The sequence below is a fragment of the Onychomys torridus genome, chromosome 21 (genome assembly GCF_903995425.1).
Source record: "Onychomys torridus chromosome 21, mOncTor1.1, whole genome shotgun sequence".
NCBI classification, from domain to species: domain Eukaryota; kingdom Metazoa; phylum Chordata; class Mammalia; order Rodentia; family Cricetidae; genus Onychomys; species Onychomys torridus.
The window spans coordinates 26,534,261-26,606,349 of record NC_050463.1 but is presented as its reverse complement, the minus strand read 5'-3'; positions in this window follow the sequence as shown (position 1 = coordinate 26,606,349).

Genomic DNA, 72,089 nt, shown 5'->3' with positions numbered 1-72,089 from the left:
ATTTCAAACTCTATAATTTGTTTCACTAGGTATGACAAGAAATATATGGAAAGCAAATCACCAAAGTCTCATAAGGTCTGTCCATGGGAGCAGCCAAGTCTACATAAGGAAGCCTCAGTAAGACAGGTCACAGGGGGAATGAGTGTTTACAACTGTAAAGTGCATTTCAATTCTAGTATAAATTTCAAAAATACACAGCATAATATAAGAGGTTGGATCATGATGTATGTCTATGCATATTTCCCACACTATAGCATGTTAGGTCAGAAACAAAAACTCTAGTAGCACTTTGTACAGCGTGTGGTGTACTCTAACACAACTATACATCTGCCAAAGTGGGTCATTTTCTCTTGGTTCTAATTCGAAATAACCTTTACTAAAGCTGGCAAAAAAAGGAGAGAGAAAACAAAATTTGATGATACAAACAAGGAAAGGAGCCCTTACAGCTACTGGAAAATTTTATATCATTAATTAATATTTAAGATGAAAATTGAGTATTCAAAAATATTGCAAATACTAATGTAAGAGATGCTTATATGACATGAAAAAACTATATTTATTGAATAAATTAATTTACAATTAATTTTTTTCTCACCCTGACGATTTTAAACTAACAAGATCTAATGGTTTTTGTGAAAATAAGTAGAATTCCTTAGTAAACTACTATCAGGTCTCACCACACACAAAAACGACACAATTGATGTGCATCTTTCACTTATTAATATGGATTTATCCTTATAAAATAATAAAATAAATAAATAAAAGTTGCCAAATCAACAGACAAAGAGAGATATTCTGTGATGTTTACCATAAATTCAAAAAAAAAAAATTGAAAAAAATATTTGCTCAGCCTGGAAAGAGGGGACTGGAGCTGCCTGTACTGAATCCACCAGGTTTAAATGAATCCCCAGAGGACTCCTGGCCCTGGAGGAGATGGGAATGGAGGGGAGGGGCTGGAGGGGAAGGTGGGGGCGGGGCAGGAGGGGGGAGGACAGGGGAACCCATGGCTGATGTGTAAAATTAAAACATAAATATAATAATAATAATAATAATAATAATAATAATGAAAAATAGCAAATTCTCAAGGCGAATATATTTACTAATATGAAATAAAAAGCTTCCTTAATGTGATAAGAAATTTGATTTTGAAATGCATATAGCAAACATCATACTAACAGTAAATTATTTTTAAATTTCTCAATAGTAAGAAAAATAAACCAGTGTAATTGCCAATTTCACTAAACATTATAATAAATAACTTAAAAAAATAAACATGTAAAAGGATGTCAGAACTTAAATATTTAAGTGCATATGAGGATGTTACAATTGTTACAAATTTTATTAATCTCATTCTAACAGATTATTTATTCTTTTTTATCTTTTACCTACTTTTACAAACTTGATAAACACAGTATAGGATCAATTATTTTTACTGCAACATTCTGATTTTTTTTTTAATGTCTGATTCTTTGTGTCTATATCATGGCCTCCAGGACATTCTCGTGTATGAAAACAAGTGGGTTTATCTGTTTATATCTGTCTTTTCCTGGGCTCTATTCATTCAGTTTGCATGTTTTGTCCTAATCCAATGTGTTAGCTTTGTTTTTATCACGTTATATTTCATTATATCATATTATATCACATCATACTATATTACATTCCCTTAGAAGCCTATTGGCTTTCCCACTAGAAACAGAAACATGGTGGATCTGGATGGGAAAGGAGGTAAGGAAGAACGTAGAGGAACAGAAGGAGGGGAAACTAAAATTAGAATTTACTTTGTAAGAAAGAAATCTATTTCAAATAAAAGGATAAAATTGTATGTATATATTATAAGTATATAATCTAAAATCAACTATCATCATCAAACAACAAAAATCAGTAAAAACAACATCCATCTGTAGTCATATTTTTGTCAGGACCACCAGCTCACAAATAATGATACGGAGACTTATTAATTGCAAAAGCTTGAACTTAGCTTAGGCTTTTTCCTGACTAGTTCTTGTAAGTTAAATTAACCCATATTTTTAAAGCTACATTCTGGCGTGTGGCTCATGACCTCATCCCTATCCTGTTCATCCTGCTTCCTCTGTATCAGGCTGGCAACTACGAATTTATTCTTCCCAGAGTTCTCTGTCTGCCTGAAAGTCCTGCCTATACCTCCTGCCTAGCTATTGCCCATCCAGTTTTTTATTGCACCAAGCTCAACAATGCATCTTTACACCGTGTACAAATCTCCCACAAACAGTCATCAAATGAATCCATGAATTCCATGTGACAAATCCTAAGCTGTACTGAAAGAGAAGAAGTGGACTGCAACAACTGTGACGTACAAGCATTCAGAGACAGCAACAAGTACTGACCATGGTGACTACTTGTCAACTGATACAAATAAATTGACCAAAGAATTCTGGATGAAAAAGAACACTGGTATGATTCACAATATTAACGTCAGTTTTGATTTTAAAGAAGTGCAATAATACAAATGTATACATTAAGAATGTGCATATGTAGTGAGTACAGAAACAGAAAATGAAATACCCATGTAACCTTAGAGGAATCCGTAGCTGATCTACCATAATGCTGTAGAACAACATTTTGAGTTAATGACATTAACTCAATGATGAAGAAAAAAACAAAACTAGGATCTTTCCTCTAGAACATGATTAGAAAACAAACCATATATAATATAATTATAAGGCTGAAAAATAAAAGAGTTTATTTTGAAACCATATGAGACTACCTGTAGGTGTTTGAAATAGGCATGATGTTATAAAATACAAAAGATGTCAATCATAAACCAACCAAACTAGATCATTTTCTCAACATAACTTTAACATCACCAAAATATGAAATTAATCTATTTTGGTTGGTTTCTGTTTATTTTTTGAATCATAAAAAAAGAGTATAAACTTTCCATACAAATTTGGGGCAGACATTGACTATAGGATTAACATGAAACAGATTACTCAGAATTTCTACCTATATGTTCTTCTTTCACGGACCTTCCATCCATCCTTCTCTCTTGTGCCTGTCATCCATTCACGAGGACTCTGAAAATTCAGATAATAGCAAACAGATTTCTACCCATCAGAATCATATGGTTCTGTTTCTGTCATGACAATCAATCTGGAGATGAAAGCTACACACAGGATTTTTTAAAATTCTGTTTTGTTTTCTTCTCAAATGCCTAATTGACTTTTAATATAGAAACTTCAAGAAGACATTTTGAATAAACATCTTCTTACAGTCATTGTAATTCCATCTTTTCCAATAGCACTTAAGTTGTCAAACTCTATTATAGGTGTTTTCCTTTTGAATTACACACTCGCAAAGAGAGATTCCAGTAACTTCTAGAAAATATTGGAAAAGGAAAAGGAGAGAGGGGTAGCAAAAGACAAAGATGTGGAGGTGAAAGGAGGAAGATGAGAAGGGAAGAAGGAAGTGAGGGAGGGGAGAAGCTGGAAGATGAAAAAGAGATGGAGAGTAGAGGAGACAACAAAGACAAATTGGTAGACGTCTTCAATTTCCTATGAAATCCCCAAAGATTGGTTGCATGAAAATAAAATAATCCTGCTTATGTGAGTAAAGTTGATCAGCCAACTCAAGGTTAGTGTTTTAAATCTTTAATACACTGCAAAAAATCAGTTGGGGAAGCTCCCTCCACTGTCTGTTTCTTTTTGTCAACTTGCTCTCATCTAAAGTTTTTGTTAGGTATTCATGGGGTTTGAGGATGACACATCAAACGCCCTCGTCTATCTTATCTCTGGAAAGGAATAATGGATTTTTGAATACTCTGTGACATTTTTCACATCTTAGTCATTGTTGTCCCTGTGTCCTAGCTTTGTATTTAACTTATTTCATCAAGCACTCCTGTTTAATTCCTAATGCTTTTAGAATTTATAGTTCTTATTTTGCACTTATGTACTACTTTATATTTTCCATTGACCCTCTTTGTACCTAAACTATACCACACCAAATACTTAAATCAATTTAATTGGATCTATAAGGCTCTATCATACTCTGGACACTTTATGAACCTTAAGAAAAATACAGGTCATTAATACTATGCATGGTCTATTTACTTGCACACTCTCGATTCTGTTTCTAAAAATTGTATTTATCATTTAAACTTGGCCTTTCCTGACACATAAAAAAAAGCACAGGCAATTTTAACAACCATCATCCAATCTATCGTGGTTGTTAATCTCTTTGTTTTGTAGTTCATTTCTTAATGTAACATTTTATTACTTGACTTTCTTTAGTCAAATTATCACATTTTCTGAGTGTTCTAAGACAGCAATATTTTTCCAGTTTTGTCTTATTTTTTATTTCAATAAAAAATTATTTTGCTCCCAAAAGTATGACTCTACAAGCGTTAATTGGCCTGTTCTTAACTGCAATGATCTCACGGATTCACAGCAATCATCAGTTTCTGTATAATACTCCCATGCAACTTTTTATAAATTGTAATGTATTTTTAAAATTTAGTTCTCAGAACATGTTTCCTCTTGCCTTATTGGAGTCTAAAAAGCACACTTTCATTCTTTACTACATTATCCAAGATTACTGCTTTATCTGTGCAATTATGTGGTTTAGATCACGTTTTTCCTACCTCATGACATGGTATATATTAAATTTATCTAATCATTGAATTTGACTTGGCTTCCACCTGCCATTCTGTTGTCTTAGTTAATAGATGAGATTCCTCTTAATGCTGTATCATTACAACAATCTTGTCACATAGTTTTGAACTTGACTGTTTAATTATGGTGTGTTGAATGCATAATGGAGGTGTTCTACCATGGATGGGGTCAGGGTGAAAGCCTCCATGCTGAGCATCAAATGTCTCTATCTTCCAATGTATTAAAGCATCATCAAAATGTTTTGATGCTAAGATTGCCCATGGCAAATTCTTATGGAAGGCTATGTTGATTCAAGATTCTGTGGAGTTTCCCATTCTGTAGAAACAAAGGCTGATTTCTAAAGAGTGGCTCCATTAAATTAGAAATAAACCACTTTTGCTACCTGGACAAAAAAAAAAAATAACGCCAAAAAAGGTTTAATTAAGCAGCCTTCATATCTTTGCTAATTTTAACATGAATCATTTTCTGACAATTATCAAAAGTCCAACTCTCCACCACATCCTAGCAATCAGAGAGTCCTGCTCACTTTTATTTCTGTGTACTTAACTCCTTCAAACACATATTTAGTCAGTTTTTTAAAAAAAATCTTTCTAGGTCCTATATGGGGAGTTAGTTAATTCTCAGGAGGAAAAGTTTTCTGAATAAGTGATCTAGATGTCAACAAGTTTTGGAGAATGTCTTTGGGGGCAGTGGATTAAAAGGGTCTCAAATAACTTCTGAAAAATCTTTTCCCAGAAAGAGTGCCTTATCAGGTGACTCTCAAGTGCTAAAGAAACAACAAATCATTTCAGGTTTAGTCAACTCTCAGATTCCTGTAGACCCAACAGAAATAAGGAGAAATACCAAATTATCTCCACATTTTCAATGTCCGTTACACTGACTTGAGATATCTAAGGTTGGCCAAGCTCTTAAAATCCTCATACAACTTTCCACCATGAGTGGAGCCTCCCAAGGATTACAGAAGAATAATTGGTTTCATGGAGAATTGAATATTAAGGACAGAAAGACTTAAAAATGCCATACCTTTCAACCATCAACTTTGAAATCAGGAACATAAAACATGAGAAAGAGCTTCCTGAATGTGGAACTTTCACTCTCTTTAGGGTTAAAAAGGACAATTACATGGGGGGGGGGGGTGTCAAGCATGTGAGATGCAAGAAAGTAGTTCCTTTGAAGTCATAGATGAATAGGTTTTTGATTCTTTAAGGAAAGGATCTGTCCCCTCATTTAGACATGCATATTAAAAGCTGAACAAGCTGACTTGAATAAATCTCCTTACCTCAAGATTATATACTTGTGTTCCCACTTTAAGAACTGGTAATTTGCACTTTATAAATTTACCCTTGAGTCCGAGGTCATTACTTTTATTTTACTACTTTGTTTAATTCATTCAGCACTGTTAGATATGGGAATCAATAGTTTGAGAAATTGCACGAAAGAAAAATGATTCTCAATAGGAGAATGTGGGTTTGAGTTAAAGGCTTACCGAATATGCATGAGTCATTACCATGGGAAATTCTATTAGGAAATACAGGGATATAATATAAATGGTATTATTTTATTTCTCATTTTAGTCATAAGTTCTCCTGAATGCTTGACTCAAGCTGTGGCCCTAAACTATTAATTATTTTATGCTAATGTGGTATAAGTGACCCATCAACCATTATCAGTTGTTTCCACCTTGAGCAATAATAGAGCAAAAAATACAGTTGACAAAAATAATAATAATATTGTAGGTTTCAGGAACCTGACTACTTATTTTTTTGAAGAAAAAAAAAAGAACAAGAAAAAACTAGCATGACATATTCTATTTTATACAACAAGGTTTTCAAACTTTTGCTGAAAGATCCACAGGATGAATATTGTGTTCTCCATCAGCTTCACGACGTTCTCTGTGGTATTATTACAAAACACTCCCTCCTGCCAAAAAAATAACATTTAAATAAATGGCTCAGTTTCCTCCTTTCTCTGTCTCTGTCTCTGCTTCTCTCTCTTTCTATTTTATTTATTTATTTATTTATTTATTTATTTATTATTTTTTATTTATTTTTATTTTTTTGGCAACAGGGTTTCCCTGTCTAACAGTCCTGATTGTCCTGGAACTAATTCTATAAACCAGGCTGGCTTTGAGGTGAATCACAGAGATCCACCTGCCTCTGCCTCCCAAGTGCTGAGATTAAAGGCGTGCGCCACCACTGCACGGCTAAATTGCTCCTTTTCTACAACAACAAACTGCCATACTTAGAGAAAAGGGCAATGAGCCAAACATAGTTTTCTTACCCCTGGCTTAAATAAAGGAAATATCCTATAAATACCAATTATGGTATAATGCTGGATCTACAAATCTAGATTACATAGAGTTAGCAAAAGTCTGATCATGCAACAAGCATATGTTACTAATTCCAAATTCTTCATAAATGAGAGAATGGTATTGCTCAGATCTATTTTACTTGCCTCATTTGAAAACTAATTTACTGGCCTATAGAGAGATTAGACAATTGGCTGCATTAATGTCCTGGAGTTCACATAAGAACTTAACATGAACAGAGTACTTAAGACAACAAAAATGTGTTCTTTCTCTGGTTTGAACATGGAAATCTGGAATTAAAGAGAAGACAGCACTCTATCAGGCTTTAGAAGGTGGTCCCTCTTGCCTGTTCCCAGCTTCTTATGTTGCTGACAACCTTGACATTCATAAATTGGTCTCATCACTCCCCAGTCCCTGTTTTTATCATCACATAGCAATGTGTGTGTTGAGTATCTTTACTCCTGTTTTTAAAGACATTACCATTTATATGGATTTTGCCCACCATAATTCAGTATGAGCTAAAGTTGGTTATACATGCACAGACCCCAATTGTAAAGTAAAATATTTATGCTGTTAGAAAAAAAGCTAATCCATATACATATGAATTTATATCAATTAAAGGATATACTCTAAACCATTGATATTATTGGTTAAAATTTATTTTTAAGAACATCAATTTAGAGTGACTGGCATGATTCAAGGGTCATAGTGCTGAATGTGAAACACTGTAGGCATTTTAGAAAAATAAATTTAGGAACACCAAATGTTCTCAATGCAAGACAACTATGTACAAATAAAAATCATCTTTCTACTGGGGGTGGGTAGAAATGGGAACAAGTGTGATCAGTTTGTGGGGGTTGGGACAGGGAGAGTATGGGGAGAGACAAATAGAATTGGAGGGCATTTGCACGGGCAACGTAGAAAATTAGTGCAGTAGAAACTCACAGGATTCTATGAGTATGACTCCAGTGAGGACTCCTAGGAATGGAGGATTCAGAACCTGAGCTGGCAGTACTCTGTAACCAGCTAAGCTTCTAAATGATGAAACTGTGTCACCAACCCAGCCACAAAACCTTCAGCCTACAATCTTTCCCTCTTGCAAGATGTGCTGGGGCAATGGAGGCACAGAACTTGTGGAGGTGGCCAACCAATGACTGGTCTAATTTGATGCCCATACCAGAAGAGGGAATCAATGCCCACCCAGCACTGCCTGGATGACCAGGAACCAGAAGCTGGATCGCCCAGAGAACTGAGATAGGAAAAAAATCAATACAATGATTCCTGATAATATTCTTATGTACTCATTGATGGATGCCTAGCCCAATTGTCATCAGAGAGGCTTCCCTGGGAGCTGAATGGAGCATATGCAGAGACCCACAGCCAAACATTAGGTGGAGAGAGAGCCCAGATTGGATCCTCTTTGGGCTCCTCCACTTGGAGTTCTGGGAACCTGGTGTAAGAGTCAGAGGGGTCTAGGATATGCAGAGAACACAACTCACAGACATTAACCAAGTAGGACTCATAAAGGCTCACAGGAACTGAAGCAGCAATCATAGAATCTACATGGGTATGCGCTTGGTCTTCTGCATATATGCCATGGTTAGCTTGGTGTTTTAGAGACCCCTAACAGTGGGAGTAGGGGTATCTCTGACTACTGTGCCTGCTCTTGGAACCCTTTCCCTCCTACTGGGTTGGCTCATTCAAACTTGAGATATGATGGTTTGTGCCTAGTCTTAATGCATCTTGTTATTGTGGATATATCTGGGAGACCTGCCCTTTTCTGAAGGGAAACAGAGGAAGAGTGGATCTGGAGGAGGGGGAGGTGAGGGGGGACACTGGGAAGAGTAAAGGGAGAGGAAATTTCAGGTGGGATGTACAAGTAAAATGAACAAAAGTAATTACCAATTCTAAATTGCCAATAAGCAAGTGAAAAACTATCCCTAATCATCCTGAAGCAAAACTTATTAAAGTCATAACTAACTCAAAGAAACAGTGAATGTTTACAGAAAACTGTAAGATTTAGCTGCATACATGATTGTATAAAAGGAATTGTGTTACCATATATTTAATTCAGTTATGTACTTTAATACTAGATTATCATCTCATCAAATTTTATGAATTAATTAATAGCATTTGCACTCTAAATTTTATTAGCCAAAGATGATAGACTTGAATAAAATTGTAAATTATTTCTGTATAGTAAATCAAAGCAAAGACTTGTTTTTGAATACACCCCCAAGGCATGAGGGGGCAGCATTAGTTCATCAGGAGAGGGTAAACTGTAACCACTTGTTTATTGTTTCAAATAAAGACTAATTTGTTGGTTTTGTAGGTTAGGTTCTATTGACAAATCTAAGAACATTGGAGACTATAAAGAACTGTCAAAGACGTTTTTTTCACTTGTCTCACTGATACCAAAACTGAGCAAAGGGTAATGGATAAAAGATACCTATTCCACCAGGGGAAGTGGAAAACTCCTGTTTTTTCAGCAAAGTCCACAGTGAAATTTGTGGGTTAGAAGAGTATGCAGGACGAAGGGTATATATTTTATGCCTCCTATAAATTTTTGAGTCACCCAAGTCAACATTTCCGGTTAGTCCAGTAAATAGCAGTGAAACATTCCAGAGGAAACGTCAGGTTGCCCTGGCAACAAAGCACAATCTTTCACACATGGAATTTGGGGTGTTCAGGGATCTTGTTTAGATTAGCCATGTATTCAAAGTGGGATTTGGGAAAGCCCACAAGTGTCCTCAAATAGCATCACTGAAGACTAATGTCATTCATAAATAAAACAGCACTTGCATTCAAAACAAAGCTGAGAATACTTTCTTATGACTTTTGGTCTATAGACTTCAATTAAGTTTTAAGAATTGTCAGTTCTCTGCATGAAAGCATCATTATCAAAAACATCTTGTGTTTGGAGATTTCAAAGCCATCAAGAACAATTGTTGCAGGATCAACACTATATTTGAACAATGGAGAAAGATGAATCTTATTGTCTGACATTTAAATAATTCCTTAAAATCTAAATAAAAATCAATTTTATCACTAAATACCATAATTAATATTCTTCTTCCATTAAATCTGTTAGCCAATTGTTTGTGAGTACCACATAGACCCCAAATTAGAAGGTAAAGAAAAAGATTTTACAAAGAATGGGTTGAAAGTATATTTTCATCTGTATCTTCCAACATCTTTAAGGTCCTCCAAGGTAGTCCATGCAGGAACTAATTCAGATGCTTGGGAAGAAAACAGCAGTTGCGTTGCATACTGTCGCACCCTATTAATTTTCTGGTACAAAGAGAACTGTTGATTTCAGTAAGTAGGCAGAGCAAACATTGTTCAAAATGTGTCTCCATCAATTAAAATTGATGAAGAGTGATGATCATTGCTTTAAGTACCCTGTGATCCAGAGAATTCTGTTCATCAACTTTAGTAGTTCATTTTGCCCCTTTTCTCATAATGTGTGGCAATATTTTCTAGTCCTTCCTTTGTATTTTTATGTTACACAACGGTGACAGGCAGAGAGCACTGCTCATCAATTCAGCATTAATAAGGGGTGGTCCGTGCCTTAACATCGTCTTACATGCACACTAATGTTCTTTGCTCTCCCTACTCTCCATCCTTGGTGCAAAGCTGTCATCTTCACTAATTAAAATTCATTACCTCCTCTTGAAGCTAGAGGCTGAAAAATTACTGACTGGCTGTCTCCATCGTGCTTAATAAATTCAGGGAGAATAATAATGTCCTTTAGGAGGATTGCTTTTTAACTTCTCATCACTCTGGCAAGATAGTAGCCACAGTTAGGCTCTTTGGTTTGTCATTTGTGGCATTCTACTGCTCACTGGGAGGGTTCGGCCATTCAGCATTTATACCAGTCATTTGTACCTAACAGACACAGTATTTCAAATATACTTCATGTCCACCTTGCAACATGACATCCAAGTGACAAAAAGCTCTAGGTGACCTATCATCTTCTCTATTAATATATTAATAATGCCAAATTTATTAATTTATACCCCAAAGTGGGCCATCCATCTAAACCTGTCTCTTTGTAGGTTGCTCTGAATTTATTTGTTATACACAGCATTGTTTCATTCTTCTTGCCCAGATAATTCTAGGGAGAAGTCTAGTCGGCACCCAGCCCAGAGTAGAGGATGTGTGAGCTAAATGTAGAGATATTCTTAACAGCAGGGGTTATTAAATGCACAGAGCAATGTCTTTGTTAACTCATCCCTCTTCTGTTAACACACATTTCTTTCTGTTTTTCTGTGCTCAATTATCTGCTAGTTTTAACTTTGTCAAAAATTTTAGTGTCACTGAGATGGTATTAGATAGTAGCTTGAGGATGCTTATAGAAGTAGTCTGAATGTCCAGGTAGTACTGCATTTCTTATTACACAACCACCTCTCAGCAAGTCAATCAACACTGTGGGTTTCCATTTCCTCATTTGTATTGTGGAAAATGACTGCTATTCAAGGATTCTTCTTCTTTTTTAGTTCAACTATTTTATTATTATTATTATTATTATTATTATTATTATTATTATATTTGTGTTATAATTTTACACATTAGCCATGTGGAGCTCCCAGCTGGATCAGGCCCTCTGGATAAGTGAGACAATTGAATAGCTTGAACTGTTTGGGAGACACCTAGGCAGTGGGACCTGGACCTGTCCTTAGCACATGAGCTGGCTGTTTGGAACCTTGGGCTTACACAGGAACACTTTGTTCAGCCTGGAAGGAGGGGACTGGACTTGCCTATACTGAATCAAGGATTTGTCTAAATTCATTAGACTAGTGCATTTAATATGCTTAGTTTAGAGACTAAAATGGATTAGAAAAATCATAATATTCTCTTTAATAAAATTGCTTTGAGTGTCTATTACACTCCTAATGTCAACTGAGTTTTCATATTCTCCACATCCTTCTATGTACCTGATGAGAAAGCAAAGCACTTTGGAGACTTAAAACAGCAGACACTCCTTCATGCTTTAAGCTGCAGTAAATGTATCAGACCTGGGTAAGTGCTAAATAGGATAATTTGATGGTTCCATATGGAAAGAGAGATAATTTGGGGATCTTGCATAATTTCTTCCTGCTGCTCAGAGGCATACCATTGGGTAGGACACTTTATTTTCCACTCTACTTCCTAGTTCCCATCTCTCCATAAAATACCTCAAGATTATCTTGATTCCTAAAGTATATGGGCTGTGCCTTTTGGAGTGATGTCTTGTCATCAAGTTGCATGCCTGCCTGCCATGGCTCTGTGTATCTAGCAATCTGTCTTAATAAAAAAATAATAAAAAAACAGAGTGTCGAGATATTCTTTCTTTATAAGATAAGCACAATTTAATGGTATGATACATTTCCCTTTATCACAGCTCTAACTATTTCAGTCACTCTCTATTTTTGGTTTTCTTCCAAATATATTCTATATGGTTGTCATTTGCATTTCCAAGTCCATCTTGGTTTGTATTTATCTGATGAAAAGATGAGCATCGGTCCCATAAGTATAGCTGAGAAGCTTAGATCAGCACATAAATAAGCAAAAATTATTCAGTGGGAGAATTTGAATCTTTAGCTAAATATCCCTTGCCTTTGAAATGAGATGACACTTTGAAAGCTACCCACTACTCATTCAAGGACCTTAAGCTTTTAGCTCCCACCTCCATGCTTACAGACACACATCCAGCTTTTCTTTGAATATCGAGGTAATAAGGTAATGAGGCAGTGCAGAGGGAGGCTTTCCATAGAGATGCTTGGCTAGTGCTGTTCCAATATGTTTTTAGTTTCTAAATGGGACTAATTTGCTATAATGGCAAAGATTGATTCTCATTTTTCAGCTCCTGACTCTTCCTGCATCCCTCATCATACTTTTTCAGGTTCTATCTGCACCTTAAAAATACAATGTTCTCATTTTCTCCTCCCCATTTCAGTACCTTAAATTCCCACTGGGAAATTTCACCCATACCCATAACATCTTTTCATTTTCATATTTACAGTGATGATTTCATAATTCATGATATTTGGAGAATTTAAGGTGTTACCTCACAACTTTTTTTCTGAAGTTATGAAAAAGAGGATCATGTCCAGGTGATAGTTAGGAAGCAGATCATAAAAAGCACAACAAATAAAATTAAACATGAATTCATTTGGGCTTCCCAGTTTTTCCACTTTGGACTAACTTGATCAGTTTCACATAGATTCGTCACTGATCCCAGGCATCCAAGGATGAAGGAAAGAGGAGGCCAGTCCCAAAATGAAGCCTGTGTGTGTGTGTGTGTGTGTGTGTGTGTGTGTGTGTGTGTGTGTGTGTGTGTGAGAGAGAGAGAGAGAGAGAGAGAGAGAGAGAGAGAGAGAGAGAGAGATTATAAGTCTACCACATATGGACCAATGCCAGAGATAGAAGAGTAAGGGACGCATAATCAAGGCAATAGAAGAAGAGAATAAAGGAGAGGAAGAAGGCTAATTCTGGGCTCTTGGATGTCTATCCCATATACATAAGGAAGGGACAGACAGCCACTGTGCCTTTTTAATGTCAGTTCCAAACAGTCACTGCTCTGTCTCCATAGTGGGTGAGGAATATGTGTTCAAGGAAATGACCTCTGGTTCATCGTATGCACTCTGCATGCTGAGACAACTGACCTGATTTATCTCACAGGCAATGCACATTAAATGTCCCTTCTCACCCCCAGCTGAGCCTTGTTTTCTATGAGGAAGTGGTAGATAGTCTGGTAGTGTCTTCTTCCTCCTTCTCTCTTTTCCATTGTGGAGTAATATCTTATGCTCTCACTAGTTTATTGAGAAGACATTGCGTCCTCATTATATTAAGTAATCTACATACAGAAATATTCCCTATTTCCAAATGCAAAGAAGCATCACCTTCCTTTTACAAATGAGAAGACAGTACAGATGGTTCAAACTGTTGTCACAGAAACGTCCTTCTGAAGCAGGTGATTGTCATCACTGGAGACAAGCCCACCCCACAGGGGTCCTTCCCTCTTCCTCTGTTGTCTTTCCCTTCGCATCATTGGGACAGTAGAGAAAACTAGACTCCTTATGGTTTCTCTTCCTTGAGCACTGCTTCCGGTGCCATTTGAGAAACTCACACCAGATCCAGTCAGTTCTCTGCTGCTAGAGTTCCAGGCTCTTATCCTGATGCAGATGCTACTTATCAAGTCTGATCTTCCAGTCTCCCATTCAGGTCCTCGCCTCTGCTGATGGTGCATTAATCATCGTGCCCAGGAAATGCTAGGCTCATTCTTGGCTCCTGACTTTGCATGTGTCATTTCTTACCTCTGACTACAACACAATTATCTCACCTACCCCAATCCAACTTTTCAAAGACAAAGTCAGACTTAATTATGAGTTTAAGTTTTGCCCCCTCCATGAACCCATTTCTTAAGCATATTTCAACACATACCTGTCAGACGGCAGACATTACATTACATTATAATTGCTATGTAGATCTTTGTGATTATGGGATCTTGGGCAGCATAGAGAATCTTTATGTTTGTTTCCATATAACCAATTCAGTAACTGATGTACAATAGGTGTTTAATATACCATTATCTTTCAAACAAGTGGTAACATTTTATATCTCCTAAACATATATAAGATTATTTTCTTGGAAATGGAGGACAAAGTGTCATATTACCTACTGATATTCTGAAGGTGACATTGTAGGTTGATGCTAAGTACAAATTAATAACAAGAAAAAAATACCTCATCTTGTGCATGGAGAAGAAATCCTCCATGAAATACTACCTCCAGGGGGAAATATTTTGAGGTCCACAAATACAAGTAAATTATAAAAATGTCCAAGTATGTACAATTATTCAATTTTGACTGCACCTTAAAGAAGTGACAACTTACATACTGAGAGTTTGAGGCTCAGTGGATAGATATAACGGTACATCTCTATGAAGTCATATTTTCTAAAGGGCTTTAGTAAAAACTGAATGACATAAACTCTGTCATAGTAGGAAAGACAGGAAAAAGGTCTGAGAGATGCCACTTTTACGGATCCTTAGGAGTTGGGTACATCATCTCTCCTTAATCTTCACAATGTGCTACAAGAAAGCCAGAGGGCATTGAGATTCAGAGTGTTTAAGTCTCTCCCTACTATTGCGTGTTTGTTAAGTGATTTTCAGCTGAATTTGAAATTCTATGCCATTTGCAAGTGAACAATATTGCTTTAAACTGGTATTCCCTTTTTACTTTGGATTTTGTTTTAAAGGGTAGGATATAACATGAGCTGTGTAAAGAAAACGTTAGAATATACCTTCCCAAAACAACACAGCATCTCAAAACAATTAGTATGTGATCTTCATTGTCTCACAGATTAATGCCTCCAGGCCTCAAATATTTGTGTCAGATCAATACAATGCCAGGGTCACTCCACATGAATAATGAAGCTCAGTTCAGAAACTAGTATAAAGACAAGCTTGACCTGGGATAGCCCATTATGCTGACTTTTAAGTTTCTCAGCTGCTTGTGTTTCTTTACTTGGAATGGCTAGAAAATGTCATTATTATTATTATTATTATTATTATTATTATTATTATTATTATAGATATGTCTGGATAAATTTAATTTCAATATTCATTGTTTAGTGCCATTTAAATGTCGACTAAGAGAGTGGCGTATTAAACTATGTGAAAATATAGGTGTCAGTTATGAAGCAATGTATACCATAATTCACTGAAAATACAGCACACAAGTGTTTTATGAGGTTATCTTTGTCTATGACTTTTTCAGCACGATGGTAAAAAAACAGAGAAAAAATCATCAGGTTTCACAACAAAATAGAATTCAGAACTGTGAATGCTTTGGCAGTAGAAATAACTGTAGAAGTACTAATCATATTTATTATACCCCAAATTCTCCTTATTTCCACAAAAATCTATAGAGACCAATAAACACCTATATATGTATTACACTCACTCCAGGTTAGACCCAGCATTCTCTACACACACACACACACACACACACACACACACACACACACACACACACAGGGTGTAGCAAGGAGAGAGAGAAAGAGGAGGGAGAATATAATTTCAATGGAAATTAACTAAAAGTTATCTAATTATTCTCTGATAATCAAGCAGCAACAATGAAAAAAAAATGAATCCTTTTGACTCCTTTCTGTTCAGTTCCCTATTTATTGGTTTTGAAGCCAATTAGTTATGGAGCACACTCTGAACTGTTTTGTCTCACTGCTTCATCTTTTCTCTCTTTCTTTCTTTCTTTCCTTCTTTCTTTTTTGCCTTCTGTCTCCTGGGTGTATTACATTGGCTTCATCTAAAGCATGTGGCTAATGCCAAGCAATCCATCATCATTATTTCACCAGCTTATAAAACCTTTGCAAAGACATTTTAACACCACAGCCTCAAGCTGACCGTTCTTTGGTTTTCAATTGTCTATCTCTCTAATAGGCAAGGGGCAGGAAGGAGCAAAGCAAGGAAGGAAATCATGATTTTTTAGATACAACAGCATTTCTAAACCCCTTGAGAAAAGGTGAGCAATCTCAGAGAGGAACGGCTATCAGGGGACAAAGTTGTCTTTTGTCTACAGTTTGCCTGCACAAGGGGAGCACAGCAAAGACATTCACACAGGATGGTAACAGACTATTAAAGCATTGGATACAACATACATCTTTCTTCTCTTGGAAATAAAATGTTTGAGCAGATTATTTTGTCAGTGATGGCTTGTAACATTACTTACAATAGAAGATATGTGTTAAACACTAAGCAGTTAGCATACCATCCAACTTTCAGATGTAAACTTTCATGTCAAAACATTCTCTGGTTTCTTGCAGCTCATAGGGAAAAAAAAACACTCTCAAGTTCAAGTTTATCATGGTATAAACTAATGTGTCTATACAAGGTAGTTTCTCTAAGTAGCAGAAAAACTGCCATCTTATAGCCCATTTATAATTTTAATATTGTATAGGGAAACACAATTGACAGGTTTCATTAATAAAGATTCATATTGTGTTTCATAAACATTCTAAAATTTAACTTTATGGCCAACCAAGTTATACCGTACCTTGCAGGATTATTCTTTTATAGGAAGGGACCACAAGAGGACTGATGCTTACGCACTGGTAAGATACATAGACAGCATATAGTAAACTACCTGTATAAACAAGAGGACCAGACCCTAGGATAGAAGTCAGTGTCAGGTGGGCTTGGTGGGACCCTCAACTCCAGCCTCAAAAGGGTGAGACTGGATCCACAGAACAGGCTGGTTATCAAGACTAGCTCTGCAGAAAAGCTCTAGGTTTGAGTAAGAAATCATGACTCAGAAAAATAAAGGGGAGGAACTATGGAGAAAGACTCTAGGCATCTCATCCAGCCCCACTCTCTCCCACACATAGGCCCATCCTCATGAACATGCATGCCTGTAGACACATACATATGTGCACCCACATACATGTGAGCATACATATACACACAAGTATACATCCTTTACTCAACAACATAAGTGAAGAAAGATCTTTTTAATAAATAAAAAAGTATCTGTTCCTTACTCTAAAATGTTATAGTATATTTACCTAATGATTTTTAATTTTGTTTTCTTTTGTTTTTGAGACTGTAGCAGTTCACCTCTTTAGTCTTACAATTGCTGGAACCATAAGCATGAGACTCCATATAGATCAAATTTTAGTATTTTAATGAAGTAGCAGCTGATAGTGTATATTTAGATTCTTCAATAATCTAATTTTATCATTTGATTTTTGGTTTGGTTTTTTGGCCACTGTTTTAATTTTCTTCCTATTGCTGTGACAAAAAAAAAATGATCAAATCAACTTAGGGAAAGGTTTTATTTGACTTATGCTTCCCCATTATAATCTATCATTGAAGAAACCCAGTACCAACTATAACTCCAGCTCCCAGGGAATGCTACACCTATGGCTTCCACGGGCACCAGCACACACATTCAGAAACCCATTCAGACACCATAAGATCATAAGTTGAAATGGGCTATATTTAATAAAGCATTTGTAAGCAATTCTTGTTCTTTGACATTCTCTTCTGTTGTAAAAGTTGAGTCCTGTAACAGCCAATGAAAGTAGGCATTTACTGCTGTCAGTGTTATAAAAAAATAAAAATAGATCAAGAATTGGAGCTGGAGAGGTTGCTCTTGCAGCAAGTGCTGCTCTTGCAGAAGACCTCAAATTAACTCCTACAACCAACATCAGGGTGCTTAAAATAGCATATAAATACAATTCCAAGGAATCCAATGTCTGCTGTCCTATCCACCCCTATGCACATGTTCAACATAAACTTACACAGATATACATGCATACACATATATACAAAGAAATAAATATTTTTTAAAAGAATAGATAAAAATCCCCCTTAACCACTCTGTCTCTGAGTATTAATATTTATATTCTACATCCACTCTTAGTGAAACTGCGTGTTTTAATATTCAGCAATACTACTGTGCAATATTGTGATTAGAATTCAAGCTTCATTTTTCAATCAAGGAAGTGAATAACCTCCCCAGAAATTGTTTATAAAATAATGTGAATCCTTTTCCTTTTGTTTGCAACAAAAGCATTTCCAAGGGTCATCCTGATCTTTCACTTCATCCACAGGAACTTCTCATATCCTATGAAAATACCTGAGGCAGAACATTAAAGAAAATTCTCCTGAGTAAGCTGAAATTTTCTGAAAAACAAAGAAACCAAACTTTTTAGAGATGCTACTCATGCTATTTTGTTCATAACTACACTAAATATTAATAGAAGACTCTTCAAATATGATCGTACTAAATGAATAGCTGGATTGAATTTTCGAAAGATGCGAGTAAAACTTTAACATGTCATCCATAGGCATTTCACCTGGAGCCCCATTTGTTTTCAATATTGATCAGTTGTCTTGGTTTTTGCCTTCCCTTAACCTCATTTAACACTGTGCCTTTTTGTAACTATATTAGTTACATAATTCACTCAAGATTTTTAAGCTTAAGTTTTATATGGCCAATTAAATGCAACCTCTTTCCCTGGCAGTATTTCCTAAAAAACAGTTTCATAGAGTTGCAGTCATCCCTACAGCCCTCCAAGTCACACACTTTCTAATTATATTTTGGATACTATTTTCCTAATGATCAGACTTTGTTTATGCAATAGAAGTATCCTCCATCCTCCACAAACTTTTCTGTTTCACTGTCCCCCTTTCTACTTTACATCACTATGTTCTTTCTTCCCTTCAGTCCTGGTTAATTTTTATCAGCTTGACACAAACTGGAATCACCAGAGCAGAAGGAATGCCGCTGAGGAATTGCCTCCATCTGACATGTGGACATGACTGTGGGACATGACTGTGGGATGTCCTTAGATTAATGATTAATATTTACCCCAGTGTGAGTTGAGCCACTCCTGGGAAGGCATTCCTCAGTGTATATGGAAGCAGCATGAGTAGGCCATGAGAATCAAGGCTGAATGCAGTTTCCTTAGTGGCATCTACCACTGTTACAGCATCCAGGTTCCTACTTGAGGTTCCTGCCTTGGCTTTTCTTCAGTGATGGACTGTGAGGCAGAAGACCCAAGTCTCTTATCTCAGATTCCTTTGGGCCAGTGTATATATCACAGCAAGGGAAAACAAAGGAGGATACTTCTTTTGAAAGCCCCTATGCCAGCCATACCCAGGTCCTTACTAACTTCCCAATATTTGTGGGTATTCCAAATAAACAGACACTTCTAAAGATTCAAAGCTACCATGGAGCTAGAAATAACTGTTCCACGTGAGATATACTAGACTCTGAAAGACAAAAATTAGGTGTATTTTCTTATTTGTGAATTTTGGCTTTCACTTTTATGATTTTGGGTGGAGGGTGGGATAACTCTTCAGAGGTGTGAATACTAAAAGGGACTATTAACACTAAACACTTTCTGAAAAAATTCAAATGAAATATTACTGCTGGAGAAGCTTCTTATAAGGGGTGGCAGTAAAAGGACTATAAACCACTGGACGGACATCACAGGGTAACAAATAAATCCCTAGAATGGGTTACCTCTATTAGCATGATTACCCAATGAAGTCCCATATAGCCCCAAATATTACAGGTTATTGACAGTGATCATAGTTAACCCCAGATTTTTTTTTCTCTTATTCTTCTCTCAAACATTACATTCCAACCACAGTTTTAGTTTCCCCTCCTCCCACTTCCTTCTCCCACTCCCTTATCTGCCAGATCCACTCCTCTATTTCCCTGAAGGGAAAGAAAAAGAGATCAGGTCCTCAGGGATAGCCACCTAACATAGCCTAACAAGATATAGTAAGACTAGGCATAAACCCTCATATCAAAGCTTGATAAGGCAACCCAGGAGGTGGGAAAGGGTCCCAAGCACAGGCAAAAGAGTTGGGGACACCCTCACTCCTACAGTTGGGAGTCCCACAAGAACATCAAGCTACACATCATAAGGTATATGCAGAAAATCTAGCTCAGACCCATGCAGGTCCTGTGACTATCACTTCAGTGTGAGCCCCTAGGAGACCTGCTTAGTTGAATTTGTGGGCTGTGTTCTCATTGAGTGTCCTTGACCTCTCTGGCCCCTACATGGCTTTCTCCCCTCTTCCACTGGGTTCCTTAAGCTCCAAGAGGAGGTACCCAATGGAGATCTCCAATTTCTACTATCTCTCTTCCTAATGTTTAGCTATGTGTCTTTGCATCTGTTTCCATCAGTGGGTGGAGAGTGTCCCTCTGAGGACAATTAGGCTAGGCAACCAACTATGAGTATAGCAGAATATCATCAGGAATCATTACACTGACATTTTTTTTTTAACTTTTATTTCTTTGCAGGTCCTGTTTAGTTCTATCCTGTGTCTTGGTATTGCGCTGTTTCTGGTTCCTGACTACCAAGGCAGTGTCAGGCATGGGCTCCCTTTCTGGTGTGACCTGAAGTTGGACCAGTCATTGATTGCCCCTCCCACAAGTTCTGCACACACCAATACCCCAACATATCTTGCAAAGAGGATAGATTGTTGGTGGATAGTTTAGTGACTAGGTTGGTGTCCCAGTCCCATTGCTGGGAGTCTTATCTGGTTATAGAATATGTACAGCTTGGGCTCCATATCCCCCATTACTAGGAGACTTCCCTAGGGAATTGCACTGTACTTGTTTCTATGCCATTCCAAATGCCCTCCCCAATTCTAATCACCCCTTTTAGCAGCCTGAACCCTCCTCTTCCCATCCCTACCTGCTCCCAATCCACCTGAAAATTCTTTTTTGTTTCCCTTCCCAGTGAGATTCATGTGTCCCTACCTTGATCCTTCCTTTTTATTTGGCCTCTCTGGGTCTGTGGATTGTAACATGATTGTTCTTTAACTAACAGATAAATTCCACTTATAGACGAGTACACACTATGTTTGTCTTTCTGGGTGTGGGTTACCTCACTCAGGATGATTATTTCTAATGCCATCAGTTTTCCTGTAAATTTATGATATCATTGTTTAAAACAGCTGGATAACACTCCCTTGTATAATTGTACCATATTTTTTATTCATTCTTTGGTTGAAGGACATCTGTATTGTCTTCAGTTTATGGCTATTATAAATAGAGCTGTAATGAACATGATTGAGCAAGTGTCCTTGTGATAAGATGGAGTGTTCTTTGAATATATGCCCAAAAGTGGTATAGCTGGATCCTGAGGTAGATTTTTCTAAGGAACTCAATTTTCTAAGGAACTTCCATATTAATTTCCACAGTGCCTGTACAAGTGGGCACTCCCACCAGAAATGGAAGAGTGTTCCCCTTACTCCACATCCTTTTTCTAGCACAAGCTGTCACTTGTGTTTTTCATTCTGACAGATATGAGAAGGAATCTCAAGGTCATTTTGATTTGCATCTCCCTGGTGGCTAAGGATGTTGAACATGCTTTTAAGTGTTTCTCAGCCATTTGAGACTCCTCTGTTGAGAATTCTCTGTTTAGATCTTTATTCCACTCTTTAATTCGATTATTTGGTTGTTGATGTCTAGATTCTTGAGTTCTTTATATATTTTGGATATTAACTTTCTGTCTAATGTGGAGTGGGTAAGAAATTTTCCATTCTCTAGGCTGTTGTTTTGTCCTATTGTCTGTTTGTCTTACCGAAGATTTTCAGTTTCATGGGGTCCCTTTTATTGATTGTTCATCTTAGTGCCTGTGCCATCAGTGTTCTGCCATCAGGAAGTTGTCTCCTATGCTCATGAGTTCAAGGCTGTTACCCACTTTCTTTTCTATTAAGTTCAATGTATCTGATTTTATGTTGAGGTCTTTGATTCACTTGAACTTCAATTTTGTGCAGGGTGATAGATATGGATCAATTTTGCCTTTTAATTTTGTGGTAATACCTTATTAGTGAAGACACCACACAGTCAAGAGTCATAGAACATGGAAAAATAAAGCTGACACTGACCTCAAAGCTTCATTCCTACTGGCTAGCTTTCAGAGTGCTGCAAGGTACTATGAATACTACCAGAGGGAAAAAGGAAACTTCACTGGGAACCTTGTGAGCAACCAGAGCATCCAGCCTGGAACAATATGCTAACTGTTAACACAGTGATATGAATATCATGGAGAAACCAAGCACTTTCTGAATGGTTAATACAGACAAAATTACAGTATGAGGCAAGGTGATCACTAACCCCCACCCTGAGCTAAGGAGCCACTCTCTTAATTGATAGTGGCTGGGAATTTTCTTTAAGAGCATGGCCCCTGGTAGTACAACCATGCTTCAGGAGGTGACTATGCACTTAAGAATATACAGCCAGAACTTTTGTTTGTTTGTTTATGTTACTGTTTTTTGTTGTTGTTTGGGGGGAGGGTCACTTTTGTTTGGTTGGGTTTTGAGTACACAGATTTGGATGATACGAAATTAGGAGTTGACCTGGGAGGATTTGGGGGGGGGGGGAGGATGAATATAAATAATACACAATGTATAAAATTCTTCAAGAATCAATAAAAATATCACTTCAAAATACTGGTTGCCAATAGGCATACCTTTTCTTAATCGTAATAACTAATGAAATGATAAGCAACCTTTAGCTGATTAAGTAAATATTTAGTTCTTAACAACGCTGTTAAACACACAGTAATGCTTTCTTGGTGACAAAATGGAGAATGTGACTATACAAAGCTAGAAATGTACACATATATGCATAGAAATAAATGAAGTATCTATGTACATGTATATTTTGTACACATATATGCAGAGAAATAAATGAAGTATCTATATACATGTATATTTGTTTATACATGCATATGGAAAATTTTATATAGAGGAGGTAACTGTACGGTGGGATGCACAGTAATGAAAGACAAGGACAATAGGGTGTCTTTCATTTATACATCAATAGCTAAGAGAAAGAGAAGCACTAAAGAAAGGAGAGAGGATGAGATCAAAGAGGTTGAACCTGCTCTTGATAGCAATTAAGTAGAATTTGTATTAAAGAGTCTGGATAGCCATAGCATTAAAGACCTTTGCTTCAACCAGTTTATTGCTCTTGAACTTTGGTGTGCATGGTTCTTTTCAGCAACCTCTCCAAAAATCTTCCTCTTTTGATTCTTAGATGCAAGTCTACCTGACCTAGTTGAGAGCCTAAGAGATGACTTCAAGACCACTTATTGATCTATGTACAGTACAAAGCACAATTTGTTGTACTGTCAGGTCATTATTTCTCTGTAATGGTCACCACAGTTAAATAAATCAGATTGATTTGCAACATTTTGATATTTTTTTTGTTTTAAAACCAAGCCAACTGGATCAGAATCACCAAAAAAATCTAGGAATCTGGGTTTTTGATAGGAAAGCTAAGGGACTCTGGTGAAAGCTAGTTTGAAAATGTGTCTACATAGGTTGCTGATGGCTTTCAAGTATTGATTCAAGTTGACATACAAAAGTGCTGCTGTTGTGGTAACTTCCTGATGAGTGGCCAGTGGAAGGTAGTGATGCCTTATCCCCTGAGACATGCAGGCAGATATTATCATAAGGAAAATGTTCTTCATGGGTAAGAATTAGTTAAGAGTCTAAAGTCAGAATTGTCACTAGTCAAGTAGTCCAAAAGTATTAATTACAAGTGCTCTTGAAACAGGTTAAAAATGAGATTTCATGCAACCCAGAAAGAAAACTCACATGAAGATGAGACAGAAAGAGATTTAAGGATTCTTGCCTTGAAGACTGGAGTGATGTGGCCACAATCCTACACACACACACACACACACACACACACACACACACACACACACACACCCCAACAGTCACCAAACCTAGAAAAAGCAATACAGTGATTTTCAACTGTAGAAGAGTCTGTGGCCCCAAAAGTATCTTCATTTTGATCAAGTTGAACGGATTTTATTCTGATATGTAGGACTCTAAAAGGGTGAATGTGTGTAATTTAAAGCCACATAGTCTGTGATAACTCATTAGGACAGCCAGAAGAATCTAATTCAATTCACGAGGCAAAAATTAAATTCATCAGTAGATTAATTAATTTAACTTTCATTTACTTCATTGTGGTGGTTTTCATAATAGCCACCATAGGCTCATACATTTGAATGCTTGGTCTATAGTTAGTGAACTTGAACCTGGTCAAGAAAAATCAGGAACCACAGCCTTGTTGAATGAGGTCTGTCACTCTGAGTGGGTATTCAGATTTCAAAAGCCATTCTCAGTTAGCTCTCCTTTCTTCTCCTCTCTCTCCTCTCTCTCTTCCCTCTCTCCTCTCTCTCCCCTCTCCCCTCTCTTCTCTCCTCTCCTCTCCTCTCCTCCTCCTCCTCCTCCTCCTCCTCCTCCTCCCCCTCCTCCTCTTCTTCTTCTTCTTCTTCTTCTTCTTCTTCTTCTTCTTCTTCTTCTTCTTCTTTCTCTCTCTCTCTCTCTCTCTCTCTCTCTCTCTCTCTCTCTCTCTCTCTCTCTCTCTCTCTCTTCCTTGGCCTCTGGTTGTTGTGGAAGCTCTCAGTTACTGATCTCTGATCTCAGACCATGCCTGCCTACCTGCTGCCATGTTCTAAGCCATGATGGTCATGACTCACCCTATGAACTGCAAACAAGCCCCCAATTAAATGCCTTCTTTTATAAGTTGGCTTTCTCGTGGTGTTTTGTCACAGGACTAGAAAAGTGACTAAGACATGGATAAAAGGAAAAATGACTTCACCTGTTAGTTTTTGTGTGTTTTTGTTGAGTACATCTGGCTTGGTTCTATTTTAGGTCTTCCTTCCTTCTTTTCTTCCTTTCTGTCTCCTTTATTCTCATTCTCTCTCTCTCTCTCTCTCTCTCTCTCTCTTTCTTTCTTTCTTTCTATGCTGGGAGCTATGATAGGAATGCCATAACAAAAAACAAATAAAATACATCATTATTTTCCTAATTACCAGTAAAACTAGATTAGCATATTTATAGCTCCTTATCATATATATATATATATATATATATATATATATACATATATATACATATATATACATATATATGATTTATACATCCTGCTTTTTCCAAGATAACAAAACATGATCACAAGTCTAAGCAAAAAAATATGACAAGAGGAATGCATATAGACAACATCATGTTTCGTGAAGAAAGTCTGTGAAACACATAAGTGCAAATAGACACAATGGTACTCAAGATCCTGATAGATACATTCACTCTTTCCCTGGTCCTTAAACAAATGACTGCTCATTATGCATACTTTTAGAACATTAATAGCAATAAAACTTCCTGAGAATGCCACTATGCTCAAAGCTGACTCATGTGACATTGTTTACATTCTACCGCATTTGTTATATGTGTATGTCCCTTTTCTTGTTAAACTGCAAGCCCTTCCTTCCCAATAATGTCAAGATGAAGCTTAATATTCATATGTGAGTCTCCAAACATGCATCTAGTACAAAGCTTAATGCAAATAAGACAATTATATGCTGGAATGGCATTCAGTGGTTAAGGATGCACATTACGCTTGCCGAGTAGCCTCATTCAGTTTCCAGCACCCACATCAAGTGACTCATAACTGCCTGTAATTCTAGATTCACTAGACCTGATATTCTCTTCAGGATTTCACAAGTACACCACTTGCATATATGCACACATATGCATACACACACACACACACACACACACACACACACACACACACATTTTTTTTAATGAAAATACATCTTGTTAAAATAACGTAATTGAAAATAGTTAAGGAATACAGTGCTTCTAATGATCTAGCTGATCTGTCCACAGAAAAATATTAAATGAAGCCTAGGTCATAGGCAAACAGGAATCAAGATTACACTGGTACTTCTGATAAGTGAGGCATAGATTCCAATGGGTCTTATATACTATTGTGAGATGTTGAATTGTGGTAGCATTCACTTGAAGATTTACTTGAAATGCCATTAAGTGCCTCTAATAGAATCTTGTCCACAGTGAGTATAGTCAAGAAAGTCAGCTGTTGAAGATAAAGAAAGGAGCAGAATAAGCACTACTCACTTAAGTTGCCCAGGAACGATTACAAAAAGGAAGCATACACATAGATAGGAAGGTAGAAATAAGAACCCAAATTAGTAAATTAATTTAGATAAATTTTAGTATTAATTAATAGTTCTATAAATTAATTGATACTTTTTTAAAACTACGCCAAAGGACTGTAAAGGAGGTTTTGTTTTACTTTTCATTTCAAATTTTGTATCAATATTTGATTTCATAGTAAAATGTTGCTTTTATTTTCTCATTATCAGAAAGCTATTTATAAGTAGCTTGGAACAGAAGTGACCAGGATAACCATAGTAACTAAACCACTTCTGAAAACCAGAGTGCAATATCTCTTATTTGAGATAATACACATAAAATGAAGATATGAAGGACATAACTCCTCTTGTCTGAGTACCAGGAAGCCTGCCAACCACTTCTGTTGGCTGTGAGAGTATCTTCCAGATGGCAGAAAAAATTTGCTTGCAACAAACCAACAAATGAGTGTCCCTTTTACTAAAGGGTTTGTGATACAGACCTGTCTCTTTAATGATCCACATTCCACCCAGCCATTCAAGGCAGAAATGTAAACTCTCCTATTAGCCTTTCCTTCACTCACTAACAACATGTGGTTGGTCTCAAAGAAGGAGAATCTGTATGTGTGTGTGTGTGTGTGTGTGTGTGTGTGTGTGTGTGTGTGTGTGTGCCACAGCATCCAGGAGGCATCACCTTTATCCCTTGGTGGACACAAGCTGCATTAGTATCACAGTCTAGTCTTTCTTTGTCATCATTGACCTCTACAGTGGGAAAAAGAAAGGTCTAATGATGTAGGCAGGACCTCTGACTGTGTCAGTTGTGCTGCCATTATGGAAAAGCAACGTGCACTGAGTATCCACTGTTTTCTGTTGATCATTTTTAAGTCTGTTTCCTGATATAATGTACTTGAATGCAGAAGACATCCCTGTAGACACCCACCCACTCCCATTCCCCACCCACCCATCCTCAAACACCATCCACTCCACACCCACATATACCATCACTTCTAAAATGTCTTTTAGGGGATGTCTCTCTAGTTACATATTTTTAAGCTAATTGTTAGTTGAAAAAGTCATGCTATCTCTTCAAAGTAGTCCCAGATGCCTTAATTTTATAGAAAATAAAATCATAAAATGTGACCACTTAAGCATGTTTCATCCCTCATTCTTTTACATTGAGTTTTACAATGTCTTATATTTTGAGAAGTAAGCAGATTCTCCATTTTGAGTTTCATGTTAGTTCATGGTCAGTCTTTAGTTAAGGACCAGGGAAGGCAAGGTAGTGAATTACCAGACCAACCAAATGTCCAATATTACATTAGTCTTTTAATTCTACATTAAAAGTTTATTGTTTGTTAAACATGACCTCTTTTTCTTTAATTACTATTGTTGCATATATGTGTGTGTATGTATATATGTGTATATGTATATACATGTATATATACACATACACAAATGTATAAACTAGTGAGTTCATCATTTAATGTTTCTTATATTTCTAAATGTTTAGGACTGATCACTTAGTATTGGCTAACTCACAAGAGTGATCATATATGGAGACAAGTGACCTTCTCTTTCTCAGCCTCCATTGATTGCCTGTAGCGTAGCAGTGATTCTAGGATTGTTTGAAGCCTTGTGAAATTTCCCCTTCCTATGTTGATATGTTGCCTGATGGTATCATTAGGTAGCTCTTGTCTAGGTAATCATTTTTTGCAACTTTATTGGTGTAGCTTCCCTATCAAAACTAGAATACACAATCTTGTAGCATGTATCCAGGTTCTCTGACACTTAAAATCTTTCTTCCCCCTTTCTTTAATGCCCCCTCCATTTTAGTTGCAGAGATTTCATTGCTGATGTATAATTTTGGGTAGTTACTTATTCTTTGCATTTTGAGCAATTTGGATCTCTGTAATTGTCTCCATCTGCTTCAAAAGAAGCATCTTTGATGATGGGTGAGACATATGCTTCTCTCTCTCTCTCTCTCTCTCTCTCTCTCTCTCTCTCTCTCTCTGGTTTTTCAAATCAGGGTTTCTCCATGTAGTTTTGGTGCCTGTCCTGGATCTCACTCTGTAGACCAAGCTGTCCTCTAACTTAAAGAGTTCCCCCTGGCTCTGCCTCCCAAGTGCTGAGATTAAAGGCATGTGCCACCACCACACAGCGATATGCTTATCTTTTAATGATGTAGGATAAAAATTCAGAGTTTATAGTGATTTAGCAAAATGGCAATAGTAGGTTCTCCTCACCAGCCAAAGGCAATTGGTTGGAATAGATGGGTAGAAGATTCCACTCCCTTGTCTCTCTACACTTCTTCTACCCCTGTGGCCCTGTACTCTCTCTCAAATTCATGAGCTCTTCTTTTAAAATTATATATGTATGTGTGTGTGTGTGTGTGTGTGTGTGTGTGTTTGTGTATTTAGTACATACATATACATACTGGTTTCTCGGTCACTTAGTAGCCATTAATTACAAGTAGCTCTTATACTAAGGGTAGAACCTTGTGATATTCCCCCATTTCATGTTGTCTGGTTCATAGTACCAGCCATGAATTCCCTTCAAATTAGACAACTGTTTGTTAACTGCCCCCCAAAAAGACAAAAATGCCACTATTACACCCATGGAGATATCTTGTTGTATCAGTTATTATTATGGTTATGAATTTGGAAAGAATAGAAGGGGACAGCTATACCACTCTTGGGCATATACCCATGCAATGCTCAATCATACCACAAGGGCATTTGCTCAGCTATGTTCATATCAGCATTGTTTGCAATAGCCAGAACTAGGGAACAACCTAGATGCCCTTCAACTGAAGAATGGATAAAGAAAATGTGGTATATATACACAATGGAGTACTACTCAGCAGAGAAAAACAATGACATAATGAGGTTTGCAGGCAAATGGATGGATCTAGAAAAAATCATCCTGAGTGAGGTAACCCAGACTCAGAAGGACAAACATGGTATGTACTCACTCATAGGAGAATACTAGATGTAAAACAAAGAGGACTAGACTGCTACACAACTCCAGGGAGGCTACCTAGAAAATAGGATCCTAAGAAAGAAACAGGGATCATCCAATGACAGAGAAATGGATGAGAACTACATGAACAACCTGGACATGAGTGGGGATAATGAAGGGCAAGGTTTGAGGGAAAGAGAGCTTAGGGGAGCGGGAGATCCCAGCTGGATCAAGAACAGAGAGGGAGAACAAAGAATAACAGACCATGATAAATGAAAATCACATGAGAATAGGAAGAAGCAAAGTGCTAGAGAGGTCCCCAGAAATCCACAATGATACATCCATCCACTGTAGATTACTGGCAATGGTCAAGAGAAAGCCTGATCTGACCTAGTTTGGTGATCAGATGGCCAAACACCCTAACAGTCATGCTGGAATTCTCATCCAATAACTGATGGAAGCGGATGCAGAGATCCTTGGCCAGGCCCCAGGTGGAGCTCCAGGAGTCCAATTGTCAAGAAAGAGGAGGGACTGTATGAGTGTGAATTGTTGAGACCAAGATTGGAGAAAGCACAGGGACAAATAGCCAAACTAATGGAAGCACATGAATTATGAACCAAAGGCTGAGGAGCCCCTAGCTAGATCAGGCCCTCTGGATAAGTGAGACAATTGAATAGCTTGAACTGTTTGGGAGGCACCCAGGCTGTGGGACAAGGACCTGTCCTTAGTGCATGAGCTGGCTGTTTGGAACCTTGGGCTTACACAGGGACACTTTGCTCAGCCTGGAAGGAGGGGACTGGACCTGCCTGTACTGAATCCACCAGGTTTAAATGAATCTCCAGGGGTGCCTTGATCCTGGAGGAGATGGGAATGGAGGTGGGCTGGGGGGAAGGCAAGGATGGGGGAGTTGTGGGGAGGACAGGAGAACCCATGGCTGATATGTGAAATTAAATTAAATTATAAAATTTTAAAAAAGAAAAGAAGAAAACTGAAGAAAGCAGCAGGAGAGATAGGGAGTGGTGCAAATAATGTGAACAGAACTCAGAGGGGAAATTCACAAACACTTAAAAGTTTAAATGAAAGACAATCATTATTTGATTTTGTTTTCTTATCTTCTTGTTGGAATTCTATGGTTCTAGGCTAAGTTACCAAAAGAGCCTCCTTAAGCATCTCATTTTTGTGCTTTAGTCTCAGACATAAGTCTCATTGTGAGTTCTATTTTGGTGGTAGCTGTTTCCCAAGTCTGCTGCCTGAGCAGTTACGTGAGAACAGAAGGGCCCTTCTCTTCATTGGATGAGATGTTCTTATTTCTTTGAAATTCCTGTATTTTGTCTTTGAACCTGTAATTTGGAAGCAAAGTCTGTCAGGAAGAAAATGAAATGTTTTATTCCTCTTTTCCTGAGCAGCTGCCCTGTTGAATATAAACGCTGTTAGCAAACATCCTTGCCTGGATCCCCATCTTAGAGAAAACACTCTCAGTCACCATTGAAGGTGATATAATAAAGGCTTTAGGCCTTTTCATACAGGTAAAGAAGGATGATATTTTGTGAAAAACCTTGTGTGTTATACAGTATCATTTTTGTTGAAGTCTATATCAAAGACAGAGGAGATGGAGAGTAATGGCAGTATCAGATGTGGAGTTAAATCATTGTAAGCAATGGTAATCATAACAATAAAAATAGAAATTACGCTATGTTTATAAATAAGATTCAATATCATGGAAGTGTGTATTTACCTCTTGAAGTTCAATTTTACCCAACAAAATCACACAGTTTTGAGATCTTTCAAATGACTTTAAAATTCCTACAGAGGTTTACAAAGTTCCCAATTACCAAGTTCATGTCTGACAAAGACGATAAACATGTTCACACCAGAGCATTCAAGGACTGACTTAAAATTTTTGATAGATACCTGACACTCCCCTGGAAATATCAATGCCATATAACAGAAGACCCAACCAGAGTTTCATAGGATGCATGAAAATACTATGTGGACATTAAAGTTAATTAAGAAATTATCCATTCTACAAAATATTCTATTACAATTTCCAATCACCTACAAAGACTATTCCATATGTACCAAATACTTGTGAGAAGCAAAATAGTAAAACAAAATTTAGACAATGCATGAAAGAAAAATCTATTGTGAACAAGGGTATTTAAATCTTTACCATCGGGAAAAAAGTTAATTTTTCTATTATCATATTGAGAATCATGTGTGACTAAAGATCTATTAAAACAGTGATGTGATAATACTGTAAGAAAATGTGAGTGATATACAACTACAACCAGAATACATTTCAAAGAACTCATAAAATCAACAGGAAAAATTATCCAAGAGAAAAAGAAAAGTATGAAAATAAGAGAAAACTTAATGATTGATAAAAATGTGACTATTCTAATTCAATTTCATGTTAGGTGAAACCAATATATGGAATGACTAGAACTTTTATGTTTAGAAATATACTCAAAATGTTTATTCACATAAATTGTTTTTCAAATTTAAGAGTTTTTTATTTTTGATAATTTCATACACCAGTATTGCATTTACATAATTCTCATTGATCCCTTTTCTCTCTCCGTATCTTCCTCCCTTGTGCCCATCTCCTCTTTCTCAAATTCATGAGCCCTTCCTTTTAAATTATATATGCATACATAATTTATATGCTATATATATATACATACATACATACTGGTTCTCCATCTCTTAGCAGCCATTAATTGCAAGTAGATCTTCAACTAAAGGTGGAACCTTGTGAGATTACCCCAGCTATGTTGTCTAAGTTATTCAGAAAATCAAAGCTAATAAGATACACACTCTCTATAAATGAACTGTATTATGCAATTATGGAAGCTGAGAAATAAAGATCTTCATTGACAGGCTGAATATACAGAAAGGCCAGTGGCCAGTGATTCCAGACTAAATCTATAATTCAGAGAATCAGGAGGGCTGATGGTGTGAGTTCCACTCTGAATGTATTCCTGAAGGCAAATACTGAATTCTTTGCTTGCATAGAGCTAAACAGAGAGTTGTTCTATCATTTCCAGTCAACAACTCTTTCCATAAAACTTAATGTCAAATGGTTTTCATAGCATAGTTCTTCACAGTAATAAAATATCAAGTTGGGATCCATAATCTTTGACTTGTACAACTCAAACAAGATCAGACTTTTATAAAGTCATCCAAAAACTCATCCAAGGCAGTAGAGTCATTATTGGATTAAATTACAGAGAATGACTGAGGTTATAACTTAGTGATAGAGTGCTTGCCCAGCCTTCACAAGCTAATACATTTTGGCCTAGTACTATAAAGTATGATCAAATGTTGATAACTGATGATGTTGATAATGCTGGTGATGATGATGATAGATTTTAAATGCATGTGATAAAAATGAGTATAGTAGAGAAAGATTGATATTCTGCATTTATAGACAGGAGAGAATACTTAATGAGTGAGACCTCACAGATTGTAAGTCCTCTCAATAAGCAAAGATGAATTAAATATGAACCTGCCCCCAATAATATTTCAGTCTATAAGTGTGATAAGAAAGAGCCCATCATATGGAACCAGGTCATTCAGGAAGTCCCCATGATGGACAATGTCCCATCCCCACTATTTTTTTTCTTTTTTGGCTTGACCCCTACCTGGCACCTGGGCTTTTGATAGCCAGTTCTTCTATCTTTACTCTCATAGACTGACTTCCATGAAACCAAACTCCTTGTTGGATTCCCTCCTGGGTCTGGCCCATCCTTGTCATGTCCTTCCCTAAACTACCCCTCCCCTTGTGATAACCAGGAAACAACAGAAATGACCTTCAGAGAAATCCTTAAGTCCTGTCTACTTCTATAACCTCGGTGTGTGACAAGTCCAAGGCAAACTGGCAAGTCCTGGATGAGAACATGGGGCTCATTGGTTTTATAGCAGCGCATTGACTTTACTAGGAAGAGTGTTATTTATTTTATTGTCAGAGATCAACATTGATAATTAGCTTATATTACAGAAAATATCTAGCCCATATAGCTAATAAAACGCACCTTTCCTTTTTCTTAAGTGTAGTGCTTTCTCATACTCACTGTCATAACTATGTGAAGTCACTAAAGGGATGAGTCACATGAGTAAGTGATTAATGTGCTGAGGAACCTGTCATTTTCAAAAGTGATGCTTATATTGCACGTCCAAGTGAAGTGGCATTCAGAAGTGTTTCAGAATTGCTGCTCCTCCAGTGACAGTGTACAGAGTTTTTTCCTTGACTAAATAACGCAGTATTAATATAAACAACAATGTTATGTTTGTTCAGCTGATTATTAATTTCTACTTACCAGAAAATGGAAGAAAACTACCTTTGTTCCTTGGCAAATTACTTTTTTCCCCTGCTCTCCCCTTACCCCTCATTTAAAAGTATGAACAAAATGCCAATGAATGTTTCAGGAAACTGTCACATAATGGATCATAAACGTCACAAGAAAACTAATTACTCTGTTTACATTTCTGTGACTAAATCTCAAACTGTTGGATGATGGCTATGATTTCAATGTGGTGTGTTCTCAGTGTGGGTATGCTGAAGTAGTGTGACCTTTAAAAGTTGGAGCCTGGTGAGAAGTGACTGAGTCAACTGGTACATAGCAAGCAGGAGAAATCAGTCTCCTTATCAAACTCATTCTCAGGAGAGAACTCATTTTAAGAAAACCTGGCCCTTCCTTGTACTCTGCCTTCCAGTCCCACAGGGACATCACTTTCTCTTCCTGAACCCACACAGCACCACGCAGCAGAGGCCCTAACCAGAAACTGATTAAAAAGCTAGGGATACCTAATTTTTATTTAATTTTCCAAAAATGTAATTTAAAAAAAACAACTATTCTCTTTTTACATTTTAAAGCCTCACAAATATTGTTATAGTCATGTAAATTAGTTACTAAACTGACATTTTTTCATTTATACATTATTTATTTACTTATTTATCTGTTCATTTTTAGGGGAAAGGGGGTTTTGTTAAATGAGAGAGCTATGGATTGACTCTAATATCAGGAGTTGACCAGACTCCTTGAAATAAGTTGAAAGATGGTGAAATTCAGACTACAATTTAAGGTACAATAATATAGTTGATGCCCCATATTCATTTTTGTTCCATAGTTAGATAAAAAATTACACATATAATGAGCGTGGATGGACTTTTTGTGTCTTTTTCCCACCCAATACAGGTTAGCATCTCCTTACATTCTATTACATATTATAAATATTTCAGTGGTAGTTTAAGATGCACAGGAAGATAATTACATGCAAGTAAAGAACTAAAATATCCCTACCTTGACTTTATTTACAAACACTCTCCATGAGGAGATTGAAGTGGAATAAGCACACACCAAGAAGTTTACACCCAAAATCTATTGAAAGAATCTCATTATGTACCACAGATTTTGATATCCTTCAGATGTTCTGAAGTTAATCTTCTGATGATATTGAAGGATGGTTGTATTGTATAAAAGGTGAGTTTATACTACGTGAAATGTCTGTGGATCTCAGTTCTATGGTGAAGGTCTGCCTTAACCCTAGTTATTAAATCTAAATATAAACGTTGCTAAATTGCACTGAGATAGACCCATCACTGTGGGTTGCCCAAAGCTAAATAACTCGTATTAATCAGAGCAAAATTCGAGAGATGAAGCGTCATTACTTGTCTTCATCTATGAAAATAAGAATGATGCAAAATAGAGTAAGTGGACAGGGATTTTCTAGGTTATATTTTCACATCTAAAGTATTGGCAGCCTGAATGTTTATGTAGGAAAATGTGGAACTTGTTAGTCCTATTTTTATGCCAAAGTGTTGTATATAATTCTAAGGCTCTGCATCTATTTTTCCCACACAATGAGAAATTTCTAGGTGCTCAGAATTTTAACTTTATCAGATTCAGAAAATCCTGCCAAAACACAAGGAAGTATGAAAAGCAGAAGTTTATAATTGTGTCTAAGTATAGAGTGGAATGTAAGGATCAGAAAGCCCCTTCTTTCTTCCTTCCTACCTTCCTAGGTCATACTTGGGCCTTGGGATTTTTTGGTAGAATAGCAAAATAAATGAACAAATAGTAAAATATTCCCTTGCAATAGATCAAACCAATTACATGATATCATTATTTAAGTCTGTATTTTTGCCAAAGCTTTTGACTGTGTGTTTCATAGTGAGTGCTGATTTCACATTAAAATAATCTCCTCCTGTGTAGTGCTTGGTGGGTGTTTAATAAATACCTTCAGGTGATTCTAAAGGCCCTTTCTAACTAGAAATCAGTGACATAGAAGAGTTTTCCAGTTCTAGCTTCTACAATCTGAACACACTTAACTTACTGTGCAAGACTGTCATTGGCATTCCTAATGGAATTCACCCACATGTTTTTTCATTCATAAAATAGCACCAACTACAAATACAATTAACTTGAAATAACATTTTATTATCACAGGTTTCTTCCAAGATGAATAGAATAGCTCTGGCTTAGTTCCAAGTCTTTATTCACTCTGGGAGCAGAAAAGTAGGGGGCTGCAAAGAGTTGGACTCTGCTGTGCTCCTATCACTTAAAGGAAGGGTGGACTCCAAAGGATTCTCTCTCTCTCTCTCTCTCTCTCTCTCTCTCTCTCTCTCTCTCTCTCTCCTTCCTACCTTCCCTCCACTCTCTCCCTTATAAATATAAATGGTCATACTACTATGTGTGTATCCATCTGTCCATGTGTCTTTCTGTGTGTCTGTATGTCTATCACTATTTTAATTAGGCAGGTATAGAATGGTCATTGAGAAAACAAGCGGCCATGTTTCATGACTGTTCTATTCAAAGCAGTTTAATAAACATGAGCCACTCTGCGATCAATACAAGGTGGCCATGATCAGTTCCTCATTAACGAATTTAACCTTTGTTCTTAAGAACAGAATTGATACGGGAAAGAATAAACTAACGTATAAATTGCCCACAGTACACCACATTCACACAATTTACAAAGTTGCAAACTGCAATTAGGAAAGCAAATCATATCTGTGCAGCTTTGATCGGGAGTCAAAGCGGCTTTACAAAAATGGAGATTTTTTTAATAGCACAAAATTAAAGAACATTGAAGCATATGATCAGACCTCTCAGAAATGTATGTCAAGTTCTTAAATTTAAAATTGTCCCCCTGTGATTACATGATGTTACCCAGTCGCCTGCACTTCTAGAAGAAGACTATTTTGATAGACACAAAATGTATAGGCGATTAGACACTGATAAATCTACTTAACAAGAGAAAGCCTAATGCATAAGAGATGCCACAGGAAAATAAATTAGATGAAACCAGTTGCTAGGAAACAGAACAAACTAAGTGCATTGGAGTAGGTAGGGGAAGCAATTTTAAAAGACTTGCACACATGGGCAAAGCTGCTCACTGTATCACAGCACCAGCTGAGACATGTGGCCGCACAGGTACCTGGGACCAGAGGAAAGGAAAAGAGGTGGGGATGGAATCATTAAAGACTCAGATTTGTCAGCATCCCTAAAGCAATTGTTAATGGGGCCCAGCTCCATCTCAACCTTATGGTATCACTTCTCACATACTTCACCATAAAGTAGGAAAAATTAATGCAGAGGAATAATTCACACTTAGAGTAAAAATAGAAGGAATCTTGACACCAATTATCACAGTTTAAGGGAGTAGAAGATATATTGCCTATTTCCTGGTCCTGGATTGACACACTGAATTGTCAGTTTCCAGTATGATGATCTACTCTCTGTTATCCATTTAAAAGACTTTACATTCACGGCTTCCTAGAGTTCATCGTTAGCAGCTCCTTTACTTGATGCAGTCAGTCATGCCTAGTTTCTGTTCAGTGCATTTGCAACATTTTATTGAAATATGGTTTCTGAAGCATAGGTCTCTTCTCTGCTTATATGCATGGCATCTCCACTGAGTGGTAGGCATCAAAAAATGGCATCTATCTCTCTACAATCCAACCATACATGTGTTTTTTTATTACATTTTCTTTATTCATTTTGTGTGTGCATATCTGTGAGTGCATGCATGTCACAGGTTTTATATATAGAAGTCAGAGGACACCTTACAGAATCTGATTCTCTTCCTTCCACTCTGCGGTCCTGAAGGAAATCTGACTCAGCTCTCCTCGGGTCCTTTTCCACTGAGCTCTATCACCCTTGAAAAAGACATTTGAGTTCTTTGATAATAATACTACTCTTTGATAATAATACTAAATATACTATCTATATTCTTAATCCTTCGTTGATCAAATAAATAATTCAAAAGCAGCATTCATGGGTCCTATAGGGGTTAAAGCCAGAAATGGTCCCAATACTAGAGGGGAAGTAGACATTTGTCTCCATCTCTAATGCAGATGCCCTCTTCAACTGATAACCTAACTTGTCACAAAGGGAAACCTAGTTTGTTTGTTTTTTTCCCTCAGACTCTCACTGAGGGTGCAAAGCATACTTAAGGCCAGGGCCAATGCTCAGCAATAGAATGCCAACACATAACGAACTCAATGGTATTTTTATTGATTTTTTTCTTGGTCTCATATGCTTGGTCTTGACATTTTTTAAAATGTTACAGATATTTTTTGCTTATATGTTCTATCTATGTATGTTTCTTGTGCTTTTCCTTGTTTTGTCCTAATCTGTTTTTTAATTTAATTTTACATTATTGTTGATATTTTTTTAAAGATGCCTGTTTGTATTCTAATGAGACATAGAAGAGGTGTGGATTGAGTTGTGGGGAGAGGAAAATTATAATAATAAAAATATTTCAAAAAATAACTACTTTATATTTTTTAAAAAATAATTAGAACATACACACTCAAAGAGGATGTATCTCTTATGGTAAGCAAGTTGTTTCCTTTTGCTAATTCATTTGGAGATTCTAAAAGCACTCAAAAACATTCAGAAAATTTAGAACATTAGTCAATTTTTAATGAGATTATAACAGCTCATAACAATGACAGTAACTAAATAAAATAAAAAAAAATTGATACAAAATATTGACTTAAAACCCAAACAGCATTGAAAGGACAAAATACACAGAAATAAATGATGTGAGAATCTCTTTTATGGTGTTTAAATTTCAGTTGAGCTCACACAAAGCCTATAAACAATATAAGATATTAGACAACAAAAATAAAGCAAGAAATGTGAGAGCACTGGAGTGGTGCAAATGTCAACAGCATGACTCCATAAGGATATATTTGAGTAGAGACATACACTGGATAAAGAAGGAACTATTGGGTAAGTAGGGAAAGCAGGCAAGGAGAGAGAATCACAAGCAGAGGCATCCCATTTGGTAAAGAACAAAAAGAATGGCTACTTGAACCGTGTGACCACAGGAAGAAGAAATGAGTGTTAATCACAGAATTACAGACCTCAGTGTTGGCACATGCCTTTAATCCCATCACAGGAAAGGTAGAGGCAAAAATGATCAGAAGTTCAAGGCCAAGCTCAGCTACATAGCCAAACTAATGGAAACACATGAACTATGAACCAATAGCTGAGGAGCCCCCAGGTGGATCAGGCCCTCTGAATAAGTGAGACAGTTGATTAGCTTGAACTGTTTGGGAGGCCTCCAGGCAGTGGGACCCAGACCTGTCCTTAGAGCATGAGTTGGTTGTTCGGAACCTGGGGCTTATGCAGGGACACTTTGCTCAGCCTGGGAGGAGGGGACTGGACCTGCCTGGACTGAATCCACCAGGTTGAACCAAATCCCCAGGGGAGTCTTTGCCCTGGAGGAGATGGGAATGGGGGGGGGGGCTAGAGGAAGGCTTGGGGGGGGGGGGAGGGCAGGAGGAGGGAGGACAGGGGAATCAGTGGCTGATATGTAAAATTAAATTAAATTATAAAATACAAAGTTAAAAAAAAATGGCTACTTGAGCCCTGTGATCATAGGAAGAAGAAATGAGTGTTAATCACAGAATTACAGGCCTCAGTGTTGGTACATGCCTTTAATCCCATCACAGGAAAAGTGGAGGCAAAAATGTTCAGGAATTTAAGGCCAGGCTCAGCTACATAGGACTCTGACTCAAAAAATAATATATATATATATTCTATAAAACAATAGCCATGGGGTGTTTCCTATAAAGCTTTGACAGCTGTAATAACACCTGCCAATTCTCTTATAAACTGGTGGCTACTCTAAAAGTTTTATAGTTGATAAGTGAAAAGATGGGCCAACTTTCCAAGCCAGGGATAAGTAATCATTCATCTGAATGAAAGGGAGTAGAACTCATGTTCTGAAAATCAGCCAATCAGCAATAACTATGACTAGTCTGTCACCAAATCAATGACAATAATTCACCTGAAACTTAGACCTACTAGTGAGAAACTGATTTCTATTTAGTCAGGAAGTGCCTGGGCACAGTTTCCATGTTTCTGTAAAGTCTCCCCTTAACACCAGCCTCACGTTAGGGACACAGTAGCACAGTAGACGGACCTTAATCCTGCATATTGGCACTTCTGAAAGCCAGGCTCTCTGGAAGACAGGATTCCTTAAATGTTGTGTGACATGAATGAAGGCTATATGCAAGCGTTAGATGCCTGTAACATATACATATCAGTTACTGGAAACTGAATTGTTTTCCTCTTTGCAGAGCAATTAGTCAACTCTACTGTCATTGTATGAGGTCGTAGTCTTTTTCACTTTGAATCCTCGTTATGGTTTCATGAGTTCATACTGGGGAGCCATAGGTTAAAGGAAACAACCACAAAACCATCGGCTTCGATGTTTTCAGTGTTTAAGGTACTCAACTGTCTATTTTTACTGGTGTTTTTTAATTACCCAAATCCCCAAACATTTAATAATAGTGGTTTTTTTTTTCCCCCCACGGTGGTTATTCACTAGACAAATGTAATGGGGTTTTCTTTCTTATTTTTTTCTCCTTCTTTCTATTTTTCTTATTTTTGAAGTTCTTTGTGCAGTATGTTAATATTAATTTAATATGAAAATTATGAAAATCAGGTTTAAGCTAGTAAATAGGCGTAACATATAAAATTCCTCAACTAGTACCACCATGGTGACAAGGTGACACAATTTTTGTATAAGAGGCATTCATTTCAACCATGATGGTCTGGAACAGGGAGACTGAGGCAGCAGGCTTCCCAGTCACTGTAGAAGTTATAATAGTTTTCACTAGTAATAGTGTTTCAGTTCAACTAACTTTTTTTTTTTTGGCTTTTTCAGACAGGGTTTCTCTCTGTATCTTTGGAGGCCCAGGTTGGCCTCCAACTCACAGAGATCCGCCTGGCTCTACCTCCCGAGTGCTGGGATTACAGGCGTGTGCCACCACCGCCGCCGCCACCACCACCACCCGGCCAGTTCTTTTAAACATTGGATTACCAGAAGTATATTTCAAATCCTAAAATAGTCAGTCAGTTTACAAATACTAAAACTGAATTAGCAGGATCATACAAAACTGTAATTACTACAATTACATTATGTAGATTATTAGAAAACTAAATAGTTCATCGTTTAACAAAGTAACTATGGTTTATTTATTATTGCAATTGTTGTGATGAAACATCGTGATCAAAAGCAAATAGAGAAGGAAAGAGTTTGTTTAATTAATACCTTCATATTGCTATTCATCATTGAAGGAAGCCAGGACAGAAACTCAAACAGGGCAGGAACCTAGAGGCAAGAGCACATGCAAAGGCCATTAGGAGTGATGCTTGCTGGCTTGTTCCATTGGGCTTGCTTAGCCTGTTTTCTTATAGAGCCAGGGCCACCAGCCCAAATGTGATACCACCCACAGCAGGATGGGTCCACCCACATCAATCACTAAGAAAACACCTTACAGGCTTGTTTACAACTGTGTTTTATGGTGACATTTTCTCAATTGAGGTTCCCCCTCACAGATGACTCCAGCTTGAACTGGCATAAAAACTAGCCAACATAAGCTATGAGAAAAGTAATCACAACAGAAAAATCTACCTTCACTGTGCACTATTTTCTTCATGAAATGATTTACTTAGCAGGTTAAAGGTTATAATAAACTTAAATATCCTTCAGTTCAATGTTCACAAAAAAATGCGTATTTTTGTGGAAACTCTATTTTAGGGAGTATTGAGAAAGAAGTATAGTATAAGTAGAATAAAAATACAAATTTGAGACACACTTTAATCCCAGTAGTCAAGGGGCAAAATCAAGTGGGTCTCAGTGAGTTCAAGGCCAGCCTGGTGTTCAAAGTGAATTCCAGCACAATCAGAGCTGTTATATAGAGAAGTCATGTCTTGAAAAAAAACCAAGACAGACAGATAGATAGATAGATAGAAAGATAGATAGATAGATAGATAGATAGATAGATAGATAGATAGATAAAATAAACAAATTTTTGTGAATGTCTAAAGATGGAACAACATTTAATCAAAGTTTAAAAAAACTATGAATGATCTGATAAGTGGTGTTTGCTCTTCTACATGGATTTTCCATTTCTGTGCTCACAGAATATTATTTTCTTTCTGCTAAGCAATATTGATTGATATTGGAAAGATTATACAAAATCATGATCTAGTTTCATTGCTGATTATCAAACCAAGTGATTAAAGCACTTTAGAACTTTTTTTTTGGAATTAGGTAATTTTGATATTTTTTAAATGACTCTAACAAATACATTAGAAAAATGAAGACAGCTTATTGAAATCATACTTAAGTTCTAAAGAAAGAACTTTTAAAATTTCATTTTGATTTTAAATCATTTATTAAATGAGTTCTACTCAGTCTTTCTTCAGATTTTTAGGAATAGCATTACACAAATTGCAAAACAGCAAAACTATGACTGAATGTGATGAATGAACTAAAGTATGATGAAAAATGCATTCCTCTAACTTTCAAACTTTATTTTGCTGCTAAAGACCGGAAGAAATTCTGTCTTGAGGTGTACAGATAGTATGTTATTTTCCATGCCTGCTTTCATGGCATACTTTATAGCCTGAAGAATTGGATTCTCTTCCACATTCATTAAATGAGAGTAAGTACAGTCTCACATGGTGTGGAACAAGAGAATAGAAACTGAAGATGCAGTGTTCCATTTCTGTTCAGGGCTCACTGTTTTAAAAGGCACCCATCAAAGGAGGGTTATTATGTGATCCTGAAAAACAGAGAGGAATGGAAGACGCATGCTATCAATGATGGTATTGTGTTATTTAACAAATACTTGAAGGATCTACTTGCATGTGAGAATTTTATTGTAGTGCAAAGTAGTAGACAGGTTTATACTACTACTAATGAATGTGCTGTACCTTTAATTAAATTTCAGTAGACTAAGGAGCAACATAAGTCATCAGTGTCCAATGTAGAAATCATTATAATGAGAATGAGACACAGTAGGAATTTTATAAACAAATACTGAGGGACAAATAACTATTTATGACACATCAGTTAGCAATAATATGTTTTAAGCAAGTATGGAATTTACATACTTAATTGAGATAAATATACATCTCCTTCATCTCAATGTGCATATGCATAGTCACTGTGAAACCATTCAGATTTGCTTGAGATTCTTATAGTTTGCTGCCTATATCTGATTATATTAGTGGGGATTGTGTTATTGAGGAATGATTAGAAGATATGAGCCACTTAGCATGTCAGAACGAATGATTCAGGAAAAAGCAGGCCAACTATTTTATGGTCAACCAAAATTGAGATTGCAAACTCAAAGTTAGACTAGTTACCATGGTTATCTCCAGACACTTTTAGCCAGGTGAAAGTGTGCATGGAGTTGACATAGAGGGGTGTAAATGAATGCAATAGTTTTGTCAGTTATGTTTCATTAAGGCTATTTTCCTTAAGAAGCATTGCCACTTGACTCTAGTCTTTGTGCCTAAGCAATACACTAAGCCTTAAAAATGCCATTGCTTCAGACACCTTCTACTTCCTATTCTTATAAGACTGAAATTAAACAACCACACAATAAGAAAAGCAAGTGGCAGTCAGTTAAACGCTATCGACAATTTAAGTCCACTGTGATTGTAATTACCAGGAAGGAAAAGATGTTAGACATTTATTTTGGTCTGTCTCCATCTTGGCTTTGGTTTGTTTTAGAGAATGCAAGGGAATTCACACCCATTAGGTCATAAGAAAACACAGGAGACGTGAAGACTCCCCAGAAGAGAAACAAGGGGCCCATAATGAGAATGAAAGACTCAAGTAGTTCAGATCCTAATTTTAATCCACCCACCAAATCAACACCGCAAAAGAATGTTTCACTAGTCTCATTTAGAACCTTGGTTCTATTCTTGAAATTATATGCAAATTCTGAAAGGCAACATGTTCTTAACAGACACATCTTGGGCTCTGCTAAATATGGAACAAGCCACCTGCAAGCAGAAATATTCTGTGAACTAAAATTCTGCCTTCAGAACACTGTCAGCAGTTAATTGTCATTTCCTGTACTAAGTTTGGGAGCTCTTGGAATTTTCTTTATTTAATATTTTGTCTCTTATGTATCTGAGTTTGCGTTTTCCAAAGGATCTTGACTATATGTTACATGTATTTCTTATCCAAAATCTCTTCCTCATATCACAAAGAAAGAAAATACTCAGTATAGTTTTTTTTTGATTTTTTGTTTTCTTTTTTTCACTTGTCCCATAACACAAAGGTATTAAAACTTTCATCTATCTATATATTCAAGAAGTCTTTTTCTATTGTTGTGTTTATGCATGAAATTGAGCTAATGCCCATATGGGAAGTCTCATTGTCAGTGTTAAAACATTTTTAAGAAGGCACTTAGGCATTGGCTTCTCCTTTTTTAATGAAGCCTTTTTTAGTTATCTTTTTTTTTTTTTCTTTTCTTAACAACATATGAAAAATCCAGATTTCCTGCAAATGTGTTTTCTGGTAGCTGAAACAAAGAATTCTTTCCAGACAATTATGCAACATGGAACCAAAGAGGTGGGCATTCAGTTTTAACAATTCTCATGCTGTGCTCAGTTGATATCTTTGTGAGGCTTGCTCTTTTCTGAAGGGAAATGGAGGAGGAGTGGATCTGGGGCAGAGGGGAGGTGGGGTGATGGGGCTGGGAAGAGTGGAGGGAGGGAAAACTGCAGTCGAAATGGGTAGAAAACATAAGAAAACAAAATAAAACAAAAATTCTCATAATTGTCTTCCTTAATATCTCCACACTCCAGAGCAGAAGGTAAACTAGATGATTTTTATGACTCTCCTGCACTTCCACTCATGAGGACTGTGGCACCATGCTGAGCACAGATTGCAATAACCTCATACAGGTTTGTTGTTGTTGTTGTTTTATACTGAATGTCTCAGGGAACCCAAAGAAATCTTAAGGGAATTAAAAGATGGCTCTAGAATAAAAACATGGAAGAGGCAGGACAGGAACCAAAGATAAAGACCAAGAAGTTTCCAAAGCATATGCCATTTTATTGTTAAAATAAATAAATAAAATAAATAACATTTTATTGTTAAAATGTTGTAATGCTATAATTTTGCCTTCTGTCTTAACTCTTACTTCTTTCACAAATTTGACTACACTATATTTTATGTGTTTACAGCCTCCTTTTTTGCATTGTATTAGGCACCTACTCATCCATAAACAGTCGCTTGTCATTTTCTCTCTCTGACATTGTAAACATAGTATTATGTAATATGCATCTTCTATGATTTTTTGTGCCACAAGTTGGTTATGCAGAATAATGGTTCACTTCCTTAATTTCTGCATGCATGATATCCAGGTGGGTTCTTCCTTGCCCCATATCCATGTCTGGGTATTTGTAATCTATCTTTTTATTTTCCCTTCCCAACCATCCTTTCACCCCTTTTCTCCTAATCCATTTTTCTTGCATCTTTCTTTTACTCCCTCCCTCCCTCCCTCCACCAGACCCTCCTCGCTCCCACCTCTTTAATTACTTCTTCCTCTTCCCTTCTCTCCCCTATCTTCTTATCTTCTTTTTATTACTACATTTCTTTTATCTGATAAAAGTTCTTTTACAGATATGTTTATGCTTTTTGTGACATGTAAGAGAATGAAAATATGCAACATAGCAAATGGTTATGTAGTGTTCATTATGGGTTATATTAACATTTACCCACATTAATTAGTGCCTTCATATTTCTGATTTTATGTGTACTTTAGCCAGGAATTGATTGATTTCTTCCTTTTCTGATACCTGGTTTGTTTACCTTTTTAATAATGGTGAGGCACTTTATGAGTGTAAAGGAGTTATCAAGGGGTAATTTGTATATCCTTCATCACTAATGAATTAAAACGTGATTTTCATGAGGACACGTGTGTTTCTTCTACATGGAACATTCAAATTCTTTCCTTCCTATTGTACTGAGTTTTTGACCTTCACTCAGTAATATGATAGTCTGTTCATGTACTGTAATCATTTCTCATTTCATCAGTTTGTCTTCAGGATTCCTTGTTGAACAGAAGAATTTAATTGATATGCAATGGGATTTGCCAACATCTTAATTCTTAACACATTTTGAAGTTATTTTCTATTCTGAACATTTTAAGTATCTTTGTGGAGGTATTGTGTTCCCCACAATATTGTGCACCCTAATAAACTTATCTGGGGTCAAAAACAGACAGCCACTAGATACAGAGCCACAAATGGTGGCCAGAAAATGGGAAGAGTAAGCCATAGCAGAAGTTGGGCGGTGGTGGTGCACGCCTTTAATCCCAGCACTTGGGAGGCAAAGCCAGGTGAATCACTGTGTGTTCAAGGATACAGCCAGCATGGTGATACCTTTAATCCCAAAAATAGAGTTTTTAATCCCAGGGACTGACGGCAGAAAAAGAAAGATATTTAAGGATTGAAGACCAGCTGAGGAACTGGTGAGGTGAGGAAGCTGTGGCTTGTTCTGTGTCTCTGATCTTCCAGCATTCACCCCAATAACTGGCCTCGGGTTTGATCTTATTAATAAGACTCCTGTTAAGATTCATGCTACATCTTAGTACTAGTCATTTGGGGTTTTTTGTTTGTTTGTTTGTTTTGTTTTTTGTTTTGGGGTTTTTTTTTTGGTATAGTGGGAAGAAAGAATTCAATTTAAGAATATAATTTATGTGGCCAATTAATTGTTCAGTCACCCACATTGAATGACTTCTTCATACTGCAATGATCTCCAAAATCAACTTGTTATTTATCAGATTGTAAAGCATAGTCTAGTGCCCATGTCTTATTTTGTCTGTTGGTCAATATTTTTCAGTCTCAAATACTATTTATTGTGCCTTAATGTCTGGTGGCAATTTTCCTTTCCCATCCCTCCAGTCCATCTCATGCAAAGGACGTGATGTAATGACTTTTAGTTGTATCTATTCTTAGCCTTTTATCCTTCTAAACAAATAGATTTACAAATTTCCATGTAAAGATTTGGCAATTGCTGTTGATATTTCATGGGAATACTGAAAAGTTAGAAGGGACTTGATGTTTACTTGACCTTATTTTTATATTGTTAGAATAGCAAATGCTTATTTATGTCTTTAAGGTAAATTCATTTGTCTCTGGAAACACGTATAGGGAAGAGAAAAATATTCTATAGTTAATTATGCGTTAGCTCAGGAGATCTAAACTCAATGACTTGGTAGAACAGAATTGTATTATTAGAAACACAATCTAAGACATAGAGGCAATTAATTTTTTCTAATAGGTAAGTTATTTAAAAAGTAAAGAAACATGGGTAAGGTTATAACTAACAATTCATTGAACCCAGTGCACCATGCATATTATTATTTGATATTAAAGCAACGTAAAAAGCATTCATAATTATTTAATAACATATTCATGATTAGTTCTCAAAAACTAATGTACATTGTATAGTCAAAATATAGCTTATTTTAGACTAACCTTATTCCAAATGATTAAATCCATACCATATGACCAGTGACTGTTGTATTGGGCAGTGCACTTGGAAAGCCACACACTAATAGCTGTAGTGCCGGACAGTGGCTGTTGTATTGATAGTGGCTATGGTATTGGACAGTACAGATGAAGAGCCTCTCCCTTTCCATTAGCATTGTTTCTTTAATCAAGAAATACTCTAAAGCCAGATGTCATGCCTCTTGCAATTTCTTGAAATCCCAGTGTGAGAGGCTAAGTAAGATTAGCATGAATTAAAGACCGCCTTGGCTGATTGGATCCTGTCTCAAAAGAAAAAAAAGAGAGAAAGACAATAAATTAAATAAATAAATACATTATAGATAGATAGATAGATAGATGAATAAAAGGAAAAGAAAGAGATGAAAAGAAAGTAAGAAAAGAAGAAATGATTCAGTACAGGCAGGTCCAGTCCCCTCATTCCAGGCTGAGCCAAGTGTCCCTGTGTGAACCCAAGGTTCCAAACAGCCAGCTCATGCACTAAGGACAGGTCCCAGTCCCACTGCCTGGGTGCCTCCCAAACAGTTCAAGCTATTTAATTGTCTCCTGCCTGTACTGAATCCACCAGGTTTAAATGAATCCCCAGGGGAGTCTTGGTCTTGGAGGAGATGGGAATGGAGGGGAAAGGCTTGAGGGAAAGGTGGAGGTGGGGATGGGAGGGAGGAGGACAGGGCAACACATGGCTGATGTGTAAAATTAAAACACAAATATAAAGAAAAAATTTTAAAAAAATAAAGGAAGGAATGAAGAGAAGGAGGGAGAAAGGTTAGGAAGCAAACATAAAATAAAATAAGAAAGCAAGCTGTAAATGAGGCCTGTGCTTGCTTATTCCTTTCTGGGTGTTAAGTCTTGAAATCTGAGTTCATTTAACCAAATTCACTGTCCTACCTACTCTTCCTAAGAAACTCATTAAAACGAGTTTCCTTAGACAATGAGGAAATCCAGAGAATCATCAGGTCATACTTCAAAAACCTCTACTCTATAAACTGGAAAATCTAAAAGAAATGGATAATTTTCTGGATAGGTACCACATACCTAAGTTAAATCAAGACCAGATAAACGATTTAAATAGTCCAATAACCCCTAAGGAAATAGAATCAGTCATTAAAAGTCTCCCAACCAAAAAAAGCCCAGGACCAGATGGTTTCACTGCAGAATTCTACCAGATCTTCAAAGACTTAATACCAATACTCTTTAAATTGTTCCACACAATAGAAGCAGAAGGAAGATTACCAAACTCATTCTATGAGGCTACAATTACCCTGATCACTAAACCAAACAAAGATGCAACAAAGAAAGAGAACTACAGACCAATCTCCCTCATGATCATTGATGTAAAAATACTCAATAAAATATTGGCAAACAGACTCCACAAACACATCAAAACAATTATCCACCATCATCCCAGGGATGCAGGAGTGGTTCAACATACAAAAGTCCATCAATTTAATACACCATATAAACAAACTGAAAGAAAAAAAAAAACACATGATCATCTCACTAGATGCAGAAAAGGCATTTGACAAAATCCAACATCCCTTCATGATAAAGGTCTTGGAGTGATCAGGAATACAGGGAACATACCTAAACATCATAAAGGCAATCTACAGCAAGCCAACAGCCAACATCAAATTAAATGGAGAGAAACTCAAAGCAATACCACTAAAATCAGGAACAAGGCAAGGCTGTCCCCTCTCCCCCTACTTATTCAATATAGTACTTTGAAGTTCTAGCCAGAGCTATAAGACAACATAAGGAGATTAAGGATATACAAATTGGAAAGGAAGAAGTCAAGTTTTCCCTGTTTGCAAATGACAGGATAGTATACATGAGTGACCCCAAAAATTCAACCAAAGAACTGATACAGCTAATAAATACCTTCAGCAACATAGCAAGATACAAGATCAACTCAAAAAAATTAGTAGCCCTCCTATATACAATAGACAAACAGGCTGAGAAGAAAATCAGAGATACATCACCCTTTCCAGTAGCCACAAATGATATAAAATACCTTAGGGTTACTCTAACTAAGCATGTGAAGGACCTATATGACAAGAACTTTAAGTCCCTGAAAAAGAAATTGAAGAAGATGTCAGAAAATGGAAAGACCTCCCATGCTCATGGATAGGCAGGATTAACATAGTAAAAATGGCGATCTTACCAAAAGCAATCTACAGATTCAACGCAATCCCCATCAAATTACCAACACAATTCTTCACAGACCTGGAAAGAATAATACTCAACTTCATATGGAAAAACAAAAAAACCAGGATAGCCAAAAGAATCCTGTACAATAAAACAACCTCTGGAGGCATCACAATCCCCGACCTCAAGCTCTACTATAGAGCTACTGTAATAAAAACAGCTTGGTACTGACATAAAAACCGACATGTGGACAAATGGAATGGAATTGAAGACCCTGACATTAACCCGCACACCTATGAACATATAGTTTTTGACAAAGAAGCCAAAAATGTACAATGGAGAAAAGAAAGCATCTTCAATAAATGGTGCTGGAATAACTGGATGTCAATGTGTAGAAGGCTGCAAATAGATCCATGTCTGTCACCATGCACAAAACTCAAAGACCTCAACATAAATCCAGTTTCTCTGAACCTGATAGAATAGAAAGTAGGAAGTAGTCTTGAACGCATTGGCACCAGAGAGCACTTTCTAAATATAACACCAGTAGCACAGACACTGAGAGAAACAATCAATCAATGGGACCTGTTGAAACTTTGAAGCTTTTGTAGAGCAAAGGACACAGTCTACAACACAAAGTGACAGCCTACAGAATGGGAAAAGGTCTTCACCAACCCCACATCTGACAGAGGGCTGATATCCAGAATTTATAAAGAACTCAAGAAATTAGACATCAAAATGCCCAACAGTCCAATTAAGAAATGAGCTATAGAACTAAACAGAGAATTCTCCACAGAGGAAGTTCAAATGGCTGAAAGACATTAAAGGAATTGCTCAACCTCCCTAATTATCCAGGAAATGCAAATCAAAACGACTCTGAGATACCACCTTACACCTGTCAGAATGGCTAAGATAAAAAACAGTTCATGTCTACTAATATGTTGTTACTCTCTCAGACACACTGTCAATATTATGATGCCTCATGCTTGGATGATCTCACCAGAGCCAAGATAATATCAGAACCATGACCCTGTGCCTTCCACCCCATGAGTAAAGTGAACCTCTTTTCTCAATATGGTACACAGAATCACATATTTCATTACAGTGTTTTTGCTATAGTACTTTAAAACCCCAAAATTAGTTTCTAGATACTCTCTAATATGCAGTGTGATATATCTTAAACTGATAAGAACTATGGTGTTATGATTGGTATCATTGTTACTATTATAATATAATATCTACTGACAATGACATATTTTCTTATTAAAGTCCATGTTTTTTGTTATTAATAGTGTTTTACAGATCACTTCCTAAATATAACACCAGTAGCACAGACACTGAGAGAAACAATTAATCAATGGGACTTCTTGAAACTGAGAATCTTTTGTAGAGCAAAGGACACGGTCAACAAGTCAAAGCGAAAGCCTACAGAATGGGGAAATTTCTTCACCAACCCCACATCTGACAGAGAGCTCAAATCCAGAATATATAAAGAACTCAAGAAATTAGACATCAAAATGCCCAACAGTCCAATTAAGAAGTGGGCTATAGAGCTAAACAGAGAATTCTCAACAGAGGAAGCTCAAATGGCTAAAAGACGTTTAAGGAATTGAATTACTCAACATCCCTAATCATCAGGGAAATGTAAATTTAAATGACTCTGAGATATATTTATTTTATATGACATTTAGTATATTAGCTTGCATAACTCACTACTTCAGCTATCAATATAAATTTTCATGACTATTCTCTTTAGAGATGCATCTGTGTTTCTATCATCCTGAATTTTATCTAAATATGTACGATTTGAGAATTTTTTTCAGTGCTTTCAAAGTATATTACCTTTTCTCTTTTATTAACATATATTAACTTCACACAATAATGTGGTCCATTAATATGATAGTTCCATTCATTTTCTCTCTGTCCCTCTCCGTCCATCTGGAGTAATCACATTTGACATTAAGTCTTCAGTTATACCATCCACCTTAAAAGTATATATGAGATGTATTTCTTTCAATGTCTAGCTAATTTTATTTTTTAGAAATGTTTTCCTTGTCTCTATATTCCATTGTTTTCATTGAGAAGTCACATATCGGTCTATTCTTTATTCTTTTTCACATTTTGCTCAATGGCCTTCATGTTCCAGGTTGCTTTTAAGGTCTTTTCTCTTGTCTCCCATCCCCTTGAAGATTCCAGCTGATGCCGGATGTCCAGTTGGTCTCCTCAGAGCTAGCACATGATAGCTTGGGAACTGAATTTTGGGATCAGCATTTTCTCACAGGTCTCAGCCCCCTGTTCTTGTCATGTCAATCAATAAATACAGCATCCATCCAAGTTTTTTCTGTTTTCCTTTGGGTGTGCATGCAGGTAGGGTTTCATGAGAAATTCCCAGTCAATTCTGAACTAGAATTACTCTCCATTTTGGTTCTATCTGTTAGTTATCAGGAGTGCCTATCAGTGTCTAGATACTATTCTCAGAGTAAACAATTAGTTTTATTTTTTAAAAACACTTTTCTTCCATTCTGTTGTTTTACTATCTGAAAGTAAAAGTATAAGATTCCTATATGTAATTATTGACCTTTCTCTTATGTTTGAACAAGACACACATTAAAAGTTGCATTGTTGTTTTTTAATTTTTTTTATTTATTTGCTTCAAAAATATTTTAAAAGTTTTCTGTTGCTAATTCTACTGACTATAACTTTTTATTTTTTGTTCTAATTTATTTTGCAAATATCTCCCTCAACACAGGAGTCCATAAAATTTCTTAATATATTTTTGCTCCATCAATTTTTTCTTATCGACATTCACTTTTGTTTGCATTTCCTTTAGAAAAATTACTTTAGGAATCTCATTTGGTTTTTATTCCAGTTACAAGGCAATGTTTCTAAAATTATATTCTGAGTAATTCATTCCCTTACAATGCTTTGTAATTGTAGGTCAGCATCATCCATAGAGATATCTCTCTACTTACATTTTTGAAATAGGGACATCACCCACTACTCTAGGCTGGCTGTCCAGTAAGCAACCTAAGATACTTTGTCTTTGCCTCTCCAAAACTGTTATTACAGCAGTGTTCTGCCACACCAAGCTTATTACATAGGTCATGGAGATCTAAATTCAAATCCTCATGTTTAAGCAGCAAGCACTTTACCCGCATATCTACTTACCCAGCCGTGAAAGACTAGTTTTCTCAGAATACAGTAACTTTCTTTTCTGTTTATTTTTTTCATGTTGTTATTTTGCTATTTTAATAGCCTCTCTATTATATTCAAGTTCTTAGAGCTTGAGGGAAGTCAGGGCTGTAATAGAGCACAACCTGTATCAATGCAAGTATTTCCTATTGATTTTCTTCATGAATATTCTAGCATACTAATGTTTTCAAGTATATTTTAAACATCCTTCAATGAGCATAAAAAGATATGCTTCTACTAAAATTGTAAATCACTTGTGTTAGTTTTACAGAAGTTTTTTTTTTCCTTATTGACAGCTCTATGCACACAGTCCTTTGTTTCCTAATTAAAAAAAAAAAAAATTGTTAGTGCTTGTCAGTGGACTTGATAGGCAATTCATGTGGATCCTACATGTTTATTCCTAAGATAAGTGCATTTAGTATCCAATCTTTTTGTTTCAGAAAACTGCACACACAGTCAGACGTAGAGACAGCATTGAGATAAATGCCATTGTACCTACTATCTGCATTGAATAACATTCAGTTCAAGTTTGTCATACTTCACTTCAAATCAAAATCCCCTTTTTAATTTTGAAGACAATTAAAAGACCATGGTGACTTTGAATGCCTGTGTTTCATTAAAAATGATAAAAACAGAAAGACACAACTCTTTAAAGATATACATGTAAATACTCAGGCAGGAAATCAATCATAATTTCAGAATAAGTCATGGAAGACTAGAAAGCTTTTGTTTTGTTTTATCAGAAAAGCAGGGCTAATGGCAAACATCACTTGTATTTTAAAAAAGAAAATGCCATCAATGTTCTTTTTGATTGTAAATAAGATTACAATTTCACTTTTACTTTCCTCTTTTGAATCAGCAAGAACTTGTCGAATGGAAGCTTTATAGTTGTCCTATGTTGATACTGTCAATTGTTTTTGAAATCTTGTGGCGCACATCTCACTTTCTACTTCATTTTTGTAGCTACAGATGAGCAATATTACTTCCTAGATCTGCTTTATTTCCAGTGCTGAGAACCTATCCTATGAGAGGTAATGGCTCCACCATTCAGTTAAACCCCCAACCCTTCTAGACTTTTAGTCGGTTTCATTCACCCATCTGATGTCTATGTTTTACTATTTAATAACAGTCCTTTTTCTTTTTACTCTATATGATGAATTTCATTATCATAATAGTTGCTTATTATTAAAACATTTGAAATCTGCTCATGGAAGCAATGCATCTTCCTTCCTTCCTTCCTTCCTTCCTTCCTTCCTTCCTTCCTTCCTTTTTCTTTCTTTCTTTCTTTCTTTCTTTCTTTCTTTCTTTCTTTCTTTCTTTCCTTCCTTCCTTCCTTCCTTCCTTCCTTCCTTCCTTCCTTCCTTCCTTCCTTCTTTCTTTCTTTCTTTCTTTCTTTCTTTCTTTCTTTCTTTCTTTCTTTCTTTCTTTCTTTCTTTCGGTATTTGAATCAGTCTCATTTATCCCAGCATGTTGACTTCCAATTGGCTGTATAGCCAAAGTATGAGTAGTCACAACAAATAGAAAGAGTTCTTCTTTATCTGAATTTATGCTTTTTTTCCTTGATGTCAGAGTTTCAATTATTCCTTATGCACCATTTCTTATCTTTGAAAGGAAATTGTGCTTTAATATTATGTCTTCCCCTACAGTGTGTGGAGATTTCCAAGGTATGAACTATTTATGATAATATATGCTCAATAAATGTTGACTAAGTAAATCAGTAATAAATAAATTTTAATTGCAAAGTCTGCTACATTGCCTGATTATTTATTTTGGGGGCTTTTTTTTAGAAGGAATAAAATAAACACCACAACTGGTAATTTAGGAGCACTCAAAAAAATATCACCTTGTCATTTTAGAGGTTTTATATAACACCTCTAGAATGTCTAGAGTATATGAACTGTCTACCTTTCTTTTCCTTTCTCTACTGATTCCATTCTGCTTCTTGATTTCCCAAGAGATCTGTAATGAAGAACAATGTATAGAGAATAAAAGAGACAAATATTTGAAAAAAATAATCAAGAAACAAACTTTCTTAGAATCACAAGTTATATTGTAATGCTTTCAAACTTTCTTCATGAAGCTAACAGGAGGATGAACTCAGCAGGTGAGGATGACAGCAGCCTTAAACACTCATCCTTGGCCTGCAGGGGACTTCCTGTGATCCCTCAGGCATAGCATTAAGTAGTTTACCAACCAATGTCTTTATCACTTACCAAAACGATAAGTTATTTTTAAAAGATATGGCGCAGTGACATACTAACAATGAAAATTCTGGAAAGAAAGTAAAAAATAATGAAGACCCACTAAAATAACTGCAGATGTTAGATTATGATCAAGTAAGAAATTGAAGCCATCTGAGCTACACTAAAACAAGTTTTGGTCTGAACATGAATTTGAAATGTTTCAGATTCACACTGTAGATCTGCAAATGAATTCACACACAGCATGAGTTTCTGTCTAGCCTTATGGCTCACAGTAAAAATTAATATGTGGCTGGGCAGGCTGAAAGGCTCCTCCATTTCAATTGTCCTAGAAAGGAAACTAGGTTTTCTCATTGAATTGTCTGCATTTTGCTTCCACTGAAGCGTGCTAGTACACCCCTGGCTGTGCATTTCAAACACATCCTTGCACGGATGTTGTTTTGGGCATTTTTCCCATGTTTGGTTTAATTTCAATGTGCTAACACTTTAGATTGTGAATGTGTATGTGTGTGTTGGGGGGGGGGCAGTGTTTCCATCTATCCATCTATCTGTCTGACAGTCTCTCATGTCTGTCTATCTACCTACCTACCTACCTACCTATCTATCTATCTATCTACCTATCTATCTATCTATCTATCTATCTATCTATCTACCTATCTGACATTTTATCATCTATCTATCACCTATCATCTACTTATCATCTGTCTATTACCTGTGTGTCTGTCTGTCTGCCATTTGTCTGTCTGTCTGCCTATCTATCATCTATCTCTATTGGGTTTTATTCATAACTGGAATGTTTTCATTTTTCTCCATTTTGTGTCAGTTTATAGGAAGAACATAACTTGAATATGTATGGATCAGTTATTTAAAATGCTTCAAAGTGAAAACACAAGCTTCCACACATACCCTAAAAACAATTTCACTTTCTCTGAGAGCTGGAATTTGTCTGTTGTATTTGGTTTTTCTAACAGGTTTCCTTCTGATACATAGTCTGATCCAATAAATACAGATTAACCATCTAAGACCTCTGATCTTCTAGACAGGTAAAAGAAACCACTAGGAGCCTGACAGCAGAGAATTAGTGGAGGTTCTTCCTTACATAGCCCCCTTGTATCTATCTGTTAGTGTCAATGCATTAGGCATTCCATAGAGTGAGTACAACAGAACCTTTCATTGTCTCCCCACAGTGCTAAGGAGCAGAGGAACACTCAAAACAGACAATACCACATGTTCTGCATGCTTGTTTCTGCTATATCCTGAAATTTTAATTTTAAAAGTAATTGTTCATAGTACCCAACCCATACATTTTTAGTACCTTCTGCTTTAATTTTCCTTTGTAAATCATTTGTTTCACAAACACTATAATGCAAATTAGACGTAAAGTTTGTTTTGTGTTGTTTTCTCAACTCAAGTCTTTCTCCATGCACAACACTGTTGTGTTAGGGTTAATGCCTCACTTTGAAGTTAAGAATGCTCTCAGTCTTGTCCATTTCCAGGAGTTTTCCTAACAGTCTAAAGACACAGCAGGAGTTCCTTAGCTTCACATATAGGGAGAGGCAAATCCAAATGAATAAAAAGGACACATACAGGCCTGCAAACAGAATTTTTAATCTGCCTGTAATTAGTGTTTCTGTGCTCTTGCTTCATAATTAGCAGATTTTGTTTTGAGACTATTTTTATTTCAGAAGAGGGATTTATACATACTTTTTAAACTTGCAGATAGCAGCAGACTGGATGCTGACTTCTGTATTTACCAATACAACTGAAGGCACATCTGAAGATCTAGATGGAGCCATCTCTGTCTAATGCAACACTGGATTTTACCCATAAGATTAGAGTATGATCAAAATTACCCAAAGACCAATTACAAGATCCGACAGCCCAATGCCATAATTATATAGGGATTCACTTTTGAAAAGGGTGCTTTTATCCTCAATACCAACATTACCAGCCCACTACTAATTTTGGAAGACAGATCAACTAAATCCAGTGGTTTTAGGCATCAAAACTGCAGACAGAAATAGTCCTGAGAAAAATCTGTCTGTCTCTCGGTGGAAAATGAGAACTCGCTGAAGTGATGCTACTTGGTTCACCAAGAAGCTGACCTTTCGATGGCTATTTTCTTAGAGGAAATGTGCTAGGGAGAATGTTCAGAATCAGCATTTATCCCAAGAAAAAAAAAATACAAGATTGCCAACCCCAAATGCTGAAATTCCATGTAGTCACAGCAAAGACCCCAGCTGGTCCTATTAGGAATTTTGTATAGCCACAGAAACCCAAAGGATGTCTTATGGATCTTAATTATACCTAAACTCATCACCCATTCCAGCATCCATATAGTATTTAGATTATTCTGATTTGTTCTGGATTGCAGTTTGGGATTTGCTTGGGTGGCAGTTCTGGAAATTTCATGAAACTCGATTGCTGATGGCAATGGCTTAATAACATTTTCCTTCTGTTTGAATTGGAATTTTTATTGTATGGGTTGCACTTAGTTGTCTGTGCTCAAAGCATAATCTTGTTCTTCTGATACTCCGTGCCCAACACACCCCAAACCTTTCCAGCATAATTCCTAAATATCTCTTGATTTTGTCTATTCCTCACTTGCCAGTTTTCTGTTTTGTTAGCCTTCTTGCCAGGATTACTAAAAATAATATCCTCAGACATTTCTCAGGTTTGATTCCTGTTCTTTGTTTTGTTCTGTGGTCAGCAGTCAGTGTGATCATTTACGATAGCAAACGCAAGTTAAGCCATGCTTTTAAATGCTTCCTTAGCCATGAGGGTGAAGCCCAGCATCATTATTCAGCTTATAGACCATACTGCACAGGGCGCCTGCAAACAAGCCTAGCTGAGTTTCACCTATGGGTCTGTCTTTTTGCTGACTATGCAGATATGTTCAGGTACCATGCTTTTTCCCATGGCAGCCCTTCACCCCTGAGATTCTCCTGAGATTTTCTTTTGAAAACAACCTCTGCTAAACTCAAGCTTTAAGCAAAATCATAAACATTTGTCCACAGAGACGGATTTCCCAGCTTCATTAAAACCTAGGCTCTGGTTGTTCAGTGTGCTATGCCCATGTGTAGTATAAGTATGCACTCATAATGAGTGAATGTACAGCTATACTTTCCTCCTAAGCTGAATGATTCTCAGATATTAGCTTGATCTGTCTTTTCACCTAGGAAAGTATGTAAACAGTAGGAGGCATTGATCACACTATTAAATAATACTTTTTTGTGTCATGAAATATTGCATCTCTGGTATATTCAACTGAAATTTAGAGGTGAGGTCAGGAAGAAAGTTCAAGCCGTCAATTATCCTACAACCAAATGATAAACACTCTACTCTTAGTAATTTCATCACTGTCTTCAGTTTTCTAGCAATATAAAATGTTTGTGTTTGCGTGTGAGTTTGGGAGTGTGCACCCTGTGGGCATACACACACATACACACACACACACACACACACACACACACACACACACACTTGTGTGCATAAGTGAAGTAAAAGTGTATTCTATAACACAGATTTTCATTGTCTGAATATTTATGATAGTCGTTCATACCAATACGTTTTCTAGCCAAGTCTCACTTAGTTCTATACACATGAATCTGTGTTGATATACTTTAACAAACAGATTTACTAATTTTTTGTTTTGCTGATTTTTAAAATAATACTAAACAATCCTACTCCATAACTTTTTTTTTTATTTTAAGCATCTTTATTTTTGCCCTACATTACATCCTTTCTTTTTTGGTATTTATTTTCATTTATTTTTTTTATTATTATTTTTCTTTATTATTATGTGTTTTAAATTTTATACATCAGCCATGGTTTCCCCTGTCCTCTCCCCTCCCACACCCATCCCCACCTTCCCTCCAGCCCCTCCCCTCCATTCCTATGTCCTCCAGGATCAAGGCACCCCTGTGGATTCATTTAAACCTGGTGGATTCAGTACAGGATTGCTTATTTTAAATCAATTTTCAGATTTTTTTCTGGTGGTTTATTTCCAGAAAAAAATGCATTATTAAAACGATCCCTTTTAGAAAAACAATCTTGATGCTGTTATTTTGTCTGATATGCTATTTTCTATTGTCAATTGGAGTAAGAGAGGATGGATGATTTCTGCTATATTCATTATCTATGAACCATGGCATATTATTCTGCTTTATGGGGTTTGAGGGTAAAACATTTTTTTTCAATGTGGAACTTGGCTCTTACTGAAAAAGTTCTTCAAAGCTTCTAGATGCAAGAGAAGATGACCATATGTAATTAACATGAAAGCATGCATTATAAAAAGTCTGTGACTTGGGGAAATTCTTAAGAGAATAAATTATTCAGATTCCATATTCACTATGTGTCAACTATCATGAACTGTGGGCAAGTAGCATGCGCGCACGCACGCATGCGCGCGCACACACACACACACACACACACACACACACAAATCATGATGCTTATTTTATACCAAAAATACAGAAACACCTCATATAACAACATTAACACTCATGAATAGGACTTAGAACAAACTGAATTAAAATATCTTACATTGGTTTAGGTAGTTTCTGATATATTCCAAGCAGCCAAGGGAAAATTCTTGACATTTAAACACAGACAAAAAGACTAGCTAGATTTAGAGGCTGGCCTGGCATTTACTGATCATGTTCTTACATAAACAGAAGCCAAGTTTTGCTCCATCCTAGCTCACATCCTAACTGCACTTTGTTTCTTCATGATTAATACCCATCAGTGCAGAAACTAAGCTCTCTCTCTTCATATAATATTCCTAATGATTTTCATTTATCTTCAGGTACCATGTTGTACATTAATTAAAACGCAATGATAGGAGTTTCTTACCAGAAATTCTCTGAAAGCACTGATTTCTGATACATTTTATGTCACCAACCGTGACAATGACAGACTTACAGTGTCTACTGAAGTCACTAATGAACAGAGTTTCTATGCTCAAGCACTTTGAATAGTCCTCAAAAACATACTCTGATATTTGGAGTATTTGTATGCCCAGCTTATAGATGAAAAACTCAATGTAAGGAGATCGTCAATAACTTTACCAAGATCCCCAAGCTGGAACTCAAAGGCCAAACCTGGTCCATGTTAACATGAGCTCTAGGACAAACACTGCCAGCCATCTCCCTGTGCCCTCTCCTGGAGACATCTGCTGTCTGACAGCTTGTTCAGCAAGTGCTGTTTTGTTCAAGGAGGCTAGGCCTCCAGTTCTCTGTTTATATGGAATTCCATAAATATGGGGTCATGTGTGTCCACGAGTCTATGTGTTTCTCATGATTTTTATTTATTTATTTTTCTTTGACTATTTTGCTTATGTTTGTTTTGTCCTAGCCTGATTTTTTTCTTTTCTTTTTTTTTTTTAAATATTATTGCTATTTCATAGATGTCCATTTTGGTTTTTTGTTTTTGTTTTTGTTTTTTTGTTTTTTCCTAAGGAGATACAGAAAGGGTATGGATCCAGATGGGAGGGGAAGTGGAGGGAAAATGGGAGGAGTTGGGGGAGGAGAAGCCACAATCAGAATCTCTTGTATGAAAAAAATCTATTTTCCATTAAAAAGAAAAAAAAGGCCAGTTCTATAGTTTTAGACCAGCACTAATATCAACATTGATCTTTTCCTATATCTATATTCTTAATCAGTGGTTCTCAACCTTCCTAACGCTGGGACACTTTAATGCAATTCCTCAGGTTTGTGGTGATCCCAAGCCATAGAATTATTTTTGTTGCTACTTCATAACTGTGATTTTGTTACTGTTATGAATAGCAATGCAAATATCTGTGTTTACTGATGGTCTTAGGTGTCCCTGTGAAAGGGTCATTTAACCTCCAAAGACCTGCAGCCCCTAGGTTGATAATCACAGTTCTAATAGTTTTCTATCTGGATAATTACCAGCACCTCATAGACTCTCATAAATCACTCGGAACTTTCAATCACACGCCTGCTTTTACATGAAAGACCACCAGATCTACACATTCACAATTTACCTTCCAAAAGCAGATGTTCTTTGGTCCATCTTGGACTTTATTCCATTTTCTGTCTTATAACATTACAAGTAGTTAGCCTCACCTAAACCACAAAGCAGGAGAAAAATCAACTATGGAGTTATGTGTTATTTCCCAAGCTTCATTGTGATGAATTCTTATCACAGATTCAGTGTTTACAGTAATGATCACTGTGAGAGACAACATTAAAGACACTTGCATATGCAATTCTGCAATAATTATAACATGCAAAAGGAGATGACAAAATCAGTATTTTATTCTATTACATTAAAATGTTGCTCTCTCCAAATAGCAGACGACTGGAAGAAACGGAATTTTATGTTGATTATTTTTCTGGTGCTGAAAGTAGGTCAAAGAAAAGGGATGTGTGATATAAAGAAACATGAATCAGGAAGAAAATAAAGATTTACAAAAACTAATGGGAAATTTGGTTATTTTCTGTTTTATTGCCTTGTCTCAGGACATGTATACAGTCTAAGGCCTGTAAAGAAAGCATACAAGCACAATTTTGTAATAACAATAAAATTAATATCCAAAAAAGTTCAATTTAATATCCAGTTTCCTCCTTGATGCATGTAAAACTTTGAACAAGTTACAAAAACATTCTCTGGCTCAGTAGTCAAGGAAGTACGTTATCAATTTCTTCACATTATCTCATGTATTATAGAAATGAATATGCTTAATGCCATGACAAGACAGTACAAACATTAAGATCAGTGTGTGCAAATTGAATTTGAAAACTTTAGTCCTTAGGCGTATTGATGGAGTTCTTTGTTCTTAAAATGTGAAAGCATTTTATATATTTGCAAAGCTCTAATTATTTTCCGTATTTTCAGGTTGAGATAATGAAACTGTGAGAAATGTAACTAAGTATAAATATGCTTATGCACCCTAGAAGGATTTAAACAATTAATGTTTAATTAAAAGTACTATTAGCTAGAAACAGAGGAATAGCTACAGAGAATAGAGGATTTGATGAGTGAAAGGTCAGCACATACACAAAGCATCGTATTACTCCCAGAACTGAGATATAGTACCAAAGTAAAGAAAAACAAATTTGGGCCAGATAACCTTTCCCCACGACTGAGATTTACCCCTTACTATAAAGGTTATGGTTCTAGTGTACAGATCATGGGGTAGTTTAGTGAAGAACTACAGGTTGAGAGTTGCCAGCAGGAAACTCTTTAATATCTGCTGAAGAGACAGACTCCTTAGGAAGATGCCTGAGGTAGGCATTGGGAACTTACAAATGAACTGGCTGGGACACTGACAACATTTTTCAGGAAGGTAAGTGAGAGGCTGGGATAGTGATCCAGACATCCAGGGACAACAAAGACTGGCAGTACTGTATGACATATCTGCATGAATAATACATACAACTCCTAACATAGCTGCTGTTCTTAGGAGTGAAGAAAGAAACAAAACCAAAGATTCATCAGTTGCTTAACATTAAATATATGTAGTACTGTAAATAGTATTGACATTCATGCATTGATTCTTTATATTGTGTGTCTATAAATCTTTTACTATATATTAACTGAATAAAATGTTTTCCATTATTATAGTTATATTGATATATAATTAATGTAGATTGTAACAGACTTTTTTAGTAAAATGATATTATTCTTGCTTCCTAATGAGCTGCAGATCTGGCAACCCATTCCTTGCAAATAATTTGCAATCAAAAAGTTGTAAATTTTGTATGGCTCAGATAAATCATTTTTGTATTACAAATAAAAGTAATTGTCAAGATTAAGATTGAGATGTAGTGCACAATGTCCAAAGAGCTACTTTAGAAATTGGAATAGAAGACTGCTTTATACCTCTGATTTTTTTCTGCACTGAAACATCATGCTATCCTGATAATGTGAGTGATAAAATTTACTGAGCAATTAATTTTTGTTACAATTAATTACATCAGTTGATAAATTTTAGCATCTTAGATTAAGATAGTTGTGACCACAACTATGAATTCTTGAAAATATCTCATGAGGTTTTCAGAAGATGGCTCAGAAATATTAGAAGAGTTTTACCTTCAAGTTTGAGGTTCCAAATTTGAGTCCCAAGAACCAAGTAGGCATGGTGGGCCTTATCATTTTAACATCAGAAAGAAACAGCGGACCTGCAAGGAAAACTTTATTAAGAGATTCTTTTTCAATGAATAGGTTAAAGGGTAATGAGGATGATTTTCTGACATCAACCTTGCAGGCCATATACTTGGAACTGTGTCATTGGATAAGATGGATTTATCTTAGATAGTTTACATAGATCCATAGAAAATAAACTCATAATTAATCAGTTGTTATTTGTAAAAGTAAAATAGCACAAATTCCTGGATGTTATTTCTTGAAAATGTTCTTTCAAACTTGTTATTTCTTGTAAAAAAAACCTCTGACAGACTCCTGTATGTAAATTATATCATGGTGGCAAGTAATTTTTTGATATCTGATTTACGAAAATACAGCAAAGCATCTTTGAAAGTGTTTTTTTTTTTTATTATGGGAATATGAATTGTTGTTGGTTATTTTTTTATCCCTTTTCAGGACCTGCCACTCATCTCCTAAATAAATACACATGGAGGCTTATGATTACTTGTAAATGCCCAGCCTTAGCTTGGCTTGTTTCTAGCCAGATTTCCTTAAATTATCCCATATACCTTTTGCCTCTGGACTTTTTCCTTTTCTTCTATGTATCTTACTTTCACTCTTACTCCACAGCTGGTTGTGTAGCTGGGTGGCTGACCCCCGATCTCCTCCTTGATCCCTCTTGCTCTTCTTCCCTTCTCCTCCCAGATTTCTCATTCTATTTATTCTCTCTGACTGCCGGCCCCACCTATTCTTTCTCCTGCCTCACTATTGGCCATTCAGCTCTTTATTAGACCATCAGGTGTTTTAGACAGGCACAGTAACACAGCTTCACAGAGTTAAACAAATGCAACATAAAAGAATGCAACACATCTTTGCATCACTAAACACATGATCCACAGCACAAACAAATGTGATACATCTTAATATTCCACAACAATGTGTGGTACACGTATGGGGTGTGTGTGCACATGTGGTTTGATGTTGTAAAGCCACTGTTTAGGCAGAGACCAGAGAAGGATGCCTGGCATCCTGATCTATTGCTCTCTGAATTACTCCATTAGATAAAGGGAAGAAAGGTCTCTCACTGAATATGGAACAAAACTGAGAACCAGGAGGCTGCAGCATACAACTTGTCTGCATCCCACAGTCCTGGGATTTCAGATGTGCCCTCAGATATGCCTGGTGTTTTATGTGGGTTCTGGAGATTTGAACTTAGTTACTCATGTTTATGAATAAAGTGTTCTTAATGTGCCATTTCCCTAAACCCTTAATTTTCATGTATATTATTAACACTATCAACATCAGTCAGTCATTGTGGGCTCCTCAAACTATATTGGTTCCTGAAGACCAGACCTAGATTTTAAGAATCTACTTTGGAAGCTAAAATAGAAGGTCCCTGATTAGATCTCCATGGAATTCAATATTATGTACAATATTACTATAAAATGATGCACTAATTCAATAATTATTTCATAACATAGGTTTATTTCATTCATCATGTTAATCACATTTGAAATCTCATGGATATACACTCATATTTAGAAAGAAATACATCTCATCTAGTGATCCTTAACAATATGTGACATGTAGAGAAAAGACCAAAAGAATCACTATTATAATTCAAAGTATGCCACTGTGTCTAGGAAGCTATGAAAATAAGAAATGCCTAAGTTTCTAAGTGATATTTTCTTTCTACAGATCCACACCTTCTCTCGCTTATTCATACACCAGCTCTAATGGATCCTGCCACTCAGTAATAGGATAATAGGGGAAGGAGAGACATGAGTGATTATGCAAAATTTTAGTAATCATTAAATCATTTGCTTTAAGTAGACTGACCATACAACACAAAGAAACAAGGATAATTTCAGTGTTTGGGAAGGAAAAAAAGTGACAATAATTTAAATTCTGAAATTTGAAAATTAAACTGAGGTGAAAGAAAAATTATTGGGATTAAATAATTCACTCAGTAAAATTTTATGCCAAATCATCAATTACCATTAAAATCCGTATATTTTAACCTTCAAATTTAATTAATTTATACATAGTCTCTATGAGCAACACTCAGTAAGGTTGTCCCCTGTTTCCTTAATAAATTTGATATTGCTGTGGGGGTCACCCAGGGAACTCAGACCTTGGTGATGCAGTTTCTTGTTGTCATGAATGAAAGAAATTATGCACAGAAAGGAAAAAAAGCCAGCAAACAAAACCCGTATGTAGAAAAACAAATGTTTAAGGAAATAAAGGCATATGCACTAGAGAACAATGTGGGTGTGTTAGCTACTGTTTATTCATTGCTATAGCAAAGCACCAGACAGACACCATTTTAAAAAAGGTTATATTATGGCTCAGAGTCCATCACGGAAGAAGCATGGTTGTTGGTCACAATGAGCCCAAAGACAGATGAATAACTTTCATCTTTCATCCTTCTGTTCAATCTGCATATTCCTCACAACCCATAGGTTGTGATGTCCACACTCCAAGTACATCACCCCTTCTCAGGAAAAACTCAGTGGAAACACTGGAGATTTTGTCCTGGGTGACTCTTAACTACAGTGAAGTTGACAAATATTAGTCATCATATTAAAGTACAAAATTCACTAAACAGCTGTTAGTAAACGGCAGGACATGCTGTGCTATTTCGCCATGTATGCTGGATAAAGTTTAAAGGTACCGTAGAGAACATTAGTCATGAGGGCATTCTGATGGACCCCAGAAAAGTCTTTGCAATGATGCTGAAAAGGTTTCCAACATTTTACCTTTCATTTTCATGTTCATTAACCTTGAGATCAAGTTCCCAAAATAGTCATGTGATTAAAATCAAAAGATTCAAAATATTCCACATTAGGAAAGTGCCATAGTTTTAACAATTAATGGCCATTAAATTATGTCTCACTTAACAAATAAATATTATAATTGGTTATTTGATTGTGAATTCATCATAAGTATAAATAATAGAACTGATAAATTGAAAACAGGTACAAAAATTTGATTTATAATGGTTAATACAATGAACAGATAACAATCAATATAATCTGTAATCAAATTCTGTAATCAGATGGACAGTTTATTATTTTATTTAAGTATAAAAGTTTATACTTAAATTATACATAGAGCAAAGTGCTTTTCCAAATGAGGCATTATACAGATGATTACAGGGAGATTTTAATCAGCAGTCACAACTCTGACTTTCTTTGCTATATATGGTAACACAATTAAGGCTTATTGCTATAAAATCACATTTTTAGTATAAGAGGCTGAAACTTGTAGGGTCAAGTATGGAGTATTTTTGTGACAGTAAAGCACATACTGTGCAGTCTTAATTAAAAAATCAAAGTAATACATCACTCAAATGCTTAGTCTATGTGCTTCCTTTGTCATTGTCATGGAAAACATGCAAAATCTAAGTGTGTCTTCTCATTTAAGAATTGAGAGATTCTATTAGGTACACTTATGTCTTCAAAATTCAAAATGACATACACCACGTCAAACAGACATGGGAGTTAGCTATGAAGACATTCTCAACCCCCAAACTAGAGCAATGTGAGAGGAAAAAAGAATGTTAAAAAACATAGTATAAAATAAGTATCCTCAAGTCTTTATACTAACACAAATAAGTAACACTAAAGCTATTTGAAAAAGCCATAGAGACACACACTATTTTATAACCCTACTTAAAATGTGTGTGTGTGTGTGTGTGTGTGTGTGTGTGTGTGTGTGTGTGTGTGTTCAATAGAGTTATGCCATAGAAAAGGATCATTCTCCTCTCAAGAACCATAAACTATCAAATGAAAACCTCAGTTTCAGGTATGGGAAACACCCCTTTCAATTGTTGGTCAGAGAAATATAACAGACTCCAAAACCATATGGGCTCTGCCATTGTCCTTGGTTACTTCCCGGAATATAAAGGTAGCCTCTGGCTCTTACAATCTTTCTAGCCTCTCTTCAGTGCTTTTCTGTAAGCCAGAAATATAAGAGTTCCATGGCAGATACATCAATTTGGATTGAGCATCCTAAATTCATGTATTTTCTGAATTCTCACATGCCATGGACCTCTGTAACAGTCTCCATTTGTTACAAAATGCCCACTGAGTGGAAAGAATTCATGTTTTGTTCCATAAATCTAGCCATCAACCCATGACTGGAGAAATCATACACACAAGAAAGGAGCCTACTACTGCCAATTTCTACACTAACATTAGTTCTAATTGTAGCCTAAATATTTAGTATTTTCTATTGGTCTCTATTTATTAAGCAATATGTAATTTTACAAATTGAGGTGAAATAAAAAGGTCTTTAATGAATTTTCTATCTCATAGATATGTCTTTATTTCACTTAAGTTTTTGCACTTAGTTTTTATCTAAAACTCTTTTCATACAATATATTTTGATCACATTTCCTCTCCCTCAATTCCTCCCAGATCTCAAAAAAAAATAAATGAAAATTAAGACAAACAATTGAAAAAATGAAACAATAAGACAAATATAACAAAACAAAACACAAAGGGTACAATGAGAACATGGAAAGTACTTTGTGTTTTCTGACTACTCCATACCTCTTAACCCTCACCAAATAATCTTTTTGCAATTCATGAAGACTATTACAGAGAGAGTCACAACATGTCAAGAAGCAGAAAATCCTTGGATAGGGAATGTTTGACGACAACTGTTACATCTACGATGGAACCCCAACACCTAAGACTTAGTGTGAACATCACCAAAGAGATGATGAAAAGAACTAAGAGACAAAGGATCCAAATGTCTGTTGCCAGATAGTGTCTTTTCTTTATACATGACAGGAGAACTACACCTAGAAAATATCAAAAATATGGTCGCCTGATCAAGAATTACATACCAAGAAGGCTAATTTGTATGCCAGTGTGGACAGGGAAATTCCACAACGTTCTACACCTAGAGGAAGAGCTAAAGTTGGTCAATGGATGCTCAGAGTAGGAAAATCAATATTCTCCAGGAAAGACCTCCCACATATTTTGTCCAAATTCATGTGGTCCATGCATGTACGTGTGTATGTGTAGGTGCATGTGTATGTGTTTGTGCATTTGTATGTATATGTGTATGTGTATGCATATACAAACATATATATGCATTAATATTAATTAAAGAAGTCAAAAATTTGGAAGGGGAGCATGGAAGTAGCTGGAAGGGGTAAGGATGGCAGGGGTGATGTAGATTCAGTGCTCATGTATGAAGTTCTCAAAAAAAAAAAATAGCAGCAGGATGAATAGAAGGAAAATGCTGAAGAAGATGGTATTTCTGCTTGATATCTGTCCTCTGTGCTCAAATTAGTTAATGCAGTCTGCTCTCTCTCTCTCTTTTCAGGTGTTTCAGATGTTGTTTTCAACTGAGTTTTGTCTCCTAAGGGGGAATTTCTAGATACATTTCTCCTGATGGGCTGCTGCCAGTGAGTCAGGTTTACACTCTTTATCTGTAGCAGAGTAGATAACACCTTTGGGGAAGTGGAAACTATTTGTCTCTTGCTAAGGTGAGCTACACTTCTCCCATCTGGAAAGTAGCTGTGGGCAAAAGCCAGAGAATTATCATGTGCATTCAGATTAAAGGCCACATTGGAGGGGCAGATAGGAAAGTAGCTTTCCTTTGCATATCAAAGAGGCTCAATTACAAGCATTCTTTTAGCTCTAAACAGAATTGAATTTGCCCATTATCTGAAATGAGGTGCAGCGATTGATAGCCTAAGTGATAAATGGCTTTTATACAACTAGTAAAAAACATGATGAGCATATTAAAATGCATTTATTATTGTGGAGCAAAGACAAATATGAGCCAGGTTTTCAATATCAAAGGGACTCAAGGAACATTGAGTTTTATAGGTGTAACTTGTACACAGTGTGTGTCTGCGCAGATATATAATACTTGTAGGATATACTTGCTATTTTACATTGAGTTTCCATAAAGACTATACATTATTTCTAAACACAACCTAAGAAAGAGTAACTTAGAATATTTTTGGGGCCAAGGAGAGCTGGGTACCAAGGACTGAATTCGTCTTTGCCCTGGGTCTAAATTGTTTTTGTCATAATAATGAAAAGTGGATAGCTAATAATATGTTTTCAAAGGGTAGCATTTTACAGAGTTTATAAATATCTCACTGAAATTTTACTCTAATCAGGCATTAACTCTCTTCTCTTCTTCCCAGTGCCTGTTGCAGGAAATCCTCATCGACTTTAAGATTTCCAGAAGCATTCTATCAACCCAGCCTTGATAACTCTGTATTTCTATTCTACTCAAGACAATTATTTAGTTGTCAGTCATCTTTCAGCTTGAATCTAGTATTTTCTAGAGAGGAAATAAGATAAAGGCAATAGTATATGCATGTATGTATACATACAAAAAAATTTAGTTATAGAAAACATATGAGGACTGTTGTTTTAAAGTCTACCTGGCTCCCACTGTGTCTCTCACTTGTCTCTAATAAACTATTGTTTGTTTTAGAACTGATCTCAGTCTCAGATTACTTCCTGAAAATTTTATCATTATTTTTAATTGGATTTCTCAAATAGTTCAATATGAGAATAGTGTCCTACTTAGAAAAATGCAAATTGCAATCTCTTTCTTTGTATATACATAAATATTAACTAACATATGTCTACATACATGCATATATATCAAATGCTCATCTATTATATCAATGTGTATACGTGCATATATACATATATATTAGGGGGTTCCTGGGCCATATAACATGCAGAAAAAGAACAGGTAAGACTATGAAGACACAATAAGAAAAAAAATACTATGACAATGTTTCTCTAGTTTTTTGTTATTTCTTTTGCTCTAGATTTGAAGTCTAGGTCAGTATATTTAGTATTTTACTATTGAAATATACCTATTACATCCAAGGAAACCTCACTCCAGAGTCTATGGTAGACAGAGGTCCTGAAAGCTTTTCTCATAATTTGTTCCCTGCTCTCGGATTTCGTGGGACTCTGAGTTTCTTGTCTACTGTGTACTGTAGACACTGGATGGACAGAATAGACAGAACAGAATCTATCTGTCTATCTCTCTCTGTCTCTGTCTCTCTCTTTGCACTCTTGACTTTTCTTGATCTGCTACTACCAAATTTTAAATATTCTACTATAGTGATATTTTATTTATATTGAAATGTGATTTTATTTATATGTTAATAAAGTTGCCTTGAGGTCAGAGCAAGCCAGAGCAGAAGCTGGGCGGTGGTGGTGCACGCCTTTAATACCAGCACTTGGGAAGCAGAGCTAGGTAGATCTCTGTGTGTTCAAGGACACAGCCAGCATGGCAGACACACACCTTTAATCTCAATACCAATCACAGAAGACCTGGAGGTCTGACAGACAGGCAGTGATGAGGAGGTCATATGGCTGGGTTTATAATCAATGAGAAAACAGAACAAAAAGTCTATAAAAAAGACAGGACACACAGAAGTAGGTCTCTTGCAGAGAGGAAAGACAGCAGAAGCAGTGAAGGGTAAGGCTCTCAGCTATTGCTCTGACCTCTTGGGTTTTAACTCTGCAACTGGCTCTGTGTTTCTTATTTAAAAAGACGGTTACATCTACATTCTACCTTTCTCATTTTTTATTTAATTACATCACAACCCCTACCCCTCCTTCTAATCTGTATTCTCTCAAACTTCTGCTCTCTGGCAAACTAATCTTTTTCTTTAGCTAATATTGTTGTGCATATGTGAATAAATATAAATAATTAGAAAAATCTAAGGATTAAATTATGTCATACCTCAAATGGATCCAACATATATCTGCAGAATATTCCACTCAAAAAACTGAGAATATACATTCTATCAACAGCTCACAGAAACTTCACCCCTTTGACACTGATTATTTGAGCTCTTGGGAATTCCATCACTGACTATTTTAAATTTGAAACTATTAAACTAGAATAGAAACTGAACATTGTAGAACCCACCCACACCCTGAGTTCAAGGGTAAAAACTTATGCCTAACAAACATTTGGAATAGTTAGAAATAAAAACAAACTTCCTAGTATCCAAGTAACCACCATCTCAGTATATTTCTTCTTGTCCAAATAGCTTTAAAAGAAGATTTCTGTCCTGTTATATTACTAGTATTTTATCATTATAAAAGTACCAACTCAACAGGTGGTTTTGTCTCATGCCTTCAATCCCAGCACTCAAGAGGCTGAGCCAGGCAAATCTCTGTGAGTTGAGGACAACCTGGTCTATAGAGTGAGTTCCAGGACAGGTACCAAAACTACACAGAGAAACCCTGCCTTGAAAAACAAAAACAAAACAAACAAACAAACAAAAAGAATTTTGTATGTGGTTTAGAACATTTTGACAAAAATAAAATAAATTTAAACAATATACTTTGGTGATGATTAAATTTTGTAGATAGGATATTAGCAGCTTTCATATGACTATCTTGGGATATATTATTATTCCTGCAAATATTTGCATGTTGTGATAATATTCGTTCATTTTATAGTAAACCACCTTTATCAAATGTTGGTCATATTGCTCTAAAGTTATATGTAATTTTAATGCTTTCCACAAAAATTCAGTAATTTCAAACCAAAATGAGCAAATGAGACTCTTAAGTTGTAGAATACAATACAGAATAACTTAATAGAAATTTTGCCATATATATGTATCATACATATATATGGAGACAGAGAGAGAGGGGAGAGAGAGAGAGAGGGGGAGAGGGAGAGAGAGAGAGAGAGAGAGAGAGAGAGAGAGAGAGAGAGAGAGAGACCTAGGACATAATTAGGACAATTCCCACTACACTAAATATTGTTGGCGTGAATGTATCCTGTGCCATAAATGGTAGCCTGCTTACTTCTACTAGAAATTAATAAAGTTTTATCTATCTAGTAAGAGAAGGCTGGTATGCCTTCCAGAGTTAACTGCTACAGGTTCTGATTCTTTTTTCCCCCATTTACCAAAAGTTATAAATAGGTAAGAAAAAAACAGCAGAGGATTGTCATAACTGCCTTGGGTACCACTATACCCAAAGTGGCAGGGCAATAAAAATTAATTTGTATTCAGTCAGAGAGAGGCTAAGAATGACTGAAAACAAAACAAAAAAACAAAACAAAAAGACACAGGAAGGATGATTATCAACTGCTACATGACAACATCCTTTGTATTATGCTTGTTTCCACATACTATGGGAACACTAATCATGGATGGAACGTCTTGCCCAGCAGAAGGCTAAAA